The following is a 72089-nucleotide window of genomic DNA, read 5'->3' on the forward strand; positions in this document are numbered from 1 at the left end:
ACTCAAGGCAGCGCTCTCTGTAAAGCAGACTGGATATAGGAAAAAGCGGAATAAACAAATGCCACATTTATACAAAAGTGCAAAAATAAAAAATATGAGGGTTATTTATACAAACAGAGGACTCTGCTGTTAACTTTGTAAGTATGGTGCAAGACAAGATATGCATTTTAACATTTTATATATATAGATAGATATTTATGTAATCTCTAAAGACACTGAAAAATATCGCAAGGACACATGTCAAACTATTAGTGGCAGTGGAAGGAAGAGGGACTGGAGAGAGGAATGGGAATTTTCACTTTTATTTATGTCTACACTGACTGAATCTGTAGCAACCAGCACATATTTTGCTAAAAAAAAAAAAAAAAAAAAGGATTTTCAAAAGGAGCTCTACTCTTAGAAAGATGATTTACCAGTAAGCCCTGAAGACATCATAGTCTACTCATTTCTTTTCTAAACTATTTCCATCCTCTGGCCATCACTCTTCTAGATCTAGTCATCAAAAGCATTGTCCTGAGGCCCGGGGGGGCCGTGGATGCACCCCATCCAGCTGTGACCCCTCCCACCAGCCTCTCCCTGGCAGCATTTCCCCCAGTTATCCTCTTTCCTTTGCCCTCTTTTCATCCACTCACACGCTCACTGTCCCTCAAGCAGCTTTACAAAACTACCAACAGGATATAGTCTCTCACACTGCAACAGGTGGCAAGGACCTCGGCAGATGTGCTTCTAACCCCCAGAACAAAGCGCGCTGTCTGACAACGCGGCCTGACCGCAGAAGAGCAGCAGGAGAGCGGGGACGGGCGGCAGCACAGACGATTCAGACACACATCCCACGGGTGAGTGCTTTTCACAACAAAATCAATCACACCAAATATAAGAAACCAGCACTGGCAAGTGAGATGACCAATTATGTTCCAAATGTGATGGGTTTATTTTATTTTACTCTGATGCAAAACGAAAGATTCCACTACCGCAGAGACCGATATATTACAAGGTCATGAAAAAGTGGTGTGGGACATGCAGGACGTGATGGACAACTGGAGGGTCGGGTCATCTCCTTTGTAACATGACACTACACTGTCGCTGAGCAACACATTGAAAATAACACTGCGGAACTGAACTGAAATGTGGCACGAACATGACAACTTCCGGGCATGTCTTCAAGCACACCTCCCTTAGGCTGGACTCGATATCTAGGCTTCTGTGTGAGGAGGATTACAATTCTTTGGAAGAATAAAAAGTTCACACCTTTGAAATCTCACAGAAGAATTTTAAGGCCAAAACATAGTGGGTTGACTTCTCTTCACCTCCAGGGACAAAGCTGATGCTTTATTCAAAACCACATTAAGCTTCTAGTTCAAATCCCAGCCCGACCTTGTGCCCGCCTGCATTGAAGTTCTTTCCATCGATTAGAGCTGACAGGGTCAGTTTCACTCCTAGGAAGAAGCAAACACCACAATCACTTGTAACAAGCATTACAATCAGACCTGCATTTCCTAGAAACAATGGGTGGAATCAATGGCATGGGTTACAGCTGGCTATGAGATTACCTCTGTTACTAACTCGATGCCAGGTTAGCCACAGCCACCTGATCTGTAAAGCACAGTCGTGGCACACTTTATTTGGAGCTCACGGTTAAGAATGATGAGTGATCAACCAAACTCACAAGCCACAGTAACCAAGTTATTATTAGGAATACAGTAAGTCCCCTATATACAAACCTCCAAGTTGTGAACTTTCAAAGATGCGAACGTGTGTTCACACGTCCAGTCATGGAAGTTAGTTCACGTGTCTGGCAAACACTGTCACACGCATGCATCCTCTACAAGTGGCTGTGCTTTTGTGTACTTTACTGTACAGGACTGTATAGAGTACAGTAGTACGGTATCTCTATTTCAAGCCCAGGATGTCCAGAAGCAAGCATAAAAGCAGTGGTGATGTAGCTGGTACAGTACTACCCAGACATCACTAGATCGTTTCTTCAAGAGGGTAGACAGAATTGAATCCAGCAAGGAGCCAGAGCCTGCGCCATCAACGGCAGCCATGAGTGGCACTGCAGCTTGCCCTCCATCTCCTGTTGCTGACGACCCTTCAGCTCTACCATCTCCCACCTCCTCTCCCCACTCCAGTCAGTAACTCTTCTTGCCTGTTCACTCGATGCCAGCCCCTGTGTGCCGGCTGTTGTACTGGACTACTGTACTTTTCAAGGTACTGTACTGGAAGATTAAACATGTTTTATTTGTTGTGCTTGTTTTTTTATGTATTATTTGTGTGAAAAGTATTATAAACCTATTACAATACAGTACTATATAGCCAATTGTGTTAGCTGGGTACCTAGGCTAACTCTGTTGGACTTACGAACAAATTGGACTTACAAACGCGCTCTTGGAATGGAACTCGTTTATATGTAGGGAACTTACTGTACAAAAATATTTTTTTAAACAAAAGTGCTTAATCTGTTTTACTTCCTCAATCACCTTCTACCCCAAGCCCATAGTTATTCAGTCCTTTACTCACCTGGTCGAAGGGTCTGAGTATAACCCAGTCCAATCAGGCTGGCATTATTCACTTTAGCCTAAGATTAGGAGACGAAATAGAAACAGTTAGAAAACAATCAATTTCATAATATATAAGTCCAACACAACCACTCCATGCATCAGATTTCCAAAGCTGAAACACCTTAGGACCAATCCAGAATTAGTAAAACTGAAAACTTAATTAATAAAAGATAAATCTTTTAAGAAGTCAGTAGGGGACAGAGGGGACCTTGAGAATGCATGCTTAAAGGCCTCGAGCAAAATTTTAAAACACTGTGCAGCCAAACATCCCTCCTGTGAACTGAATTCTTTTGAGTTACCAGTTTTACAACCTCTGACAGTGGTACAAGCATGAACTCTGGTGAGAGACAGATCTGGGTTCAAATCTTGGCACCTGTCTCTTATTGTGTGACCTTGGGCAAGTTACCTGACCTCTCTAAGTCTCAGCTCCCTCATCTATAAAATGCAGATGAGGGTAATACTACTCACCAAATAATTAGTTGTGAGGGTTAAATGAGATAATACACATAAAGTCTTAGCACAGGACCTGAAATTTAAGAGCTCAATTAGTGTTATTAACAAGAATTACCAGTGGCAACAGGAACAGTAATCGAAACCCAGGAACGTATAGATAAGAAAATTTTGAGGCCAAAGAGATAAAATGACTTTAGGTCAGACAACAAATACAGAAGGAACTAAGATTAGAACCCACAGTTCCTGACTTCAGGTATATGCTCTTTTCACTACACAATGAGTAGCTCAAAGTTAATAAAGAACATGCAAACTACAACCACATCACAGCATCCATTTACGACTTAGACGAAACCCTAAGAGCAGACCCAATCTGCAGCACATTCTTACACATAGAGAAGTTCTACAGTCCAGCTTGTACTTAGCGGCGATGCCGAAACGGGTGTTGTTACTGCCAGCCGTCCACGCGAGGTTTATTGATGTTTCAATCTTCTCGTTCACCTTCTGGTAGATCGACCCTCCAAATTCAGTGCCATCGTTCCTGTTTTCACAGCAGAAGAAAAGTCATAAATATCTAGTTTGTTACAATATGGAAACAAATTCTAAGACTATCTAAATCAGGGTCTTATTTTACAGCTACAGACTTCAGCAGACTTCTAGCACAACAGACTTCCAAACAAACCGGTTATGTGATTTATAGCCACCTAATTAAAGCACAGTAACATCTGACTCATTTACTTGGCTCCTCCACATGACATGAATTTCTTAGACACAATTCAATTATGCACAAAGGCAGACACCTCAAGTAAGTATGATCTGTATGTCTCTGACATGTTCACAGTATTTAGAAACTTCAAAGTAGAGTTATATAAAGATTCTGTGAAAAAAAATATATAGTAGTACAAGCCAATTCTGGATTTCACTCAAAACACAATCTTAGCATTAGAAAGCACCCTCCAGACAATAGCTACAGTGCATGGCCCCAGGGAAGTACACGACGTATTGCTTCAGAGCACCTCAGCAGTCAGTCCCTGAGTTTTTGTAATACTGTTTCATCAATTTCAATGCCTCTTTCTACACCAGTAGCGACTTTATTTTAGTCACCATAAGTGGAATAGAGTGTCTAGTGGAAAGCAATCTGCAACACTTCAAAAACACAGAGCTGATCCTTTTGCTTTTCTTCCCGGGACAGCAGCAGTGCCCAGTAGGCCAAGACATAAAATACAGTTTAAAAGTTCAAATTCATGTAAACAACAGGCTGCAGTCTACAGACTTGAACCCAGGACTGCTCTGAGGACTTCTGCTACTTCTGAATACAACCCAGGTAACTGGTTCTGACCAGGGTACCTGAAAACCTCCAGAGAATTACATTGGGGATGCTCCAGGACGCTCAGATCAATCAGGGGGTTGTTCATGATCCTAACAGAGCTGCTTCTAGAAACTGACAAGATGAACAGGGAACCAGAGGAAGCAGGAACGCCTCCAAAGGATCCCTTCTATCAGGAGGTGGCCCCTGCCCCGGGCCCTCTCCATCCCAGTGGTTGGGGTACAGGCTCAGAGGCCAGCAACTGCCAGCAGCACAGCACCAGCGCCAAGTGCACTAACTCTGCAGTGCTTTGCCGACTACGAGCGGCACAGTGTAGCTGGATGTCCACCAAGGCATGACGTCATGCCAGCACCACCCATTCCAACCTTCTCCACATGCTAACGGCTACCATCCTCTGGGCGACTGTGCCGGCACTAAAGGAGGAACTCTGAACCGTGAATACTCACACGTGAGTGTGCAGCTGGAAGTCTGCAGCCTTGTAACCCAGGGCGAAATTATTCTGTGACAGTTTGGATTTGGCTGTGTCAAAACTCATCTGATAGCCAGCAAGCCAACCTTCAATGGCCAACACAGCCCAGCCGTAGATGGTTGGTCCAGAAAGATCTATATCAACATTACTGCCAAGACTGAAACAATCCCGTTTATAGGAGGCCTTCAATTTCCCACTCTTCTTTCTGTAAAAAAAAAAAAAAGCAAATGAAAACAGCACAAGTTTTCACTGCTGTCCAGAAATTTTTAGAGTAAGATCCCTCCTCTCCCATAATGTCAATACTGTTTTGGCAGGTGGCACATATACAGTAAAAATGTTTCAAATGACAGCTCTACAAATGTAATTTTGTTAGGATTAGAAATATATATACTATTTTTTACCTATTGCTCACTGTAAGTTCAAATGATATGGTATTTCATGATTAATTTCATGAAAGCATAAGTATAAAAAGGTGTAAGATATTTCAGTACCAAATTAATAATCTGAATGTATATGTATACAGACATATAAGAAACCAAATTTCTTTAAATGTTTCCAAATGCTACAAAAGGTAATGCCGGACAAACTTCTAAGCTATTAACCTGTCATAGAGAGAAGTGTACTTTTTTTTTTAATAAGCATATTTATTTTCCTTAGGCCAGTGTTTTCTCCCTGGACAATGTTAGATGGATGGAACAGAAGTGTACATTTTTGAAGGACAATACTGAAAACACGAAATCAGTTCTTAATAGTCCTGTGCTTGTCCTGAAGACAACACAGGTGTGTAGCAGGAAGGACACGCCTGCTGTTACAGTGGAGGAGAAATGCCACGTGGCCCCCATCGAGCACCTGTCCTTTAGAGAGAGGCAGGTGGGAAACAACATAATCCCCATTTTTCAGATGAAAAAACTGAGTCAGAGAAGTTGGGGGATTTATAAAGGCTAAGAAATCAAGTAAGCGGCACTATTCTTTGCAGTGTTCTGGTGCCAGGAGACTACACTCTTCTCTTAAGATGTTAACTTCTCAGCAAGACATCACATCCGTGAATCTTCAGGACAGCTTAAAAAATATCTCGTCTCAGACCCCTCTAGCTCCTACATTTTTTCTACTATGTGCCTCTTTGAGTGTCACACAGGGAGTGTCCTCAGGGAGGGTCCCTCCCTCCCTCCTGCACACACAGGTCTCCGTGCCCCTCACCTCCAGAGCTCCTCCTGCAGTTCCCTGCCCTAGACCTCTCTATCCCTTCAAGCCACAAGACCATTTCAGAAAATGGGGTTGGGATAATTACCCTGTGTTCGGTACAAATATGGTATCAAGAGTCAGTTTCAACCCTTCAGCCAACTGAAAAATAAAGATTTCAAATTAACAATCAGCAATTTTTAATTCTTTTCTTGACTTGAAAAACCAATTCTAAAGTTTTCTCTAACTTCCTAACAAATAAGAAAGTCATTAAAGAAAGCCAAATATTAAATGATTTAATAAATTTCCTCTTCTTCTTTCCCTGCACCCTATCCCACTCCCCTCACCCCCAGGCTTCATCATGATTCTCTCACCCAAAAAAAGGCTAAAACATATAGGTCAAATCCTGTTATAGCCAATAATGTAAATTAGAGTACAAAACCAGAAAACCCCAATACAACAAAATAACTGTGATACTCTCTTGAAATTATTGTAACTGGACATTTAACAAGCCAACCTAAGTAATTTATTCAGCTATACATACATATGCATTATCTATATATGGTAATGTGCAAATAAACATACTTCAAAAACTAGTGCCCTGAAAGTAGCAGGCACTTGACAACTGCTGAAAGATTTTCTCTTTGAAAACATTAAAGAATTTTAGAAACATTTTTCTGTGGAGTCAATTTTGCAATGATTACAAAACAAAATTAAATTAGATCACTACAAATAGCTTGGTCTACTCAGGAGAGGCTCAGCTGTGTAACAATAAGTATTATAGAACTGGTCAGAACAAAAGATATCATAATTATGTACACAGCAACAAAACCTTACTTTCTAGAAACATAAAACATACCAAAGAAGGCCACATGCAGAGAAAAAATACGAAAACTAGACAGGGTTGCAAGATCTCAAATTATATTTGGGATTTGTTCATCATTTTATCCCCAAGATAATTTTACCCTACAAATATCTTCCAACGCTCTCTTACCTTATTCTCCAAAGAGACTTCTGTCCCAAGAGTATTGTCTGTGTTCCACTTTTGGGTGAAGGTCAGTCCATAGTTACAAATCTTGTATTTGGTCTCTAGGTTGCCTGATGCTTTCCCTGTATCAGTGTAAGCATGACCAGAAGTAGAAAATTCCTGGTAAGAAAAAAGAATTACTTTAAAATCCGCTCATGAGATAGAAAATATTCATTCCAGAAAGTAATGTTCAATGTAGCAGAAACCAACACAACTTACTTTTTACCACAGCCCTACTCTGCAGCAACTTATTTCCTGTTTCCCTTCCTTCTTTCCAATCTCTAAATATTTTAACCAGTCTTGCATCTTCCCATTACTCCACCTCTCTTACTGATATTTCTGTGCCATATACTCTCTTACTAAATGGGAATCTCTCTTTTAAAAGAAAAATATCTTTACTGAAAATAAATGCCTTTTCTAAAAAGACAAAAATATTGAATCTTAAATGTGTACTTTCATGACACGGAAAAGACTATCAGTTCTCTATCATACCTTGTGAACTATGAGTTAACTTTAAAGTCCTTAAAAATCCCCAAACACTAGAAGCCCTAGATTGCCCCCTTTTAATAGGGCCAGAACTTTAATGCATTAAAAAGCCTTATTTTTATTGTGGTGAAATACACTGAATATAAAATTTATCATTTTAACCATTTTTATGTGTACAGTTCACTGGCATTAAGTACATTCACACTGTTATAAAAACTTTATTGCTTTCGTCCACAAAACTATCCATAAGACTATCAGCGTACACAATTTCAATAATTGAAAGTTCCCATTTTTCACAAGAAAATGGAATGTTGTAACTTATCCCTCTTCCCTGTCAAATAGTTACTATGAATGCCTTAAAATATATCCTCCTCCCAGTTAGGTGTCCCTCAGTCATATGACAATAAGCAATTAGAAATAGATCTCCTTCTAGGGGAAGCAAACAGTCAACGCCTGTCACTGTCAATCTATGAACTGTCAAGAAAAAACGTTTCTGATTGGCCCTGTTTTTAAAGAACATTTCTGAAATACTGCCAACAGTAAAGAAACCCTGCCAACCCTGCCCCCTAACGCTCGTTCTACAGGCCGATGAAACAACTGGGAAACTGTGATCTGTTTATCTACACCACGCAGAAAGTTTTCAAAGAGAATATCACACTGCACACTAAGGGCAAGGCCTTGGTAAAACACGATAAAATGCTAGTCACGTTTAATAGTTCATATCACTTTCTTTTAGCAGATCCAGCTACCTAGTGTTTCACTTTTCACGTTTACCTTTCATAAACTTGCAAGTATAGCAAATATAAACCTTAATTTTGGTGCAAAAAATAAAGGTAAAAGAGTATTTAGTCTGTATTTCTTTCTTATCATCATCATTTCTTAGTCTGAAGCTCTGTCAAAAATCTAAAATGCCAGAGGTACAAATCTCAAAGAAAAGTCTAGAATTTTCCTAAGTTGAGTTCCAGGCTCACAACTGCTTCAGTTTTTGTCTAATTTCATAATTAGCTCAAACAGTGCAAAATATATTTATAACATGCACATAACATCTACGGTTCTGCATTAAATGCTAGTATGCAACAAAACAATCATGAAAATGTTACTGTTATAGATGGCATATCATAAAAATACCAAGATACGATCGAGAAAATTTGGAGCAGTGGATGAAATTTACCCTGAATCAGTACCAGAGAACAAAAGCAGCCATAAAAACAAGCACACAAATATACTGTTTCTCTTACCATCTGAATGAATATTCACACACAACAGCAGCATGAAAGGGAGATAAAATTTTAGTTGTTGATTTTTGCAAGACAAACCTACCTTGAGCAAATTCTGAAGTACTAATCAAAATGAGTATAACTTTTCTATTTTAATAGATGATATAACAAAATCCCATCCTAGTAGGGGAGTTGCATACATATTTATTCACTACTAGAAAACCCAGGGAAAGAATCATAGTGACAAACCAGGACTATATGAAGCATAAGACAAAGTACCGTAAATACTCCACATGCTTCTTGCCCTTCTAATTTAATCATTATATCCAGAAATAAAATTTGCGCTGGTTTGAATAGGTAAAAACCAAACAAAAAAGATGCAGCCAATAAAGAGAAATCAGAGAATAAGGTGAGGGTAAAGTCGATCTATTTGCTGAGACTTACTTAAAGAAAGCTCTGGTTAGTGACGCTTTGATAATACACTGATATATCCTTTACCATATTCTTAACTTCCAGTAAAAAAGACTTTATGAACATTAATAAAAAATGTAGACTAATCTTCTACATGCATTTCTACATCTGTTTCAACTAATCATGAAGGGACAGAGACTAAAATTAATTTGTTTTTGTAAAAGGGCAACAAAATTTGCATGAACCCAATACAAGGGAAGCAAAGATTTTAGTGTCCATATACATATTCATGAAAGTATAAAGATATGGCATCGGTCAAAAAAATATATATATATATACACACATATGTATACATATATTCTGTCTCTTCTGAGAATAAGACTCAGAATACTCTTATTATGACAAACACAAAGGGTCTCCCCCCAAATTCAACCTGACTGTCCTTGGGCTCAAGTGGCTGGGCAGCTCACTGAAATCTGAGAGCAGGACAAAGCTGTAGGGAAGACAGCATAGCACCAAAAGTATGCCGTTTCAAGTAACTTGACTAAACAATGATTTTTAAACAGGTTTCTTTAAGTTAATTATGCTACATCTATTAAAAATATATTAAGGGGCTTCCCTGGTGGTGCAGCGGTTGAGAATCCGCCTGCCAATGCAGGGGACACGGGTTTGATCCCTGGTCCGGGAAGACCCCACATGCCGCAGAGCAACTAAGCCCATGCACCACAACTACTGAGCCTGCGCTCTAGAGCCCACGAGCCACAACTACTGAAGCCCGTGCACCTAGAGCCTGTGCTCTGCAACAAGAGAAGCCACCGCAACGAGGAGCCCGTGCACCGCAACGAAGAGCAGCCCCGCTTGCCGCAACTAGAGAAAGCCTGCGTGCAGCAACGAAGACCCAATGCAGCCAAAAATATAATTAATTGATTGAAAATATATATATATATATATATATATATATATATATTAAGTACTTACCACTCCACTACATGACTTGGTTCTCAGATCTATTTTGACCATGCCAAATCCTAGACACACACAGAAATACACATTAATGTACAAAATGTGACATGCACTCCAGTCTTTGCAACTTAGGAATTATGAAAATAGTCCATAGTACATTCCATATGGAAAATACTCAGTATTCTTGTTAGGTGAGAGTTCCACAAGGAATTGAATTATAACAAAATAACTTAATTTTAAAGTCCCTCAAAATAATAAAGACATATTTTGAAAATATAAGTTAAAAAAACAAATGGATGAAAGGAATATGTACTATTTTAAGAACCAAAATTATTAGAAATTATGCAGATATATATATACAAGCTTAAAATATATAATTAACATTACTAGTTAATAAAAAATCAAATGTGTACAGCACAAAAAATTTAAAATGCAAAGACTAAATTTTTAAAACTAAAAATAAATGTCCACTTGCTTTCAAACACTGTATGTTCCTCCAAAGAAGTCAAAAGCTGTGTCTTCACCCTCGTGAAAATACTGCCATTATTTGGAGAAGGAAAACTACACCCCCTACGTTAGCTGTCCCCAGGGCTAACCAAAGGAGGCACACATATTACAGATTTATATGATTTCACCCAACAGATAATATTAAATATGCAAATGCTATGTATGTGTTAATGTAAACAACAGCTTTTAACGCCTGTGGGACTCTACCTCTAAAAACAGAAGTCTAGTAACCTGCTAATGGTGATCCCCTTAAATCTTGTAAAATAGATTAATGCTGACTTAACCTCATTTTACTAAGCACAGTCTCTCCCATATAGTAGGCATTCAGTACTAATGCTTACCCCCAAACTGGCAATTCACAATAGCATACTTACCATATCCTTTGTTGAAGACATCCTTGGCAGCCTTTCCTAGGTCACAGTAAGTTGGTGTGTTACACATATCTTATAAAGAAAAATGAGGACAAGGGAATAAAAGTAACTATTTAGTATTTATTCACTGTTCAGCTGTTTAGTTCTGTGAGAAGAGGTATATAGTTTTTTCTTCCTTTGTGTCATTAATGCTTATGCCCTAATGCAAGCCAAGTTAAGAGAAAGCATGCTGCTCCTTTAAAAAGAGCTTTCCAGAATGCTAGAGAATAAAAGGGTTTTTCATGAGATTCACAAAGGTCATCTTTCTGATTGCATTGCAAAGAAAAGAAATTTCTCCCAGGCTGAAGGAGATGCTCTGTTAAACTGGACTTTTACTTTTTAAAAAAATGCAAAAATGTACATTAGAAAAACATTTCTTGGGCTGTTATAAAGCCAAAGAGCTATGTAAGATGTCAAGGTAAATTTTCTGAGGATCTGTAAAACAGATGCAATTAAACATCTTCAGGGTTACCGTTTTTGCCACTCTGACATTCAGTTCTTAAGAATTACCACATTAATTGAAATGTATTCACCCAGAGTATGCCCCCTCTCAAAACTCTTCTTAAAATAAAGTGCTATAATCTTACCTAGTAACCAGATATAGGACAGGGTCTACCTGCAGCGGTCTGCTCCCACAAATCAGTATACACTGTAAAGTTACAGCCTTCAAAACCCAAGGGGCTTGACTTTTCATCTTGCCTACTTAGTATTCAGCCAGCCTTTCTACTGCCAAAATGACCCTCACATCAAAATCTCAGGCCTGTTGACACTGCTGAACATACCACTCCTTTGCCCTGTGCACCACGGGAAACCTCTTCCTGCAGCAGCCTCAATAGCCACATCCAACAGGTCGTAGAACCACCTCAAGCAACCCCACTGGCCCCATTACTACACCAGAAACATCCAGAGCACCAGCTAGCCCCTGAACCACCTACACAACCGAAGGTATTTATTTCTATTTGGCTGAGCTCTTAGTCTGGCCTGCTGCTAAGTTTCTGCCTATCCCACCACACCTGAACACTACACACACTTTATGGTGCACTTCGTAATTGTGAATTCACTTAAAATTTGTCCCTTAACCTAAACCTGTCAAATATGACAGATATTAGGATATGTTAAGAGAACAGAGTATTAAAATATATATAAAGTTAAGAAGAAAGCGTAAAGGTGAGAGGAGATAAATGTACTGACTCATAGCCATCGTAAAGCTTTGTTGTTCTAAGCCACAAGGTTTCATAGTTCACTCCCAGAGCAACTGATTTACAATTCAGTCCTTTGTATTCAAAGGATCAATTTTAGGCTTTTTACCCATTGCCAACTGCAATCTGATATTACTCTTTATGATCACAACCGATGCCGGTATCTGTTGAAATGTTTCCCGAAGTTCAGTCTAAAATGCAGGCACTACGTATTCAAATAGAAATGTTAAGGCTTTACAGTCTGGTTTTTTCTCTACTGACAAGAGAAAAGATACACTTAAATGTTTAGAAACATCCATCCAGGGACCCATTACAGTCTTTTAGCATTTTCCTTCTTTTTCAAAACGACCTGCCAGACACTTTGCAAAAGTCGTATAGGGGGTTGGACCTCAATTTTACCTAGTTCAAGCTTACTTTTTCAGGCCCAGGATCCTGATGGGAAGTGCACTGCTGGTATGATCAAGCAAAATCTCGAGAAGCCCCAGAGACGACACGTTCCGCACATTTCCATGACTACAAATGCACTTGTCCGTGGGCACGCACAGCGCACCGGGGTTGCAGGAGCCGCAGTCGGGGGATGGGGGTGACGGGTTAGTTATAACCCAGCTTCACACGATTACTAACGGGACCGTCAGCTCGCCTCGCCCCTTGAAGGTGCACATTCAGCATCCTCCCCTCGGCGGCAGGGAGTGGAAGAGCCCCCCTCATGGTGGACTCCAATGCCAGGGAGGAAGCCGGGGGCGGGGGTGGGTTCGGGGTTCGAGGACCCGACTTCCCTCGAAACCAACCTCCCGTCCGGCCTGACGCCCGGAGAGTCCTGGGGACCGGCCGGGCGCAAGCAGGTGGTGGCGCGGCGGTCCATCACCCGAGGGGCCGGTCCCCGTCGACCCCGCCCGCGGGCCCGCGCCCCGTTAGGCGGACCTTCCTACCGCAGGGCCCTGCCGGTCGCCGCCCCGCCCCCGCCCGGCCGCCGGCCCGAGGCCCCGGCTCGCCTCACCTCCGACGGGAGGAACTGTCCGCTCAGCCAGGAGGGCGCGCCCGCTCCGCCAGGGCACCGAAGAAAGTCTTCAGAGCAACGCCGTCCGCGCCTGCGCGGCCCCACGCCCGCGGCGCCTGCGCGCCCCGAGCCCCGCGTCGCGGCTGCGCCGGAGTGTCGCGCCGGGGTCGCGCGCGGCAGGCCCGAGGCGGACCTACATCTCCAACCGTCCGAGTGCGCGCGTGCGCGGCAGGGCCCGGCGCGCAGGGACGGGCGGAGGTTGACGTGGGGCGCGCAGGCCGGGCGACCGCACCTTTGTCCGCGAGGGGCCCGCTCTCGCGAGAAGACGCGGAGACTACTAGTTACCGTTGCCAGGGGAGGGGCCGCGGCGGCGGATGCGGCGGTACCAGCCACTCCGCAGTGGATGCTGGCACAGCCGATCCCGGCGTCGTCTTCTCTGGCGGATGCCTGGCAGATCTGTATGGGGATTTCGTGTAAGGGTGACTAAAATTCAAGAATGTGGCCCTTAGGTCATCTCGTCTTAAGGATGAGAAAAATAAGTCCCGAGGGGGTAAGTGACGTGACTTATTCAAGATGACACAGGGTAAATGATATTTCAAAGGCAGAGAGGAGATGGAGGCGGGAAAGCTCTCCTTCAGAGACGAACTGCAGCTCATAAGTGTAGAAGAAATTATAGAAATAGGAAATCACCACTTTGGAGCCACCAATAACTGATTCAAGCAAAATTCATCGATAGATGCTGGACGGTTGAGGACATTCATACAGTTCCAAAGTGTCATCCCACAGGTTACTTAGTGAAGAGAAAAGGGTACCTTCACATCAAAGAAGTCACCCTCAGTCGAGTGATCAAACTTGACATCACCAGGGATGGTACAGACTGACATCACATGCTCATTCTTGCCAAAAAAGTGACTTCTCTCTATTCACAAGGAAACAATCAGATTGAGGGACAATCCAAATTGAGGGACATTCTGCAAAACAACCACCTGGTCTCTTCGAAAATGTAAATTTCATGAAATATTAAGAAAAAGGCTAGTGAACTGTTCTAGATTAAAGGAGACAAAGATATGATTCCAAGACCAATGTGATCCTAAATTGCACCCAGGATCAAAAAACAAAAAGCATCAAAAAATAGAAACAAAAAGCATCTATTCAGGATCATTCCTGGGTCAACTGAGAAAACTTGAATGTCGACTATAGTCGTATTGTAACATGTAACATTTTCTGAGAGTGATGATTATGCCTTGATTATGCAGAAATGGCCTGGTGTTTAGGAGATACGTGCTGAAGTATTTAGGCGTGAAATAGCACGTGTCTGCAACTAACTCTCAAATGGTCAAGGGAAAAAACATGCAAAATGTTAACAGTTGGTGTAGCTAGGTGGAGCATATGTGGATGTTCGTTGCATTATTCTTGAAACTTTCCGATAAGTTTAAAATTTTTCAAAATAAAAAGTTGGGAAGAAAAAAACCCCACAAAGTCTTTGATATTCAGTTCCTGGTACCAGGTTGCTGCTTGAATCAAGAGGCAGAGATTATTTCCCTGCTGTGCGTAAGGCATTTCAGGCTAATAAGAGATAAGATACATGCTCCCAAAGGACTCACAATGTAAGACTTGGACAAATACCTGCTGAACGAGGCAGAAGATGATAAATGCCATCAACAAAGCAATAGAACTCAGTAGGCTAAACAAAATGAGCTTTGTCGTCAAAAGAGGCTGGGTTTGTATCTCACATCTGCCAACTCTGTGGTGGTTGGCGAGCAACTTCACCTCTCTATGCCTCTGTTTCTACATCTGTGAGACAGAACTAAATAAGGTCTACTCCAGAGGACTGTAGTGAATAGTAAAGAAAATAATGTATCCAGAGCACATAACAATCTACCTGGCATATGGAAAATGTTCATTAGTTAATAACGCAGATGAAAATATGCTATAAGTGATTAAAAGCTGTACAGGCAAAACTACGTTTATTCACATACATATGCATATTAGAGCCACAACTTCAGCCTGTACTTTGGCACAGACCTGGACTTTGTCGGGTACAACAGGCCATTGAAGGCTGTAAAGAGCACTTTGAATGGGAATTTGGCAACATTCCTTCCTTGGGCTTCTTTATCCAAAGACCTTTCTTCTGAAGGGAACTGATAACACCAGTCCCAGGTCATGCACCAAGAGACCTCCTCTTTCTCCCAGCACCCGATGCAGGAAGGTGGTAAAAGAAATTGTTAAGGGAAACGGCGGCTGCAGAGGGAATCATTCCTTTGCTTGCCATCTCTCTGGCCCCGTCGGCTTATCAGGATCCACGTTAACCCTCAACGTCCATATCAAGCCTCTAGCCTCTGCCGCCTCCAAACTACAGCCATTGCTCACCCCCGACCCACAATGGGCTCTAAGCTCTTGGGAAGCATAGAAAGGACTTTCTCAGTCCAACTTCTAATCACCTGGCATTCTTCTCCTATAAAATGTCTAGAACCAGAATTTTAGGGCAGGGAAGGGGCTTTGGACTCCTTCATTTGTGAGACATTTGCTACGTGCTTACTGCGTACAGGACACCAGGCTCAGAGCTGATGGATGAGCACACGCCCAGACACATCCGTGTTGTGTGCGTCCAGAGGCCCTGGTGAGCAGGCTCCCAGCACAGGTCATCTGCTGTAGTCAAGGTAACCTGATTGTCTGCCTGTGTTACCTTTGTGAGAGAAAATCTCAGAAGGTTAGTATAGTTTTACCCTCAAAAATGAGAAAAAAAAACACCTTAAGAACAGAAACCCCACTGTGAAGATTTAGTAGCTCGATTGCCCTAAGTGTAAGGAAAATTAAGATTCTGAAGCCAGCGGTGTTAATTCCCTGTTTCTTTAAAGCAAAAAGGGCCCACTTGTTTGTTTTCAAGGACTTCAGAATTCTGATGAAGGGTGAGGATCCCCTTGGCATCTTTGAAGAAGCGGAGGGACCAGCCCCATCCCTGGGCCTCCTCAAGGGGGCAGCAGAGCACAGGGACCCAGCGGTGAAAGCACCTCACTGTGCCAGGGATGGGTCAGGTGGACAAGAGGGACATGGCTTGCAGTGCAGAGGGACAGACATCCAAGACTGTGTTATTGTATATTGAGGGTGTATATCATACCCTGAAATTCCATGTCTGAGGACTCTTCTCAAGGAAACAGACTCGTGCAAAGGTTCATCTTGAATAGCTTGAATGAATTACAGTAGTAAGAAATTAAAAACAACTTAATGGCCAACATTTAGAGGATTCATTAAATTATAATACACCCATCTTCTGGGATATGGTACAGCCGTGTGTTCTGATAATATTTGATGATCTGGGGGAAAGGCTCAGTTAAAAAAAGGCAGAAGGAAACAAAAGTTTAAGTACAGTGTAATTCCGTGTGTGTGTGTGTGTGTGTGTGTGTGTGTGTTACAGTTTTACTTTAAGAAGAAGCAGGGCAGACAGAGAGACTGGGTAGAGGGGGCCCACATGGGTAGATGTAGGCTTTAGTAATAGCTAATTCTGGACTGGTGATAAATTAATAATACATATTATATATATATATATATATGTATGTATATATAATAAACAGATGCTGTATATGTGTGTGTATATGTATGTACATAGAAAAAAATCGGGGAAATGTTTCCAAAATCTTATAGTGACTATCTCTGCTGGGTCAGAGTATATGTGATTTTTATTTTCTTCACACTGTTCTGTATTTTCCAAAATTTCTAAAATTTGGAGACGTGTTTCTGTTATAATCAGAAAAGTTAAACTCACTTTCATAAGGTGGGGAAGTACCTAGGTTCATGAGAAGGGCATGCTGTTCCGTGGGCAATTTCCATCCAAAATTGGAAATGTCTCTGGGATCAGTCCCTGGAATTTATTTTGGGCTTTCTGGGAGCTCCCTTCACTCTTGGCCACAAGGGGGCGCAAGGAACCAAGGTAAAGAATAGCTAACCCTGCTGGTAGGCAGGGGGCTTGGGACTCGAGTCAGGGTGATGACCCCTGTCCTCCCCTTGCCCCCAGAGCCTCATCCAAGCTCTCCATACGGTTGTGAACACAATTATGGGGGCTTTCCTACCCAAGTTAGAGTCCAAGTTGAATGTCAAAAGGGCAGCAAGTATTTACAAATTGTTTTTATGAGGAAACTAATTTTGTCAACGTTCCACATGTGGATTAGGGTACAGCCTGGCTGACACAACCTGCAAATTAGCTCTTCTTAATCACTTGCTAGTGAAGCACTATGATCACTTATACGCGAAACATAAATTAAGAAAAAAGAGGATGGCATACTCCTATGGAACCTAAAAATAGTTAATAGGCAATGTCCCCTTAGTGAATATATAGCTGTGTTTCAGGCAACTTGATGTTTTGGGGAATGGCCTTAGGTTAGTGAGCTGTATAGTGTGGTGTAGAGGGAAGAATCAACTTTGGAACCAGAAAACTTATGTTAAATCCGAGGTCTGCAACTCACCGGCTGTGTGACCTTGGGCAAGTTACTTGACCTCTCTGAGCCTTGGTGTCATCTTTAAAACGGAGATCCCCAGGAGTACACCGTCCGTCCAGATGGGGCCCACCCAGATGGGGCCCACCCAGGGGGTTCCACCAGATGGCTTTCTTTGGCCAAAGTTCTGAGGAGGCTTGGACCACACACCAGGGTTCACCCTGGGCCAGAGCCAGATCACGCCAGTGAGTCACACACATCACAAGCCCCAGGACGATGGAGGAGCCAGACACAGACTCACCCTGAAGGGGTGTGGAGGGGCTGCGGGGAGGGAGTCTACAGCTAGGGGCCCCTGGAGAACACCCCAGGGAGAGGCGAGGCCTGTAGCCCCACCCCTCCAGTGGGGACTCGGGAGCCCGTGTGTGCAGAGCTCAGGGCAGCCATTCACCTCCCCACCTCACCTCTATGGAGATGTGATTGACATGAACCACGGTGTAAGTTTCAGGTGTACAGTGTGATGATTTGATACAAATATATATTGCAAAATATAATTACCACAGTAAGGTTGGTTAGGGGTGTCCTTTACCTCATATAGTTACCATTTTTTTGTTGTTTATTACGGTGGGAACATTACAGCTCTGCTCTCACAGGAACTTTCAAGTTCACAGTACAGAATTGTTAACTATAGTTGCCAGAGCCATTCATTTAGAAAAATTTGTGTCTTCAGAATTGGGACTCCAGGCAGGTCTGGGATCTCCTAACACTATGGGATTCACCCCCTACCTTCGAGGAAAAAGAATCAGACCCCAGGTAGGGTCCAAACCCAAAGAGAGCAGAACCCATCTTGTCTGCAGGCTGGAGGATTCCCCTTTGCACGCTCCTTCCCTGAAACAGGTGTCCTGGGATGTGCGGACCGCCGCAGGGGTCCACTCTCTGTCCCTCAAAGTCATACGCAGTGTCGCAGGGGGGCCTTCGTTCCTTTCTCTACAACCCTCCAGCCTCCCACTTAGAGACACCACTCCTGCTTACAGATCACATCCCCCCTCACCCATCCTGGCCTGGACGGCTGCCACGGGGTGATCCTCAGGTCAGGTGACCATGCCCCCAGGCTCTGAGGGCCACCAGAACACCATTGCCTAGGACTGGACACAAGGGAAAAGAGGAATAAGCGGGGTTAGTTATAGGGATGCAGAGGGAGGAGACAATAAGAAAATGAAAAAACATGAGGCAAAAGAGAAAGACTCAAATGAAAAAGAATGCGGGGGACAAAGGTGTAGAAGGAAAACGATGAAATGAAAAGAAGAATGGAGGTTGAATTCCACTCAATTTTATAGGTTTCTGCCCTCCTCCCTGCAGTGTATTTACTATTAAATTACAGTCAGTAAGGAGAATAAAACAAACTGGACTCTATGAAAATACCTTGCTTTCCAAGTCGGTGCTCCATATGAGAGTTTCATAGAAACAAGGGGCTGAAAGGGCCTCGTGATCTCCTCTGGAAACATAAATGTAATCCAGCTGAAAAAGAAACCACCCCAAATCGCCCACACATGGGGACTGCACGCTGCTGGGACCCTCAGTGGCATTGGTGAAAGGACATCTGGTCCCCGAGTCAGAGTGGTGCCGACACTGTCCCAACAGGCTGACTCCTGCTGTGACCTAAGACGAGAGACGCTGTTTCCAGCGAATGTGTATTGAGATACGGCCAGCTTTTTACAAACCTTTTCTTGCCTTTTCATCGCAGCATCTGCTGTCACTACCCCCACCTCTCTGTCTTGTGTAGCACGAGTGTGTCAGGGACTGCAGGACGCAGAGGAGGAAAAGCCCTGCTGTGGCCTGAACGCTCGTGTCCCCAGATTCACACGTTGCAATCCTAACGCCCAGTGTGACGGTGTTAGGAGGGGGGCCTCCGGAGGTGCTCAGGTCATGAGGTGAGGCCCTCATGAACGGGATTCGTGCCCTTCTGCAAGAGGCCCCGCAGAGCTCCCTCTCCCCCTCCTCCACGTGAGGACACAGCGAGAAGGTGGCCGTTTACGAGCCAGGAAGCAGGCCTTCGCCTGACATGAACCTGACCACACGGGCACCCTGACCTCAGACTTCAGCTTGTATAGAGGCACCTAGTCCGTGGGATTTTTGTTACAGAGAGGTATGGAGAGTGCCCAGGAATGGGGTAGGGTGGACAAGGCATTTAGGATTGATGAGTCACACACAACATCATCTAATTTTTTTAAGCAAAAAGAAGGCAGAGCACAACTTTGACAAAGGAAGCTCGGGGCCCCTGGTGCTGTTTCCAGCTGGACGCCAGGTTGGGATCAGGAGAACGGAGGCTGCCTTACGGGAAAGGCAAGCCCCAGTGCCACATGGTTGGTTGGCCAACTCCAAAGGGAGCCGCTCACACATACGCCGGTCTGCGTGGTGCCCCTGGGGTGAGCCTCATGGTGGCTGACCCCCCAACCCCTCCTCCCCCTCCGCCTGGCATCACACACTCCCGGAAAACTGGTCTGGAGGAGCCCTGCAGGCCGCGAGGAGCTGAGGCTGAGAGGTACGTGAGCTAGCCAAGGCCACACAATTGGTGATGAGCTGGACCCAGTCTCCCAGGCTGTTTCTGGAAGCGGGCCCGCCCTGAGGGGCAAGACATCTGATAAACCCGCTTCCTGGGCCGGCAGCTATGTGCCTCCTGACCTCAGGTACCTCAGCGGCAGTGCTTACACCAGCGCTGTGATTACACAGATCCTGCCATCTTTGTCTCCCCTCATCAACCTGCCCCCTCATCTTTCATTTACTGACCATTTCCCGTGAGAGCCTGCCAAAGACCCACTTGTTTCGGCTCCTTTGATTTGCTTTTAAGAAAAGCAAAGTGTATGGAAATCACACTGGTGCCGACACAGGAGACGTAACAAATAAAACTGTCCGTTCCGGAGTGAACGTAACTCACGGCGCCGCCTCTGCCGTGAGCTCTGGGAGCTACAGCAGCTGTCCCCGGAGGATGCGGGTGTCACACCCACACACCAGCCCACGCCGCACCTCCGCCCTGGCCAGGAGTCACCCGGGGGGCTGGCATCCCCCGCCGTGCTGAACCAGGAGGCCCAGGGAATTTCTTCTCGAGAATTTTCATTTCCTCTGAGCTCAGTCGGTACTGCCCAGCAGCCCCCGGAGGCACGAGGAGGACCGGCGCGGGCTTGCCACGTGGTCCACAGTCCTTGCCAGGGGGCGCCCCGTGGCAGCATCCTGGCCGGAAGTGCACGGGAGGGCTTCCTTCGTTGTGTGGCTAGCGGGGCCACGGCTCCCCGTGGGGGCGGTGGGCTCTGCACGTGCTCTGCTGTCTGCGTCTGGGAAATCCAGGCCCTGACCTAAGAGCAGAAAAAAAAAAAAACGCCTTTTAAGCAGAAACACTAATAAAGCCTTCCTCTCCCCACTGCTCCATCATCTCCAATCCCCAGTCACTGAGCTCAGCCTTAGGGTGGTAAGTGTGCCCACAGGGCATCCTGGCTGACGAACACTGATCATTAGCGCACAAGCAGCCTCAGCCGATCTGAAAATACACCAAAAGTCATCTTCCAGGGAGACTTCTCATATTTAGTTCCTCAAAATTGCTCTGGCTTTTGGGAGACCTAGAAATAATAGACTAATTAGGGGAGATTTTTCTTCGGTGCGTTGGGTTGCACATACTTCTACTGAGAGCCTCCATGGGAGGGCTGTGCGTCATGCTAGGTCCTGAAGTTTACGTGAGGATGGAAAGTCCAGGCTTGGAAATGAGTGAGGGACATTGGTTTATAGAGTTTTATGAGTACCAGTTATGGTGCCAGGCCCTCTACACATATTCACACATTAAACCCTCAGAATATAGTTATTATGGGGAGGTCGTGCCCACTTTACAGTTGTGTAGATACAGCCTAGAAAGGTGAAGCACCTTGTTCAAGGTCACAAAGTCACTATAAATCCATTTATCTCTGCAGCCATCCATCACATGAAACAACTTATGGAGCTTCTATTATATGCCAGGCCCTCAAAGCATGAGGATACAAAGATGAACAGCTACAGCCCTGCCCACCCAGAGCTTATCACCTCGTTGTAGAGACAAAGAAGTACCCAATCACAATAGAGTTTTATAAACACCATGGCGGGCAGCTGGAAGCCTGGGAGAGTGGGGGAATCGGGGGCTATAGGGGAGGCCAGGCTGATGCTCAGATCAGGTCGGCCTGGCTCCAAAGCCTGCTCTCTTACAAGGCTGAGAGAAAGTCAAGCAGAGACAGAGACAGAGAGGAGCCTGCTTTTCGGTTTTGTTTCCCTGTTTGTAGCCTCCTGCACCTGGTGTGTCTGCGTCCTCACCCCTCTCGGTCTGTGGGAGCATCACTCCTGGAAGACACGGGGGTTAATCTTCCATCTTCCATGTTAAGATACCCAGCAAAGCCTTGATGATTTGGATCGTGTCACCCTTCCCCCCCAATCTGCTTTCCATCCTGAATTCCGTCTTCAGTGCCATAGCTATCCACCTGTGCGTGGAATTAGAAACGTCAGGGTAACCTCAGCTCTTCTGTCTCACTCATCCGCCACCCCCCACATCAAATGGTAGGGACTCAAGTGCCAAATCCCATCCTTGGCTGGTTCTCACTGTCACCGTGTCACTGCCTTACACTGGCCCTCCTCTGCCTCCACGTCCTTCTCTTCATTGGCCCAGCATCCGCTTTCAATCCACTGCACCCTAGCTCCACACCGCCACCAGCACTGCTTTCCTAAAAAGCAAATTAGAGCCTGCCATTTTCAAGTTCAAATATTCCCCCGATGACTTTCTACTGCATATGAAATAATACCCGGTGTCCTTTGCCTGTTACCAGGTTCCTCACAGTCTAGCCTCCTCTTGTCTCTCCACCATCTGCCCCAGCCACACAGATTCTCTAGAACCAAAATGCACCTCCCTGCCCCTGCACACACTTCACCCTCTGAGCCTGGGGTAAGACCATCCCCTACTTCTCAACCTAGGAAACTCCTACTCATCCCACAAAACCCAGCTCAAATGACCAGTCACCACCTCTGTAGAGGCATTCCTTCATTCCTCCAGAAGGTCTAATCACACCCTCCTCTGTGATCCTTCAGCCCCACATTTCTATCTTTATCTTAGTGCTTGTTATAATATATCAAAATCATCTCTACATGTAGATCTTCTTGGACACTAATCCTTCAGGGGCAAGGACTGTGTTTTATCTTTTAGTCCCAACACCTACACATAGGTTCTGTTAAGTACAAAGTACTCAATGAACGTTTGGTTCCAGTCCTTTTTGTCTGTGTGTTTTGCCAGAGGCCTCTGGTGCCCTGGTATTCTCTCTTCTGTTAGGTAACAGGAAGCAGGGAAACCCAGCAGAGAGCGAACCCTGGGGCTCTCTCCTTTATGTTTGGCCATAATTGTCCAACTTCAAAATAAATTCTGGAACACCCCTAGTCACCAGGAGTACCCTACTATCAAAGGGTGTTTGATGCTCTCAGTTTACATGAAAACAAGTAGTACTTGCAGAAGAAATAGCTCCGTTGTGCCACACGATGGGGACAGGCATCCAACCCCAGGAAGAGAGCCAGGTAACGGACCCTCAGGTCACCTGCCCCAGCCACTGGGCTCCAGGTGTCCCTCGAGGCTGGGAATGGTCCCCTGGCACAGAATGTCCAGGTACCTCTTGACGGACTGATGTCAGGTGTTTTGGAGGAAGACCCAGTAACACCAAGGTTACCATTGATGGCATAGATAAGGGGCACTGGTAGATTTTAAACGGTGCCTTACACCCCAGGTACGGGGATGAATTTACCCTGAGAACCAAGCAAACAATGAAGGGATCTGGGGACCCAGATCTACCCTTAAAGGACTTAGGCAGTGATAAGCACGTGTCTAAATCACTCGACTTTGCTAACAGTCTGGCTGGAAAAAAAAAAATCAGAGAAAAAGGGATGAAGCATTTTTTAAAAATTCAAATTAGGAAACTTGAAAATGCATGAAGTCCCATCTGAAATGAGTTACAGTCTTGGAGCCTGTTCTGCTTAAGTCACTTCAACATCACACAACACAAATTAAATCCATTGCTCATAAAATACACCTAAACTTCCTATTAAATTGTATAAAACTGTATATAAAATGGGCTTTCTGCGGTTGTCCCTATCACTAAAAAAAGGCAATTTTTATAAAATCATTATCTTCCTAATTAAATAATCCTAACTTCAAACAGTTCCATTTTCATTTTAAGGAGAATTATTTTCCAATTGACATTTAGTCGGGACAGGTGCTGTTACATTCACAGCTCTTAAGCTATTGGGATTTTTACATCTGAATACCAGAGACACTCAGGGGGCATTTTGTCTCTTTTCTATCTGTCTTCACTATCTGAGCACAGTGTAAAGTTTCTCAGTATATTTTTTGTAACTCATTAGTTTTTGGCATCCCGCAGAGCGTATTGGCTAACAGGTTTCATCCTTTCTTGGAGCACAACTAGCTGTGAAAACAGATCTTAGAGCAGACTCCCTCCGCCCTCACAGGATTACTGAAGGTAGGAAATGCAGGTGATTATCAGAGTTTGCTTTTGATACAGACATCTTGCTCTTCCGCTGGCCCTTTGAACTGACTTTGACATGCAGTGATTAAGAGGGGTTCAACCCCTGGAGGAGCAGCGGCTGCAGCCCTGCCTCTGCTCCCCCTCTATTGAGTCCTCGTTTTGAACTATTGATCAAACAGATTTGAGGGGATTTGTTGGAGCCTGTGTGGGGTAAGAAGGAAGGAAATGGAGGAGGAAGGAGGAGGAGAGAAAGGAGGGGGCACGTCTATAAACAGTTTCAGAGGGAACCCGCCGGTCAGACCTTGCTCGCCTGATTTCACACACCTTCCTCCAACGAAGATTTGCTTCTCTTTCAGAAAAAGCAATCCCAGGCGACTTGCCGAGTTCCCATTTTGGCAAAAGCTCCATCGTGGGTTCAGAGCAGCCCAGCTTCGAGGAGGACGCAGGGAGGGCTGAGAAGGTCCAGGATGGTGGTGTTGGTCCTGCTGCGGCTTGGCTGGCTGTGCGCCCCCCTGGGAGCCCTGGTTCTGGATGTCAACAACAAGAGCTCTGTGGATGCGCAAGGGGCCCGGAAGGTAACGCTCGGTAGAGGAGGAGGGCTGGGCGCTGGGCTCGAGTGAAGCCATCACGCAGATGAGCATCTGAAGTAGCTCATCTAGACGGTGGGCCGGATTGAGGCTGTGGAAGGCACCCTGGAAGAATCCAGTCGCTTTAGCATTAACTCACCAGATAAGCCAAGTGGCTTTTCAGGGCATTGAATTTCAGGGCTATCAATTCACCTATAAATCAGGGAGTAAGCTAACATTTAGAAAGCTATACACCACGTGCCAGGCCTTTTATACATACTGTCTCATTTCCTCTTCCTCAGAGCTTGAGACAGCTATCGCATCTCCTAATGACAGAGGGCGGAAATGGGCTCAGAGACGCTGAGGAATTTAACCAAGGCCACACAGCCAGGGAATATGGGAGTCAGAAGTTACATGCTGCGTGCCAACCCTCTCACTTCACAGAATTGTTTTATAGGAAATGTTTCATATACATATGAAAAAGCATCAACCGTAGATGAGAAAAATCAGTCTTCGGTATCTGTTTCTCAGCAAATGAGGCATCACTAGAAATCAAAGGATGGTTGGGTTGGCCCACTGAGGGGCCTACTTGGCAAATGGTGACTGATGTGATTCACTGGAGTAAAACGGTCAAATAGGGATGCCACAAACACCAACACTTCTTTAAACTATCGCACAGCATCTAGAGCTTCTAGATACATATCAAAAATCTCATAACCGTCTCTAAGACACACGTGGGAAAACATTTTCTTCCATTTTCACAGACAGCATTAAAAGATGAAATTCTATGTTTAAAAGTAGGACAATTTTTCAGACACAAATAACCTTTGCAGCACATAGGTCTCTTCGTTGGTGATTTGCTCTCCCCTTTGTGAAAGAAAACCAATTCTAGTGAAAAGTCAAGATGCTGCTTGAGGTTTGCCTCAGTGTTTAAAGTGCCTCTCTTTTTGGCTTTCTCCATCTCCTGCCTGGAATAAAAACTCTTCACATCTCGCCGGATTCCCTAGCCCTGTGACAACAGCTTCTCTTTACAGGGTTCACAGTGCATGTCTGACAAAGACTGCGACACTAGAAAATTCTGCCTCAAACCCCAGGATGAGAAGCCATCCTGTGCTACCTGTCGTGGATTACGGAGGTGGTGCCAGCGGGCTGCCGTGTGCTGCCCGGGGACGCTCTGCGTGAATGGTGAGTCAGCACGAAGACTTGCAGGACTGCAGCGCTCCCAAAGAGCAGACACAGCATCCGGGTCTCTTAGACTAGGGTATTCCACGACAGGCACTCTCTAAAGGCTCCAAAGTGGTTCTCCGCAGCTGCCTCTTCCCGATGCAGCAAAATAGTTTCTTTCCCGGCAACAACTCTTCTTGCCAGCAACTTGGAGATGATTTTAAAGCAAGGGTTCAAGCTGGAATCTTTCAAGTTCTTCTGTTTTCACTTAGATTCCATTAATTACTTAAGCACCTGCTTTGCCATATGTGAGATGTAAATATTTAGTGCCTGTGTCCTGGAAATCTAGAAAGTTATACAGAAACTGAAGGCGGAAGTACTGCCAAACCCTGTGACAGTCTGATAATGAGCCTGTCTGTGGTTCTCATCCTCTAACTCCACCTGCTTTTCTCTCAGATGTTTGCACTGCAATGGAAGATGCAACCCCAATACTGGAGAGGCAGATCGATGACCAAGATGACACAGATACACAAGGAGCAAATGAGCACTCAATTCAGGAAAACAAACCCAAGAGGAAGCCAAATATTAAAAAATCACAAGGCAGTAAGGGTAACAGCAGCATTCTAAGCATATATATATATATATATATATTTTTTTTTTTTTAAGAAAAATATTTTCTCCTCCTAGGCTCTTAAGGATAGGCTGAAACTGACTTATGCCTCTCCACCCCGGAAACACCTAGGGAGCATGTCCTATTTCCAATCTCTTTCCGTAAACAGCTATGGAGATCATGGGGGTAAGAGCACAAGGTAGTTGGCAGGCCAAGAGGACGGGGAATAGCTATAATAACGGGCTGATTAGCAAGAAAGCCTTTAATTGTTTAATTAAATTTTATATGCACATCTTTTTATAGCCTATAATTTAACAAATAGAAATTTCCCTTTCTAGATCCTCAGAATACAAAATAAAAGAGAGATGAACACAGATGCAATAACTTTTCATTCTCGGACAAAATACAAACTTCACTAAGATGCTTTTTACAAAATTGTAGTCTCAAATTCCAATCTTTGACATAAAGCAGCTAGGATTTTGAAGGTGGTGAATTGGCCATTCTTGTTTGTTGAAGACGGCTAATTGCCCCCTGTGTAAGTAGTGGTCTCTCTTTGGGTCAGTACAAATCCCATTTAATAAAACACTGATGAGTGATACTTATTTCATGTCTCAAGACTGGAAATCCCATCTTTCTTTAATAAATGTTTTAACTTTATAAAGCAGTAAATTGTGTTTGGGAAGACAGAGATGTCCACTCCATTGCTGCTTTCAGCCCAGGAGCCAGGCATGCTGTTGTTCTATCTTTACTTTGCGACCTTATCCTACACCCCACGCCCTAACCCAGTCATGCCCTCACAAGCCACCATTTCCCCTGCTTATTACTAAAGCCCGTATCAATCTCGTTACAGGACAAGAGGGAGAAAGCTGTCTTAGAACTTTCGACTGTGGACCTGGACTTTGCTGTGCTCGTCATTTTTGGACTAAAATTTGTAAACCAGTCCCATTGGAGGGACAGGTCTGCTCTAGGAGAGCGCACAAAGATACCGCGCAAGCTCCAGAAATCTTCCAGCGCTGTGACTGTGGTCCTGGACTATCATGTCGAAGTCAGGCAACTGGAAATCAACGAAACTCACGGTTAAGAGTGTGGCCAGAAAATCTAAACAGCTGCACGTCTTCCAGCAGAAGTCTCAGACAAGAACTTAAAAATCTTCCCATACAAATAACTCTTAAAATCAAATCTTGTAGTAAGTGAAACAGACTGAGTTGGAGAAGCTGCCTTGTGATGAATGGAAACTAGTTTGGGCTTGTTGTCTATTTCTGCAGAAAAGTGATGTGATTCTATAACAAATTTAACTTTGATCTAGTGATTCAGTTAGTTCAAATAAATCTTTACGTAATTTCTGGTGAAGTTATGGTACCTGACAGTAGTAGGCAGGGAAAATTATCACAGCAAATACTTTATTTTTCCTTAAAACCCCCATTGTTTATAATCACTTATTTCTTGGAAGGGAAATACCGTTTTGCTACAAAATAACTTGGTTAATAAAGAAGTAAGATTCAAAAGGTAGTATCTTATGTTTGTATAGCCCACTGCAAGTTACAAAGCATTTTTACGTTATTTTGTTTTCAATAGCTTTACTTACCATTTGAGAACTTCCTATATTTTGTATTTAAATAATTTCTACATTTCAAAGCTAGGGCTTTCAAGGAGTGCTTTTACTTATACATTTTGACCATCTGAACTTAAAAGTTACACTGGAAGAAAACTAGGGCAAAAAAAAGTAAAATCTTTGTTCAAAGTATAAGAGACCATATTTTATACACATGGGTACGTATTAAAAGTAGTTTTAATTAGGGAAGCTCTTTCTGATGGATTACAATCAACTGTTACAGATTTCATTTAAGAGATAAACCACACACCTGTTCTTGGAATTAGGTTATAAGTATATGTTACAAAATCGCATATGGGCCAAGCATAGAAAAAAGTCTCTAAAATAGATTGAACCTTCTTCCAAAGGCTTGCCTAACTGACTAATTTACAATCAGTAAATAGGAGGAAAGGTAATGAGGTAATGTGGTTTATAGCATAAGGGCAGAAAATGAGAAAACAAAAATTCCCATTTAAGATTTGTTATCATCTCATCTCTTACTCCTCTCCACTGACCCTTAGTAAAGTGTGATCATGAACAGAATATATAAATTTAAACGTATTTGCTAATAAAATAAGCACAAGATCATCTGATAATAGTACAAGAGGTTTTATTGACTAACGCAAGCTACAGCATGAAGAAACAATTATTTAAAAACACCACAGACCCTTATGTAGCAAAGGTTAAGAAATAAATTAAGACCTATTGGGCTGTGCCGGGGAGGATGGGCCTCATTCACTTCGATCCTTGGGTTCTCGGTATTTCCACTGGATGTAGTCAAAGATGTCCTTCTCACTATCCACGGGCAGCGGCTCTCCAGCAACTCCTGCAAGGAGGGAGAACAGAACCTTCCTCATGAACCAGTTCTGGAGTTTAGAGGTTTCAGGACTGAGAGCTACACAGGACTCACTTTCAGAGGAAAAAGAAAATAGTCCCCAAGCCACTCAAAAAAAAAAAAAAAAAAAAAAAAGATATTGACTGCCCTCCCCCTCCCCCGTGAGCTTGTGTCTGTGCTTTGCCACACATATTACCGGCGCTACACAAAGAACCTCAGTACCCCAACTCTGGCCATCTGAAGTGGCCCTAATCCATGATTTGTCTGTCTGCTGGATCTCCACCGTATTAGAGAAAATACTCTAGTGAGTTCCTTCGCAACTCAAAATACGGTCCCCAGACTAGCAGTACTGGCACCACCTGGCAGCTTACTGGCAATGCAGAAGGCCACTGAATTAAAATCTGCACTTAACGAGGTTCTCACATGGTTTGTATACACATTGACATGTGAGAAGCACAGCCCTCATCTACCAGGGATGAAAAACACTTTTAGGACAAAAAGACAAAATCTTCATCTTCCTAGAAGAGAATAGTAAACCACAGTATATTGTGAAATGTTAACAAGATCTATAAAACAGAAATTAAGCAATTTTTACTCTTTAAACTTTAAAAGCTTGGGGCCAAAGGTACCAAGTTTGGCCTGGCACTAACAGCAAAAATACCTGGGTTCTTTGGAAGTCTTGGAGATACATTTAAGAAAACAAAAACACTTTAGATCAATAAGATTATTTACTGACCACCAGAGGTAGAAAGAATTTAATCCATTCTAATGGAGCTGGAAATAAACGAATCTTGTCATCATGGGCCTTCAACTGAGGGCCTGGGAGCACCTATGGATTAAAGCTTTTTTTGTTGCCTGAGGGACTAACAATACCAAAGAAACTGCAATTAACTGGCACAGTTACTGAAAGGTTTTTTAGAAAAACCAAAGTTGCTAAACCAAAATATCCAGATGACTGGGATTATCTCTAATGCAGACAAAAATACTCACCAGTGACTCCCAAGGGACGGATTGTGTATTCATTGATTGTGAAGCCTTTTTCTAGGGCATGAGCTCTCATATTCTTATTGAAAATATCACTCCCAGTGAAATAGAGGACCCCACAGTAATACTGATCCTTGGGTATCAACCTACAACCAATAAACAATTCACCAATCTTTTACTACATATTTCCAATTTAGCAAAAATAGTACTCTTAAAATCATTAAGGCACAAAACAAGTCTGTGTGGTCCAATAACTGAAGAGGACACCATAATTAGGTAGACCATTCAAATGACCTCAACTTTGCAGTTAGTTGAGGTTTCAGTAAACTATGCTCTGCAAGAGGTGTGGACAAATGCAAAGCAGTATCACTTGTTACAACCAACTCTCCCCAGGCAGGATCTACTTTGAGCTGCAGAAGACACCATGGTGAACCTAGAGATAATAAAGTAGATTCTGTAGACAGTCATTATTCTTTACATACTTTCAGGCTAAACATTGTCTATTGCAGGGACACATGGCACTTTGGAATGAAAAGGGGTCTTAGACATTTATGCAAATTCCAAGACATACAGAGGGAGGGGGAAAAGGGGAAAAGAAGGGAAAAGTTAATAGGTCAGCAACAAATTTTGAGTAATACCTGATATCAATTCTCCTGTGTGGATATTCCTTTTCATCGTTTTTACTGGGAAGCTGGCAAACACCCTAAAACGTATATTTAAAAATAACGTTTAAAGATCTTTTTAAACTTAAGGCTTAATTCTAATCAAATACTGTTAACTGTGAAGTTATTTTTGCTTTAAATGGAGGCAGTTTTAGAATTGCGAGCGCTTGTAACTTAGTAGCTTTTCTATGCACTATATATTATCCCTGCCTTCCTACTGTGCTTCATGATAACTAAAGAACCACATGAAACAGCAGGCAAGGGTTCCGGTTATGAGGGTCTGGCTTTTGTGTGACTCTAAACAAGAAAAGCTAATCAAGGAAAGCGTGAAAGACAGAGACCAAAACAAACAGAAAAAAGCAACTTGGAAGAAACAATGATTATTCAGGGAGAAGAAAACAAGACACAAAAGCTATCAGTAATATTCTCAGATCACAGATTTTTATCCATGAAATAAGGACAGAATTCTACAGAAAAAGAAAACACAAGGAAAAGATTTAAATCAAAATTTAAAATATGATAGAAGTAGAAGAAGTTGAAATTGAGGAAATCTCCCAGAAATCAGAAAAGACAGAGAGAGGAAAATTAAGAAAAATTTAAAAGATAAGAAAATTAGAGGATCGTTTTCTTCCTTCTCTACAGGTGAGTTTTCATTATACTTCTGCAGTTTTCTTTTTTAATACTTCTGCAGTTTTTAAACAATAATCATCAAGGTGTGTTTTGTTATCTTTTCCTTTTCCAGGAAAACGGGGACAGTTTATGGACTGGGCAGCAACGCATAAATATGTAAAAAGAAATACAAACATCACCAAATTTCAAATCTAAAGCTTCAAATGCCACATTCTAAGAAAACTACACAAGTGACAGGTTTCTGGTCCTAAAGAGCAGTCGAGTTGGTACACACGTCACTAAAAGACACGCTTTTCACTCAGCAACATAGAAAAATCAAAATCTAAAATCTAAAATGGGTATTTTCTTTAGCAACTCCTATTCCTGAGAGGTTAATGAAACCTGTTTATCTTCAAATATGAAACCTACCTTCTTAGGCACTAACAAGTTCCAACTCAACCTTTAAATGGAATTACCGTGAGGCATTACCTTGCAGATCTGGATGTCTGAACCCACAGGCAATGAACTTTCTGTTTGTCACATCAGTAATAGGATTCCATCTAATGGCTTTGTTCCTGTCCTCAAGGCTAATTTTATTTCCTGCACTTTTTCTGAAGTGCTAATGTTAAAGAATTTCTCTGTATTACTGTAAATTCTTTATTCAACTGAGTGGATTAGTTTTGTTTGGCATTTCAGTTAGGTCACTTCATGCTGACTGTCTGAAATAAAGCCTCTTTCATTTCCCCAAGTGTAGCCAAGGTATCTTCTATTGTCCTGTGAATCCTCGCTGTAGATATTTCACAGAAAATCATCCTCCGAGGTCACACCCACACGAAACGCTAAAATTTGAGTGGTACTCACCATATATAAAGTAAAAAGGCATCTAAATGCAGAGGAAATTGGTTTTTCTTCCAAATGTTATTATATTCACGGGAAGAATAGTTCAATTAACTAAAGACCCTGAGTTTACAAGAAGAGCTGGAATAACCCTGGCTTTCCTAAGCTTTGATTACTATTAGTTTAAGAGAATTCATGTTTTGAAGATAACTTAAAAAACACACAGATGGTCATATCTTTAAAACTACTTAGTGCTTATAGCAACAAGATGTTCTGAAAACAAGTGGATTGATATGGAGTGGAGTTTACTCCACTTCATAAGCTGAATTTATTTTGCAGCCAATTTCCTTTCAGAAACCTAGAGATCTTAACTCCTTTGGTGATCTCTGCTCATGTTCACGTGCTCAGGGTCACTGCCCTGACTCCTGCCTGCCTCTCTCTCCCCGCAGAGACCTGCCTGCCTAACTTCCTTACTTCAAGTCTTTCCCCAGGTCTCATCTTCTCAATAAGGCCGGACTCTTTAATACCGTCTCCTGCACTCCCTTTCTTTTTAAAAAATAATACTTATTATCTTAACGTTTTACCTACTTAATATGTTCATTGTTAAGTAGCAGTCCCTTCCCATACCCTCAAATAAAAGTTCTACTTAGGGCTTCACTGGTGGCGCAGTGGTTGAGAGTCCGCCTGCCGATTCAGGGGACACGGGTTCGTGCCCCGGTCCGGGACGATCCCACATGCCGTGGAGCGGCTAGGCCCGTGAGCCATGGCCGCTGAGCCTGCGCGTCCGGAGCCTGTGCTCCGCAACGGGAGAGGCCACAACAGTGAAAGGCCCGCGTACCGCAAAAAAAAAAAAAAAAAAAAAAAAAGTTCTACTTAAATTCACTAATCTATCCCATTTTCCTAGAGCAGAGCCTGGAATGTAGTAGATGCTAAGTATGTATGTGGTGAATTGACGGAATACACCTTCTCATTCCTACTGACACTCATTCTCCCCACTTTGTTCTTTCATAGCACCATCTTCTCTTTTTCTATCCCTTTTTCTGTTCCCCAATTTAATTCTTTCCAGGTTACTACCTTCTTCCAACTGATCTATTTCCAAATAGAAATATATTATCTTTTATATTATTATTATGTATTATACTAGTATAACACTGCACAACTCTTTGAAGATACAGTATCTTCAAAAGATATTTGTACAAACCCTTCAACGTTTCCACATATATTACTTAATCTGATCTGCATAACAGTCCTTTGACAGAGGGCAAGGATATCATTTTATAAATAAGAAAATTAAGGCCTTAGAGAAGTAAAGCAACTTGTCAATATCACACAACAAATTGGTAATGGAACCAAAAGATCTTAAAGCCTCCGTATCCAAATCTACTTTCCTACAATGCAACATACCAACACCTACCGTGTTTGCAACAAGACACAAATCACTTCTTATTGCCTCCAAAATAAAATGATTTGAAAGTTGACCTGGAGTGCTTCTCATCCTAACAAATACTAATTATAAATGTCAAAACAGCAGGCTCAAACATGGCATTTTCTAAGCTTCAGTAAATACATGAACTACATGTATAGTATACAAACTTTATATACTGACCATCCACTAAGATGGATTCCTATGTCACAGCATAAAGGCCTTAGTCTCTTATTGTGGTCTAAGTCTTCTATACTTTGAAAACAAACAAAAAGCCTGCTTTCTTATTTTTTAACCTGTTTTCTTCTGGAAAGAGGTTTGGAAGATTCCCTTTCTGGCAATACCTGTACATGTGCTGCCAGGTATGACCAAGAGAACGGAAGGCTAGATAGAGCCAAGACTTCCACAACCCCAGCCCGTATCCTAGGATGGGTGAGCGGTCCTAGTCTTTCACACACCACATGTACTGTGAGGTCTGAACGGGCCGACTCTGCAGCATCACTGGGATTTGGCTGCCTCTGACCTTCCTAGACAAAGGACTTCCCTTCTTTGAGCAGCTACTAGGATAACCCAATTCCACTATGTCAGCAACTCTTTATGTTCACATACTTGGCTACCCACCTTCCTTTGCAGGTTACACCCAGCCCACCAGCTTGTAATTTTTCCTTGTATTCTTGCTAGCTGGATTACTACAGCCTCTGTAGGTCTTTCCTCTGGATCTCTTTGGGCACAGAAGAATACTGTTCAAACTGTAAAAAAATGCTTCTGCTTTTTTATTGTGTAAACACCTTCCTGGTGGCTAACTCTGAAAACAGCTGCTACACTTCCCCAGGAAAGAGTCCAGTGCTTTCACAGAGATGACTACTGAAGGAAGAGAGGCCAGAAGGGGTCCCTGGTGGCATACCAGGACACTTTCCTCCTATTTAAAAAAAACAACCCAACTTGTCTAGCACATGATTTTTAGAATTTTATCTGATTGAATGTTCTTTAAATGTAAGATTTATGCACATTCATTTTGAGTGATTTAAAGTCAATCTAAACTTAAAAGGATGTTCATATGGCATATACAAATCCTATTTTTATTAATATCTCATGTGTGCATATATTTTTGAGCATAGAGTAAGAGCTCAAAACCTGACTAGGGAGAACAGATCATAAATGTAATTCTCAAAAACTGACTAGAATTTTTATTTTTACCTTTCCCAAAGTTCTTTTGAAAATATTGATAAAGTGTGACAACTTAGTTAATATACTTTCATAGCCCATTAAAATCACCATGCTGAATCAAATGACATGATTTTTTGCATATATGATTAAATACACATAACATAAAATATACCACTTTAACCCTTTTTAAGTGTGCAGTTCAGTGGCATTAGGTACATCCACACTGTTGTGCAACCATCACCTCCATCCGTCTTCAGAACTTTTTCATCTTCCCCAGCTGACATTCTGTCCCCATAAACACTCACTCCCCATCTCCCTGCTGCCCTGCCCATGCCCTGGCAACCACCGTTCCATTTTCTGAATGACATGGTAATTCAATTATCTATCTCAACCATCTTCTTCTACTTTTGGCTAAGACTGTCAAATCTACACAGTGAGACTCTTGCTAATTTTAGCATGTCCATGCTCCAAAAGCATAGTCTCTTTCCTTTCAGTCACATGACTTAGGAAAAGGGGGGCATGGAGAAAAGAGCGCCCAAATGCTGTATTTAAGTGAGCAGCAGATAAATGTAAGCCTTTATTACATTAGCCCTAGATTTCTGTCTGCCTTTATACAGGACCATTTATTAATGTTTTTAATCCATTTGCTATTTGTCTTGAATCCTCAAGTCTTAATCCCCTAGGAAGAACACAGGACTTTGACAGTCCATCACAGTGGGTTTCACTGGGACGACTCCACAGGTGCCCCCTCTATAAGCCCCCTTCATACAGCATGGTTCTTCCCCTGGACGTTCTATCACGTACCCTGATGCCTTCTTTCTTTGGTCTTGTAACAGATTAATACTCTTCAGACAATTCTAATCTCACTTATTAATATATTCTGAGTCAAAGAGTATTTGCTATTTTAGGGAAAAAATATAATGTATTGAAGTCATTATGGATATTTTAAAAATAGCAGATTATGCATAATTACCTATTCCAAGGGCACAGATTATTTACAAGTGGGGAATTTAGAACAAAACTCTTTACTGGGACTTCCCTAGTGGCACAGTGGTTAAGACTCCACGCTCCCAATGCAGGGTTCGATCCTTGGTCCGGGAACTAGATCCCACATGCATGCTGCAACAAAGAGTTCGCATGCCACAACTAAGGAGCCCTTGAGCTGCAACTAAGGAGTCCACCTGCAGCAACTAAGACCTGACGCAACCAAATAAATTAAAAAAAAAACAAAAACAACAAAAAAAACCTCTTTACTAAAATATTCTCAGATTAGAGAATATATCTCCTCTAAGGTCTAGGATGTCCTATTTACTGACCGTGACACTAAGCTACAGTGAGGTCACACTCAGAATGGTTACTGGACAGTCTCCACAGTTTTTTTTTAAATGTGTTAATTCAAGTGAGTACTTACCATGAACTTTGTTTCCCCTTTTGACAGAGTGTCTGTAATAAAATGGACCTTTTGTAACTGCTCCACAACACGATGTAACAGCTTTGGCTATAGAATCATAATTAGGGAATAAGAAAAAAAGCAATTACTCTGTTACAGCAAGAGAGCATTTTTAAAATGAGTTTTCTGATGCTCTACGCAGAAATGCCTAGTTTTCCTATGTTCTGAGTACCTTTTCTTCTAACAGAAAATTCATCTTATCAAATGAAACCACCACTTTTCACCAATATCATGATACCCCCAAATAGACATCATTTGTCTTTATCTGTTTCATTAAACAAAAAGTTACCTGCTTCATCTTTAAAAGGTATATATTCCAAAATCAAAAGCATTTTGCCTTCATGGGTCTTCTAACAGAGCTTAAGTTTCTTGATAGACAATAAATAATTCTGGAAGTATTTTACTAAATTTCATCTCTTCCAAATGCTAGACTGTCCTGCCAATTATTTGTGGACAAACAATGCGTATCCCTTCCAACAACTTACTTTGCCTCTCAAAGAATTCAGTCAGTACAAAACACTTCAACTGACTTTCAGAAAGATTAAAACAAAAACTCATTCTGAAAATATCCAACTATCATTTAGAAAATTATATTCACTGCTGTGTAAGACCGATCACATTTGCTTATAAATTCTGAGGTACCTGTTTGGTTGACTCAGAGGTAAAGCTTGGATGGGTCAGAAGAACATCCATGTCGCCACTGGACTCTGCCCCTATGATAGCAAAAAATATGTATGGAATTCTCCTTGTAAATTTATCAATTAGGCAAACACAGAACCAAGGTGATGACACACATAGAAGAGTCTTACTTCTTACAGCCTAACTTTCTATTTCACTGTGCTTCATATTCAGAAGTAGTTAAAAGAGTTCAATTTTCTGTCCAACTATTCAGGTATATTAATGTAAACAGCAGAATCTGGGATAACAACAGTAATTGATGTTAGATATATGTTGCATACAATTGGTTAAATATTATTAAAAATGTACCTAAGTAACTACTCAATACTGAATAAAAATAACATTTAAATATACCTTTAAAATATATCTATGAACACTAAATATTTAAAAATCTCAAATTAAACAATATGCTCTAACTCTGCAAAGGTTAATCAGAAAATTCATTTCAATTCTTCTGAATGAATTCACTTAATGAGTACTGGTAACAATTACTATTATGGCATCATAGATAAGAATGCTAGATTCTTGGGGCTTCCCTGGTGGCGCAGTGGTTGAGAGTCTGCCTGCCGATGCAGGGGACACAGGTTCGTGCCCCGGTCCGGGAAGATCCCACATGCCGTGGAGCAGCTAGGCCCGTGAGCCATGACCGCTGATCCTGCGCGTCCAGAGCCTGTGCTCCGCAACGGGAGAGGCCACAACAGTGAGAGGCCCGCGTACCGCAAAAAAAAAGAGAATGCTAAATTCTTATAGCAGCTACCCAGAGAATTTCTGATAGCCTATTACCACTTCCTAAGCAAAACTCCGGAGGTGGCCAGTGATTCAGTCAGACATCTATTTCAAGGTTTTAAATAAAGTTCTATTTCAATTTTTTAAGATAATATTTTAAAATTTAGGTTACCCTTCCAAAATTTTGAGCCAGTAAGAGACCAGGATTGTGTGGTTCTCACTTTGTTCACATTCACATAGTAAATCAAGATCTTCTGAAGAACCTGGTTGTTTTGAGAACTGGTTCTGAGCTGATGTCTCTGAGACATTAAACTTAGATCCATTAGAGAAAACTTAGAAAATTAAATAAAGTAAAACAACAAACAGAAAAACTACTCATGGCTTCACTAGCATCTAGCCAGATAACCACTATTAGCATTTAATATACCTAAAATTATTTTATAATTTTATTAGAACTAGTCATCAAAAAAACCCATCTTATAATAAAATCAGGATGAATTTCCTCTAATTTATACTCCCATTTATAAACAAATAAATTTAGCTAATACTACTAGATATTAGTAAATCTATAAAGTAACACAAATTACATCTTTTTAATCCATGTTTTTCATATACATTAGGCAATTTTAACATCAAGGCATGAATAACCTAAGCTTAGGAAGTATGTTACCTCTTCTGAAACTGCCACAGACTGTAGCAATGTATTCAGAATCCACTTTTTCAACTTCACTTAGTACAATATCCTAATAGAAGAAAAATTAAGTCAGTATTCTAAAAATGGCTTTTCACCAATTGACATTCTCAATTCTAATCAAAGAATACAATTCAGCACACTCTTACTTGCATTTGTAACATCTCTTCACGAGGAATTCTTTTCTCAAAGTCCTCAAAATATCTATAAAGACAGAATAAGTAGACAAAAGATTTTTTGTGAAATTTGAATCTTAGAAATTAAACTGCCTACTTTATCAAGTGTCCTTATACAAGCAGATCTTTCAAAAATCAAGACTAAAATTCATTACAACAAGAGTAAAACTGGGGGGGTGGGGAGAGGTTTATTCCTTAACTTGGATCAAAATCCTTAAGTGTCATGCTTTGTGATATTCCAGATATTCCATCCAAACTTATTTTAAATAAACTTCGCATTCACATACCAAGAGTCAATAAATATATTTAAGTTAATACGGTTCCAAGTTAGACTGCTCCCTACTGGCAAATCCAGGGATTACAGTTTATTGCTCTTAAATCCTGAAAAATACTTGTATTTTAAAATATTATCCTACAATATGGATGAACCGAGACAACATTATGCTAAGTGAAAGAAGTCAGTCACAAAAGACCATATATTATGATTTCATTTACATGAAATATCCAGAACAGACAAATCTATAGAGACAGAAAGTAGAATAGTGGTTGCCAGGGGCTGGGGGAGGGAAGGACAGTTGGGAAGAAATGAGGAGTGATGGCTAATAGGTTTGGGCTTTTTGGGGGATAACAAAAATGTTCTAAAATTGACTACAGTCATGGTTGCACAACTCTGGGAATATAAAAAAACACTGAATTGCACACTTTTAAGTGGGTGAATTACTTGGTATATGAAATGATATTTCAATAAGGCTATTAAAAATACTATCTTAGGGGACTTCCCTGGTGGCGCAGTGGTTGAGAGTCCGCCTGCCGATGCAGGGGACACGGGTTCGTGCCCCGGTCCAGGAGGATCCCACATGCCGCAGAGCGGCTGGGCCCGTGGGCCATGGCCGCTGAGCCTGCGCGTCCGCAACGGGAGAGGCCACAACAGTAAGAAGCCAGCATACCGCAAAAAATAAATAAATAAATAAAAAAATACTATCTTAGTATTAAATAACATCTAAGAATGATAAAGTGCCTGTTCAAAACCAATTCTCACAACAAGCAAGTTCTTCAGAAGATCTCCATTTACTATGTAACTATGTAAATGCAAGGAGAGTGAGAACTACACCATCCTGATCTTTTACTGATTCAGAGTTTTGGAAAGGCAGTGTTAAGTTTTAAAATATTGTGGTAAGGCATCAACAGGGAAGTTCAGAAGGTTATTAGGACTGAATGGCCAACAAGACAACCTAAGACCAGAGGAGATACGTGCTTATGCATGTACACTACGTGCTGTAAATAATCAGTCAGAAGGGGGGGTCTGTATCTTGCACTTGACAAGGTAATTACTCATGCTGACAGACGACACGTCTACTAGTTATTCCTATTCTGGTATTTAGGTGTCTGGGTTTTCTTCCTTTTCCTTTTTAAAAAAATTTAGTGTTTCATGGTCATGTCCCGTCTTCTCAGGTAGACTCTAAACTTCTTAAGAGCTACACTGAACCTGTTTATATCCTAACCTCAGAGGCAGTGCTTTCTACAATGTAAGCATGAAATAAACACCCTGACTAACGGAGGCCCTCAGTTCTATGTATTTTAAGGGGAAGTTCCCAGCTAAAGTCAAGGTAATGTGGGATATACTCAAAACAAGCAAACAAACTAGAAGGCAGTAAAAAAACACGTGTGAATACAGGCTTATTCTCTACAGGAGTCTGCAACAAATCTTAGCATTTCTGATTAGTAAAATGGCTGTGTTTAGCTAAGTCTGAAGACTTATGGTGTACGGAAGACTGGCTATAAAAAATTTTACTTTTACATTTCAAGTGTCGAAAGGAAATTAGCTATCTTACTTTAGCCCAATTCGCTGATGATGGTTCAATTTATCTTCATTTTTTCTGAGATCTGTACAGAAGATAAAGTTGAGATGCTGATTTAAACATTTTTGAAAAAAAACGCTAATTTCAGTGATCCTTTTTTTCAAAGAACTACCTGGAAAACACACTGAAATGACTTTGAAAAGCAAATGAAAAAACTTTCAGATAGTAAGAACTAGATAAAAGTGATTCTTCAAGTCAATAGTAAAACCCAACAGTGACTGCATAATCATTTTTATTTACTGAATCAAAATTTCAATTATAGCTACATAGAACAGTAGAAAAAACATACCAGGATCATACCAAACTTCACTGAGTATAGCAAAACGCGCCTTCTAAGAACCTATACTGCTTAATTTACGGTTAATAGCAGCATGAGAAGTTCATTCATACTGTTCATTTGTTCATTCACTCCTTCACTGGATTAATATTTATTGAGTACCGATTTGTGCAGGCACTATGCTAAAAATCCCATTGAAAGGAGAGGTAGTATTATCATTTTTTTAATCAAGAAAACTGTAATATCTTAAATTGAAAGTGACCGAGTCCCATCTGGGTGGTCCTTTAGTGGGTACAGGCACAGGAGTGAGCCTTGTTAAAGAAACGGCAAGGTAAGTATGCTTCAAAAGCAATTCCTATGGTCACCCTTACATTCACAAACATAAATTCTCTCTGGAGACATAAAATGGAGAAAAATAAGCACCTTCATTATTAAAAATAAGCATGTAATATTTCTCATAATTGTGTGCACACAGAAAACACTAAGGTATATGACCGAAAATGCCACAGAAATATTGAGTTTGTTATATATGGAGAGAGGGATATCGACAGCTATTATACTACATATCTGTGAATGGTGAAATAATGTAAAACCACCACAGTAGATCCTTGACACTCCCAAGGGATGCAACGAATACCTTTGAGAAACAAACTCTTGACCTCTTTAACCAATATTTCACTCAGGTAAATTATATATGCCACACGCAGAAAAGCACAAACCCTCTCTGAGATGCATATATAGAACAATTCATTCTCTAGCTATGTGATTCACACAAATTCTCAAGTTAATAATATTACTAATTAATCATGCCTTTTAAGAGTCAGTTACTATTTTTAAGTACTTACTAGGTACCAAGCACTCTGCTAAGTCTTTTGCATACATTATTGCATTAAATCATATGAGAGAGATATTATGATACTATTTTGTAGCTGAGAGACTGAAGTATCACAGTCAACTTTTTTTTTTTTTTTTTTTTGCGGTATGCGGGCCTCTCACTGTTGTGGCCTCTCCCGTTGCGGAGCACAGGCTCCGGATGCGCAGGCTCAGCGGCCATGGCTCACGGGTCCAGCTGCTCCGCAGCATGTGGGATCTTCCCGGACCGGGGCACGAACCCGTTTTCCTCTGCATCGGCAGGCGGACTCTCAACCACTGCGCCACCAGGGAAGCCCCCACAGTCAACTATTTTAATAAAGGGGTGGAGACTGGATTCAAACCCAAGTCAGTCTCCAAAATCTGTCCACCTGACCATCTGGGTTGCTTATAAATTAGTTGAGCCCACAAATATTAATCCCCAAGTGCCACAGATGTGCTGTAATGAATCCATATAGTATATACTCTTGAAAGCATGAAGAGATAAATTATATTTAAAAGATGGCTATATTAGGTTTAAGGAAAATGTTTTATAATTACTTGACTTTTATTTTTATCACTTCTTTGAAAGCAAAAATCCCTTCAATAAGCATTGCAAGCCTCTTAACAGAATTTTTCTCAATATACATAACTTGGCTTTTAGGCTGAATGTATAGGACTTTATGGTCTCGAATTTTATTAAAGAAACGAAAGCAATTTAAAAATCGTCTAAAAATCTACAAATGAATCATTGCCTTTAAACCAAGAAGCCACTTCTTGTTCTTCTTGATTTTTTTCTAAATTATAGACCAAAACATGTTTAAAATGGGAATATAAGCTATACTTTATATCTGTTCTCTACTGTAGAGTTAAAAAGAAAATCTTACCATTCGTTTCTACTAATTGAGAAGGGGTTTTTCAAATTCCAGTTTGTTAGAGCATGGTCCTTCAGGACTATATCTGACCTGAAATTACTGACCCACTGTACAGACTCACCTTCTAATGTCTTAATTCCTTCATCTACAAACTTCCTTGCAGCAGAAGGACTACAAAGAAAGAAAAGCATTATCTCAGTGTCAAGTGAAACTCAGGATCCTTGTAACAAATAACCAGTTATGCCTCCTCTTGTCAAACATAAAAGCTACCTTTGAGCTAAAAAAAACACCTGCTAAACTATTGTGTGGTTACTTTGGTAATGTTCAAATTATTGAAGCCTTAATCTAGGAAGACAGTCATAAATTTAGATATGAAAAAGACATCCAAGCAGCTAGGTGGCATAATGCCCATGTACATTATTCATACACCAGACATACAAGCACTTAAAAACCATTCATTCAAATGAGATTTAATGAGGGCCTATTATGTGTCAGACGTTCTTCTAGGTGCTGAAAATACAGCCGGAATAAGACAAATAAGGGCCCTAGTCTTACCTGTTTATACATTCCAGTGGTTAGAGAGAGACAATAAACAGATATATAAACAAAGAAAAATATCTGGTAGATGAATTAAAATCGGGTAATATGACAGAGTGGCTGGGTCTTCTTTAGATTGGGTGGTGAGGGAAGGCCTCTCAGATGATACTTAAACTGAGATTTTAATGACAAAGAGCCTTGGTACAGAAACTGACATTCATATCAGGAAGGCAATGTGGCATAGAAATAATAGATCTGGACTGGGAGTCGGGAGACCCAGGTTCTGATTCTGGCCCTGCCACAGCTATCTCACTTTTTGCATTCAGTTTTCTTGCCTGGAAAATGAGAATAATGTAACAGACGCTCTCTAAAACAAATACTAACATTTTATAATTGTCTTGGGTCCCCAAGGAGTCACGCTCCTTTTCAGTATACTAGGTTTAGGAATTTAATATATTTTAAAATAACATTCATCAAATGGTTGCCATTAAGGAACAATCATCATATACCTAAAAGAATGGCCTCATTCCATCAAGAAGAGAGTTAAGTAAAGCACTGCAGCCCTAATACTTCAGTGTTAACCTTTACTCTCTCCGGTGTCAAAGAAGCCTCTGCTAGCTCAACTTTAAGATAGAGATGCCTTCATTAGGAAATACTTGAGTGCTTGTTCCAAGCTCATATGCCAGGTACTACAGAAAAAGCTTAAATGTTTAAGATAAATACCACGCTCAGAGAGGCAAAAGAGCCACAATGTGGAGGGAGTGATAATAAGTCCACAGAGCAAATGCTAATGGAGCTTAGAGGAAGGAGAGATTATTTCTGGCTGGGGACTCAAACTGGATTCATGTGCCTTGAATGGGGCTTTTAAAGTCGCGGCAGCCTCTGAAGAACCAGCCTGAGACATGTAAAATATGGGTGAGTGAACTGCATGGGCAAAGGCGCAGAGGTGGAAAGGTACAGGCCTTGAAGAGAAAGAGCATGTACTTTAGTTTGGCTGACATAAAAAAATTAAACAACCCTACTACTGTGTCTGCTTAAAAAATAATTCTTACCCAATGCCACTAACTCGAGTCAGGAAATTGATGGATGAACTCGTATCATCCTGCCGAATCTTTAAGGAAAAAAAAAAAAGTCTAACAATGATTTAGGAATGCTTTGAGGACTCAAATGGTCTCATTAGAAATACACTAGGCTGCTAAGAGACTTGAAGAGCCTTTTACGCTGCCTGGATAACCCACGCAGAAGGACTCATGTAAAACCCCAGTGGTTACAGGTGAATAAGAAAGCAGATGAAGATGGCTCTTCCCTAATTTATCCGACACTTTTAAAAGGCTTACTCATAAAAAGACCAGCAGTGATATAATGACTATCATCAGGGTGAAGTAAAACCATAAAAATGCTTGCGAGAGCTTAAGCATAGAAATTCTAAAAGATAACAATCATTTAGTCAAAGTTTATAATCTCCCTTATAAATGGTACTGAAAATAAAGAAGTAATTCTATCACAGATGCTAATAGTCTCTTAAATGCAACATAAAATAAATGAACAGTTTATAAGAACAATATTCAAAATATAAAATATAGGACACTTACAAAGCCATAAACTGCTCCTCCCTTTTCTCACTGAATCTAACAGAGGGTGGATGACACCACCCACCCTGCAATGGTGCTACATGAGAGCTGCCATAAAGGCAGACACCATAAGCAAACAAGTAAGTTAGCATTTTACCTTTTCCAGTTTACGCAATTTTCCGGTAGCTAAAAACTCATCAATCTTTTCAGCAATTTTTGTTCCTACTCCAGGCTACATAGAAAATAAAAAATATAAAAGTCACATAAATATTATGCTTACCAAATCACTAAAAGATAAAGGAAAAAATGAGAAATGAAAAAACAGTGATCGTCACATGACCAGTTTTCAAACAAAGGACACAGAAAATTGAGCACCAGTAAAAATATATTCTCCCAAAGACAAAATGTTTAAATGATTGGCAAAAGAGAAGCCCTAATAAGACAATTCTAAATGACCTTGCTTTTTCAAAATTAACTTTTGTTGTAGAAAAATTAGAAAATATAAAGTTGCATAAAGAAAATATTAGAATCACTTGTTAATTTCATCACCCTGAAAATTAAAATAACCTGTAACCTTGCCACTTAACATCTGCTATGTACTGACTTCTTTTTTGCTCATATATATATGCAAAGTTATGTGCGTGTATATATGTGTGTGTGTGTGTCTGTGTGTATACATACGGCTACTTTTTTCTTACAAAAATAGAATCATACTGCTTTGTAAAGTGCTTTAACTTAAAAATGAATCATGAACAAATTTCTGTATCGATAAATAAACTACAACATCTTTAATGACCGCATAGTGTATTATTGTATGAATGTATCATAATTTGCTTTAAAAATGCCGTACAGGAGAACATTTAGATGTTTTCCAATTTTTGAAATTATAACAATGCTGTCATGGACTTGCTCTAGAACAGAAGTTCTCAGGCTTCTGCACACACCTGCGTCACCTGAGGGATGTGTTGGGACAGAGAGTGCCAAGTCCCACCCGAGAGTGACACTATTAGCATACGGGGCTTCACGGAAATTATAGAGAACAGGGCTAAACGCCATAATATGCAAAGGGGCTTAATCGTGTGCTTATTCGTAGGTAAGATCTCCTTGGGAACACTAACTCACAGAAGTTCCTCTACCTGGGGATCAGAGAGAACAGCTAGCGAGCAGACACGCGAGTGCCGCTCTGTTACCACACTCTCCTTGAGGAGTAACACTCAAGCTGAAATTCAGCGTGAGAATGAGTACACACACACATGGCAAAGTAGAGAAAGAAAACTGTAATTACATATGTTAAAAAAAATCTTAAATCCACCCCTCCCCCAATAAAAACACTCCAAGCTTGAAAAAGTATGCTTGAAACAGCATTAATATTATTCCAAGAAAGCAGTGAAATCTTCCCGTGTGGGTCAAGGCAGCTTCGGAGGCAAATTTCATCTTGTGGGAACCCATCAGATCGGTACATGTGTGAGCTCTTCGATCAACTTGCTCCCTAAACTTACCAGTTTCTTAGCTTCTGCTCCACTCTTTATTTTGTGTGGGTACTTTGCTATCACAGATGCTGCTTTTCTACAAGTAAAAAGAACAAAAAAAAGGAAAACCAATTGGAAAGCCAGCAAGGTATTAGTTTTTCTTAAACTGGAATATACATACAAACAAATATGCAGCTTAAACTTTCACCAAGGTGAACTTATCTTCCACATCCGTGTAAAACTTTAAAACTCAATAAGCTGACAGATCACCTGCATCTCTAACTTGTAAAAGTATCCTGAAAACCCTCGCATTTGAGAATAACACAGTTTTAACCGTATATGTAAAACTAGGGAGATCCAGGAAACCAGTAGGCTTTCCTTTCTGGGATTAAGTGGAAAATATCATTGAGCTTTTTTTTTAATAGCAAGTTTTTAGAAATTGTTCATAACTCTCTTTTCATAAAAAATGTGCCACCTAGAAATATTCAAACTACTACATACCAAACTGGCTTATGGATGGTTATTTTTAAATTCATGGCTTAAAACTGTATTCCCCTATGTCCTTGTACCAGCTCTTTTATTTCATTGCTCTCATTTCGGTTCCACGTAAAGCAGTGACCTGTATCCTTGCCATCTCCACACCTACCTAGCTCAGTAGTCTGGTGACAGACTGGGTCCACCCTGGGAGCTCACTGATGGTATCCTGTCTATAATTTCAATGCTAATGTAGTTTTTGGATAGTCTCTGAAGCCTTAGTTCTCACTCTGTTCTAGCACATGTAACCTTCAGATCTGGATTTCGACTTCTGTATTAGCATGTTACTGATGGTGAGTCTGGAAAGGTAGGTTGAGGGCAATTTGTGGAGGAAACTGTTTCAGCAAAGACAAGCAGTTCCACATAATTGGCACTATGGCACAAAGCCTGAAAGGGAAGAAGAATTAAATCAGGAAAGGCCTTTTGTATGCAGATGCTTTGGGGTTTTATCAAGGTAAAGAGGAAATATTTAATTCAAGAGAATACTTTGGTCACATCAAGAGAAATGTACATGGGGACTGGGGGCTGCGGAGGAGCCTGCAAGGGTGGTAGGGCATCACCTGCTTTTCCAGACTTATTGCCCACTCAGACTATACCCCTTATGCAAACTGAATTACTGACTTCCTAGAAAATGCAATACCCCTTCGTGCCTTGGCTGATTTTGTTTCCTTTCTCTAGATTGTTCCTCCTCTCCCTTATCTCCTGATGGGCTCCTTGAAGACTAAACACCTCCTCTCTGAAGCCACCTGAGACTCAAGTAGAATACGGGGTTGAATCTCTCTCTGATTTTGAGATCATCAAATGTGTGGACAACAGTACAAATATTTTACAGAGGAATTCACAGCAGGTAAAGAAAGGGAGTGTAATCGGTTTTTAGTTATGGTGAGTGAGAAGGAAAGATGGGAGTTGAGTTTAGTTTTGAAAGGGTAGAGACAAAGGTAACCTAGGCTTGAAAATCTGGAGAAAAGCCCAGTGAATACAGATCTGGAGTCACTGACTGGTATTCAAAGCCAAGAATGGTAAGATTGCCAAGGAAAGTATAAAAGTGAGAAAAGAGGGCTCAGGGCAGACCTCTGAGAACTACCAACATTAAAAGGTAATATACAAGAGGAGAAAGAACAGAAGATTGTGCCATCATGGAAGTCAAGATGATGCCACTGAGAGTCCAATAAGATGAGATATGGGTGAGAACGTTTTCAGAGGAATGGCAGGATGGAAATTACACTGCAATGAGATAAAGAATGACTGGGGATGAGGAAATCTAGGCAAGGAATACAGATTATTCAAGGTTAACTGTAAAGTGGAGGAAAGAGAAAGGTGCTAGCTAGAGGGCAGAGGGAGGTGAAGAAGATTGCTTTGTTTTTGCTCTTAAGAGCTGAGGGACTTGGACATGTTTACAGATTAAAGGGGCGGAAGCAGGCGGATATGGCATTAACGGCTAGGATAACGGCCCTGGTGAAATGGACAAGGATGAGATTCAAAAGGTGACAGATGAGCCACACACCAACCAGATGGAAAGATTCCCCTGAACCACATCTACTTCACAGCACAGACCTCACCCACTATCTTTCATTATGACTTAAAATCAAACTGCATTTTCAGTAATTCACGTTCAATGATGGGAAAAATATGTATTAGCCTATTTTCAATCAGAATTGGCAACTAATCAAAACTGATCCTACAGAACTCTGCCCAAATTCTCCCAGAAATATCGCAGTAAAGTGCCACCAGAGTCAATACCCTCAGTTCTTGCTTTTTATCCCCTCCTACAGACGGTCCTAATATCCACTGGACCCTCAGCCCTGTTAATTGCCACACATCCGAGAACGCATGCTAACAGAGAATGCCCCCCCGTCCCACCTGTAGGCATTGTACTTGTGGATAGCCTGGTTCACGTTCTTCTCAAAGTTTGCGAGTTCTGAAAAGGCAACAAGAGGCTCGGGTGAACAAGAACCACGAGTAAACAAACGAGAACTGAGTTTCCTGGAAGGGGGCGTAACGACCTCTTAAGGGACAGGGACCCCCCGCTTGTACACCGGCCAGACCAAGGGCAGCCCAAGCGTGACTCAAGGGTCTCCAACAGGACTGACAATCTGCCACCGGCGCCGGAGGAAGATCCGCACGGGCTGCTAGGGGCCGACCCCATCCTTGGGCTGTCGGGACTCGAGAGAAGGAAGGGAAAGCAGCGGGGAGGGAGGAAAGGAGAAAGGCAGCGGCGCCGGGCCGGGCTAACCTGTGAGCATGTCGGTGATGCCCCCGTTGAGCGTCTCCTGCGGCGCCTTCCGTTTGCTCATGGTGGCCTGCACCCGAGGACCGCAGAGAGCTCACAGCCAGGGATGGTCCCCTTGCCCAGCTTTCGGGAGGGGCTGCGACCTGGAGAGGACGCAGGATCAGCCCAACGCGGCGAAACCAGCGCGACTGGCTGAACAATGAGGGCGTCTGACGGGGTGGGGGGGGGGGGGCGGGGGGGGGGCCGGGGGGGGGGTCGGGGGGGGGGGGGGGGGGGGGGGGGGCCTCAACGGCGAGAGAGAAAAAGGATCCTGGAGCCAGCAGGACCGGGAGGAGGATGTTGGACCCGAGCTTAGATTTGGCGGAAGGGAAATGGGAGCCTCAGGATTACAACCCAGTGGGATTCCTATGGGAAGACTTGGACTCCTAACCTAAGGCGTTGTACCTGTCTTCCCAGGCATAACGTTTTCTGCAGTCCTCTCCCTAGAAGGGAAGTCTGGTTTTGACTCTGAAGTCAAAACTTCAGATGGTGGGGTATGTAAGATGATGGGGTATGTAAGATGATGGGGTGCGAGTAGAGTACATAGACCGCAATGCAGTCCACGCTGCAGAGGAGTCCTGTAAGCCTGCGGCAGGAGTCTGGAATGAAATCTGCCGATCACAGGAATGCCTCCCATACTAAACTTTTTAGCAGATATGCCAACCAGTGTCAAAAGATATTTTATGTTTTATTCCCCTCCTTTTGCGGCAGGGGCCAAAGTGAAAAAAACACTAAGAAGCCCTTGACCTAGATAATGAGCAATGCAACTGTCATTACTATATCTGAAAAATTTACAGTTCTGCTTAAGAAATGGAAATGTGACATCAGCAATATGTTACTTACAAGAGTAACTCCTGGGGTTCATACTCAACTGCCAATTCCAGGCAATTGCTTTGTGTATAAATAAATTAAAAGCTTAACAAAATGATACATGGTTGCTGTAGAAAAATCTAAGAAATATATAAAAGGAGAATAGAAAAGTAACATAAATGATTATCTCACCATCCAGTTTAACCACTATCAATATTTTGGGACATATACTTCCAGTCTTCTAATCCAGTCCTTTCTAAATCCTTTTCAATAATGGAATAATTATTTAGGTATAATAAGTTTTTGTGATTAGGCTGTGTGGGTTTTTTGTTGTTGTTGTTGTTTTTATTTACACTGTCAGTGTACGTCTTAAGTTATGCTTCTTGGACATTTGTATTTCTTCTTTTCTGAATTTCCTATTTATATCCTTTGTTCATTTCTCTTATTTATTTATTTATTTTTGGCTGCGTTGGGTCTTCGTTGCTGCGCTCTTGGCGCACGGGCTTCAGTAGTTGTGGCACACAGGCTCAGTAGCTGTGGCGCATGGACTTAGTTACTCCATGGCGTGTGGGGTCTTCCTGGACCAGGGATTGAACCCATGTCCCCTGCATTGGCAGGTGGATTCTTAACCACTGCGCCACCAGGGAAGTCCTGTTCATTTTTCTAATGGGGTAGTTGTCTGTTATGAACTTGTTAGATTTTTTAAATATTACTACTAACACTTTTTTTGTATATTTTACTTGTAAAGTTTTTGTAAGTATTTGCACTATCCTCTTGTCCCTTGCCTTTTAACTTTATTCTAAAGCTTCTTACCACCTTGATTCCCACCTTCATTTAGATATTCTCTGTTCTCCTTTTCTCCTATGCAATCTCTATTCCAGGTTATGTTCATATTATTTGGTTCCGAAGAATGATCATTTCTCATTTAAAAAAAAGTTTTTATTCACCTCTGGATAATGAAAGTTACAACTTTAGGGAACTGTGGGATCCCTATATGAGTTATGTCAATTTTTAAAAGATCAGTGCCAGAAAATCCAAGGAAAATGATCAATTCTCTGTCCTCATCTTCTTGGATAAACCAGTAACATTTGATCCACTCATTCACTCTCTTCTGGAAACAATTTGTTTTCACTTGGCTTCTAAGTTAGCCCGTGCTCTGAGTTTCCCTTCTTCCTCAATCTTCCTTACTAGCCACCCCTTCTCAGGTGTTGGTTTGTTTGTGTGTGTGCTGGTTCCCAGCTCCTCCTCCACTCTCCAGCCTTGTGGGAAAGTGCCTCAGGCCTTGAGCCTTTAACCAGCTTTTCCACTCTGTCCAGTTTCGCCCTTTTAAATGCGAAGTCTAGCTTGAAGACTCCTTTTATATTTCTAGCCCTGATCTCCCTTGAACTCTAGTCTCATATACCATCTCAAAGACAAAATGTCCTACAAACTCTTGCTTCTTGCCCCTCTAGCTTCTCCTTAACTTTTCCCCATATCCATTAATGACATTTAATCCACCCTGCCATCAGGCCAAAATCCTAGGAGTCATTCTTAATTGCTCTTTTCACACCCCACATCCAATCTGACAGCAAGTCTTGTCTGGTCTGTCTCCAGAATATTTATTCTGAATTGGATCACCTCTCACCGCTTCTGCTGCCACCACCCTAGTCCAGTCTACCATGATTTTGCTTCCCAATTACTACCATAGCCTCCTAGTGGCCTCCCCACTTCTGCTCTTATCCCCTAAAGCAGCGGTCCCCAACCTTTTTGGCACCATGGACCGGTTTCGTGGAAGACAATTATTCCATGGACCGGGGTTGGGGGGTGATGGTTGTGGGATGATTCAAGCGCTTTACATTTATTGTGCACTTTATTTCTATTATTATTACATTGTAGTATATAATGAAATAATTATACAACTCACCAGAATGTAGAATCAGTGGGAGCCCTGAGCTTGTTTTCACTTGCCACTCACTGATAGGGTTTTGATATGAGTCTGCAAGCAATTGATTTATTATGGTCTCTGTGCAGTCAAACCTCTCAGCTAATGATAATCTGTACTTAGAGCCGCTCCCCAGCGCTAGCATCACTGCCTCAGCTCCACCTCAGATCATCAGGCATTAGATTCTCATGAGGAGCATGCAGCCTAGCCTTCACATGCACAATTCACAGTATGGTTTGTGCTCCAATGAGAATCTAATGCTGCCGCTGATCTGACAGGAGGCGGAGCTCAGGCGGTAACGCTAGCGATGGGGAGCGGCTGTAAATACAGATGGAGCTTCGCTCATTCTCCCACCACTCACCTCCTGCTGTGCTGTGCAGCCTGGTTCCTAACAGGTACCAGCCCGTGGCCTGGGGGTTGGGGACGTCTACCCTAAAGGCCATGCTCCAAATAGGACAAGAGTGATTTTTTTTAAACATGTATCAGCATATGTCATTCATTTGCTTAAATACCTTCTCACTGCACTTAGAATAAAATCCAAGCTCCGTTCCATGGCCTTCAAGGCCTCATGTGTCCGCCTGCTACCAACTCCCCTGCTTCACTTCTTGCCACTTTCCCCTTTGTCTAGGACACAGGTGTGCACACAGGTACCTGCTTCAGGGCTCATGTCCCATCGTTCCGGCCACTGCCTGACTGCTTTCTGCTCATCATTTGAGTGACAGTCCTGAACAACCTTCAGGCACTCTCCGTTCCATTACCGCCTTTTATTTTCTTCTTAGTATGAACACTATTTGAAACATGTTAGTTGCCTATTACCTGCTCCCTGCCCGACCCTCCCTCCCATCAACATGGATTGTAAGCTCCATGGGAGAAGGGGCTTCATCGTTGTTCGCCACATAGAGGTGCTCAATAAAACTTGGATGAATATCCTAAATTGTAATCTTGCTGAAGTGAAGTGTCAAATATTTCAAATTACACAGGATACTGACCGATTATGATGTGGGATGGCTGATCATCTCAGGTTGGCAGGGACTGAGAGGTTTACTAAGATGCAAGTGGTTTATTAAAGAAGAGGTTTACTAAGATACAACTTTCAAGGCTAAAACCAGGAAAATTCTGGGCAAACTGAGACAAGTGGGTCATCCTAAGTTTTGTCACCATTTTAACAAATCGTGACACTAACAAAACCTAATTTGGAATATAACAGCCCCTGTCTCTCGTTTTAGGATTCCCAAAGCCTGAACCCTTTAAAGAGAGCATGCTCTGTACTTCTGAGATAAATGTGATTGAGGGAGTTTCTCTGGGGTAAAAAGTGCTCATTCAATCAAAAAACACTTATTGAATACCTACTAAGAGGCAGGCACTGCTCTGGAGTCTGGGTATACAGCAATGAACAAACCGAGTTCCATCTAGCAGAGGTTTTTTTTAAATTGAAGTATAGTTGATTTACAATATTGTGTTAGTTTCAGGTGTACAGCAAAGTGATTTGGTTATATATACATATATATATACACATATATATTTTTGACCAAATATATATACATTCTTTTTAAATATATATATTCTTTTAAAATATATATATAACCAAATATATATACATTCTGTTAAAATATATATACATTTAAGATATATATACATTCTTTTTGAAATCTTTTCCATTATAGGTTATTACAAGATATTGAATATAGTTCCCTGTGCTATACAGTAAATCCTTGTTGTTTACCTGTTTTGTATATGGTAGTGTGTATCTGTTAATCCCATGCTTTGTGGAGCTTTTTAGTGGGGGTGTGGAGGGACAAATAAATATATCAGATGGTGATAAGTGGCATAAAAACAAAGAAGTCGGACTTCCCTGGTGGTGCAGTGGTTAAGAATCCTCCTGCCAATGCAGGGCACACGGGTTTGACCCCTGGTCTGGGAAGACCCCACATGCTGCGGAGCAACTAAGCCCATGTGCCACAACTACTGAGCCCACGAGCCACAACTACTGAGCCCACGAGCCACAACTACTGAAGCCCACGCGCCTAGAGTTCGTGCTCTGCAACAAGAGAAGCCACCGCAATGAGAAGCCCGCGCGCGGCAAGGAAGAGTAGCTCCCACTCGCCGCAACTAGAGAAAGCCTGCGTGCAGCAACGAAGACCCAACACAGCCAAAAAAAAAAAAATTATATATATATAAATCTTAAAAAAAAAAAAAAACCAAAGAAGTCAAGACAACAGAGTTACAGGGCAGTGCCTGGGAGGTGGGGAAGAGGATGGGTACCAGGATAGAGAGGATGACCAGGAGAGGCCTCTCTGATGAGGCCACAGATGAACAGAGATGTAGGTGAAGAGGAAGGGACACAGGAGGATATCTGGGGAGAAAGTGATCCAGGCACTTAACAAATGATGATACTGATGAGACCAAATTTGGAACGAAATCTTTTTCTTTTATTCGAGGACCAGCAAGGAGGATAGTGTGGGTGGTGCAGAGTGAGCGAGGATGAGGGGAACAGATGACGAGGTCAGAAGTGTGTTCAGAGGAGGATGCAGCCAGCCCAAGGCCAGGGAGGTGGCCAGAGCACAGCATCAGAGGGAGGGTAGGAGGTGAGGTCAGAGAACAGCAGGGCCAGATCCTACAGGGCCACTGTGAGAACTTCTGGCTTTACTAACAGTAGGGTGGGAACCCTTTCAGGGTTGTGAGCAGAGTGACTGGATCTGAGTTGGTTTTAAAAGACTTATTCTGGCTGATGTAGGGGAGTGAGGACATAACAGGAGTGGGGAGACAAGTTAGGAGGATAATGCAATAATGCAGGCAAGAAGTGATGATGCCTTGGGCCAGGTGAGGCTGAAGGAGATGGTAAGAAGTACTCATATTCCAGCTCTAGGCTGAAGGTTGAGCCAACAGGATTCGCTGATGGATGGGTGGTGGGATGTGAGCGAGAGAGAGGTCAGGGATGACTCCATGGTTCCGTGACCGAGCCACTGGAAGAGAAGAGCGGCCACGTAAGGAGATGGGAGACCATGGAGCGCACACTGGAAGGGAGAAATCGGAAGCTGACTTTGGAATGTGAGATGCCTGTTCCACATCTGCTCAGCAATGCTGAAGAGGCAGTCAGGTACATTATTCTGGAGTTCAGGGTTGAGGTGAACGAATCAGCATAGTGTGGTATTTAAAGCCATGAGGCAGGATTAAATCACGTTGGGAGTAAAGATAGATTACATAAGAGAACTCCTGGCAGGATGTGGGGAGGGCAACTAGTTTAGAGGTCAGGGAGAGGTCATGGAATCAACCAAGAAAACAGGAAGAGCCACCAATAAGCATGAAAAGGATTAGATTAGGTGATGCATGTGAAAAACCTTCCATAAAGAAGAAACAATTGGTGAATACAGAGGAATGTGAAGTCAGGAACCAAGATGAATGCAAATGAACTTATTTACAAAACAGAAAGAGACTCACAGACATAGAAAACAAACTTATGGTTATTGAAGGGGAAAGGGGGAGAGAGATAAATTAGAAGTGTGGGATTAACAGATACACACTACTATATATAAAATAGATAAACAAGGACCTACTGTATAGCACAGGGAACTACACTCAATATCTTGTAATAACCCACAATGGAAAAGAATCTGAAAAAGAATATATACATAACTGAGTCACTTTGCTGTACACCTGAAATACTATACTTCAATTAAAAAATTCTAATTAGAAGATTGGAAAAAAAAAGAAACCAAGATGGGATCATGTATGCCAGAATGTGGAGACTAGACTTTAATCTTTAGGTGCTGTAGGGTCACTGGAAGATTTCACATAGCCAAGTGACATTTTTCAATTTTCCTTTAGTAAAATCACTCTAGCAGCACTACAAAGAATGAATTTTTGTTTTGTGGGAGGTGTTAGAAAGTGGGCTGGAAGTAGGGAGACTATTTTTTAAATTAAGGCAAGAGAACATGAGAGAGAAAATTTTTTAAAAATTAAAATGTAGAGGGGCTTCCCTGATGGTGCAGTGGTTGAGAGTCCGCCTGCCGATGCAGGGGACATGGGTTCGTGCCCCGGTCCAGGAAGATCCCACATGCCGCAGAGCGGCTAGGCCCGTGAACCATGGCCCCTGAGCCTGCGCGTCCGGAGCCTGTGCTCCACAGCGGGAGAGGCCACAACAGTGAGAGGCCCGCGTACCGCAAAAAAAAAAAAAAAAAAATTAAAATGTAGAAAATAGGGAGTGAAGAAGATGCAGGGGTCCAGCACAATCACTAACCTCCAGTTTATAGGACTTAGTGGAAGGCAATGCTAATACTTGAAATCAACAATGTACAAGGAACAGGTTTGGGGGAGGGGAGATAATAAAGTCAGTGTTTCTGAGGTAATGGGATATGTTTACCACAGGTAGATATACAAATTTGAAATTTAGGGATAAAAATGTAGATTTATGAGCCATCCACATAAAGATGACAGTCCATGTACATCAACCATGAGAAAAAAAAAAGAATTTCCTTTCAATTTCACAAAATATACATTCTACTTTGAGTGCCCATGGAAAAAGTATAGGCCCATTTCAGATATTAAAATAATGTAAAAATATCAAATAAAATATTAGCTGATTTTCAGAACAAAAAATTATATGGCAGTGAAACTACTCTGTACAATACTATAATGGTGGATACATGTTATTATACATTTGTCCAAACTTACAGAACGTACAACACCTAGGGGGAAGCCTGATGTAACCTATGGCCTCTGGATGATAATGATGTGCAGCGTAGGATCATCAGTTGTAACAAGTGTACCGCCTGGTGGGGATGTTGGTGGTGGGGGAGGTGACACATGTGTGGGGGCAGGGGGTCTCTGGGACATCTCTGCACCTTCTGCCCAACTTTGCTGTGAGCCCAAAACTGCTTTAAAAAGTAAAGTCTATTTTTAAAAATCTTGAGCAAGTAGAGTTTATCCTAGCAATACCAGAACAGCTTAACACTGGAAAAATCTAACAGTGCAATTTCTCACTATAATGGGATAAAGGAAAAGATACATCACATGATAATCTCAATATATAAATAAAAAGCATTTGATAAAGTTCAAACCAATTTATGGTTTTAAAAGGACTCAGAAAACTGAACAGTAGAAAATATTCTTCACTTGACAAAGACTCTCTGTTAAAAGCCTAGGGTAAACGCTCTTTTTGACAGGGAAACTTTAGTCTCAGAAGAGGGCAGAGATGTCCACTATCATCACAACTGTACAAACAGTACTGGAGATCCTAGCCAATGCAGTAAGACAGGAGAAAGAAATAAAAGGCATCAGGATTAGAAGGGAGAAGACAAAGCCATAATTATTTGCAACTAAAAATAACTTTTATACAGATAACACAATAGAGTCAAGATAAACTATTATAACTCATAAAAGTCCAGTAAGGTTCTCAGATACACAATTGACTTATAAACATTAATTAATACTTTCCCATGAGTAACAGCCAGTAAAAAAAAAAAATTGTAGAAGTAAAATATATTGGAAAAAATGACCTCAGTTAGGGGCTTCCCTGGTGGCACAGTGGTTAAGAATCTGTCTGCCAATGCAGGGGACACGGGTTCGAGCCCTGGTCTGGGAAGATCCCACATGCCGCGGAGCAACTAGGTCTGTGAGCCACAACTACTGAGCCTGCGCATCTGGAGCGTGTGCTCCACAAAAAGAGAGGCCGCGACAGTGAGAGGCCCGCGCACCGTGATGAAGGCCCCCGCTCACTGCAACTAGAGAAAGCCCACACACAGAAATGAAGACCCAACACAGCCAAAATTAAATAAATAAATAAAAATTTTTTTAAAAAAATGACCTAAGTTACAATAGAACAAAACAACTAACCGTCTAGAAATTTTTTTAATGCACAACGTCTACATGGGGAAAATATTTAAGTTATTTAAAAGCTTTACAGAAGACCTGAATAAATGGACAGATACAATACAGGGATGAATCTCACAGCCATATGTTGAGGGAAAGAAGTCAGACACCAAAGAGTATATACTATGTGACTACATTTATATGAAGTGCAAATAGGCAAAACTAATCTACTGTGAGAGAAGTCAGAATACTGGCTCTCTCATAAAGATCAGAGCAGAAATAAATGAAATAGAAATGAAGAAAACAATAGCAAAGATCAATAAAACTAAAAGCTGGTTTTTTGAGAAGATAAACAAAACTGATAAACCTTTAGCCAGACTCATCAAGAAAAAAAGGAGAGGATGCAAATCAATAAAATTAGAAATGAAAAAGGAGAAATCACAACTGACACCACAGAAATACAAAAGATTATAAGAGACTACTACAAACAAAAATATGCCAATAAAATGGACAACCACGCAGAAATGGACAAATTATTGGAAAGGTACAATTTTCCAACAGTGAACCAGGAAGAATTAGAAAATATAAACAGACCTATCACAAGTAATGAAATTGAAACTGTAATTAAAAATCTTCTAACAAACAAAAGTCCAGGACCAGATGGCTTCACAGGTGAATTCTACCAAACATTTACAGAGGGCTAACACCCATCCTTCCCAAACTCTTCCAAAAAACTGCAGAGGGAGGAACACTCCCAAATTTGTTCTACAAGGCCACCATCACTCTGATACCAAAACTAGACAAAGATATCACAAAAAAAGAAAATTACAGACCAATATCACTGATGAGTATACAGGCAAAAATCCTCAACAAAATACTAGCAAACAGAATCCAACAACACATTAAAAGGATCATGCACCATGATCAAGTGGGATTTATCCCAGGAATGCAAGGATTCTTCAATATATGCAAATCAATCAATGTGATACACCATATTAACAAATTAAGGAATAAAATCTATATGATCATCTTGATAGAGGCAGAAAAAGCTTTTGACAAAATTCAACACTGATTTATGATAAAAACTCTCCAGAAAATGGGCATAGAGGGAAACTGCCTCAACATAATAAAGGCCATATATGACAAAATCCACAGCAAACATCATTCTCAATGATGAAAAACTGAAAGCATTTCCACTAAGATCAGGAACAAGACGAGGAGGTCCACTCTTGTCACTCTTACTCAACATAGTTTTGGAAGTCCTAGCCATGGCAATCAGAGAAGAAAAAGAAATAAAAGGAATATAAATTGGAAAAGAAGAAGTAAAACTGTCACTGTTTGCCAATGACATGATACTATACATAGAAAATCCTAAAGATGCCACCAGAAAACTACTAGAACTAATCAATGAATTTGGTAAAGTTGCAGGATACAAAATTAATGCACAGAAATCTCTTGCATTCCTATACACTAACAAGGAAAAATCAGAAAGAGAAATTAAGGAAACAATCTCATTTACCATCGCAACAAAAAGAATAAAATACCTAGGAATAAACCTACCTAAGGAGGCAAAAGACCTATACTCAGAAAACTATAAAACACTGATGAAAGAAATCAAAGATGACATAAACAGATGGAGAAATATACCATGTTCTTGGACAGGAAGAATCAATATTGTGAAAATGACTATACTACCCAAAGCAATCTACAGATTCAATGCAATCCTTATCAAATAATCAATGGCATTCTTCACAGAATTAGAACAAAAAATTTTACAATTTGTATAGAAACAGAAAAGACCCCAAATAGCCAAAGCAATCTTGAGAAAGAAAAACGGAGCTGGAGGAATAAGGATCTCTGACTTCAAACTATACTACAAAGCTACAGTAATCAAGACAGTATGGTATTGGCACAAAACCAGAAATATAGATCAATGGTACAGGATAGAAAGCCCAGAGATAAACCCACACACCTATGTTCATCTAATTTATGACAAAGGAGGCAAGAACATAAAATGGAGAAAAGACAGCCTCTTCAGTAAGTGGTGCTGGGAAAACTGGACAGCTACATGTAAAAGAATGAAATTAGAATACTTCCTAACACCACACACAAAAATAAACTCAAAATGGATTAAAGACCTAAATGTAAGGCCAGACACTATAAAACTCTTAGAGGAGGGCTTCCCTGGTGGTGCAGTGGTTGAGAGTCCACCTGCCGATGCAGGGGACGCGGGTTTGTGCCCCTGTCCGGGAAGATCCCACATGCCACGGAACGGCTGGGCCCGTGAGCCGTGGCCGCTGAGCCTGCGCATCCGGAGCCTGTGCTCTGCAACGGGAGAGGCCATAGCAGTGAGAGGCCTGTGTACCGAAAAAAGAAAAAGAAAAAAAAAAAAAAACTCTTAGAGGAAAACATAGGAAAAACACTCTTTGACATAAACCACAGCAAGATCTTTTTTGACCCACCTCCTAGAGTAATGAAAATAAAAACAAAAATAAACAAGTGGAACCTACTTAAACTTCAAAGCTTTTGCACAGCAAAGGAAACCATAAACAAGGCGAAAAGACAACCCACAGAATGGGAGAAAATATTTGCAAATGAAGCAACAAAGGATTAATATCCAAAGTATACAAACAACTCATGTAGCTCAATTTCAAAAAAAACCAAACAACCCAATTAAAAAATGGGCGGAAGACCTAAGTAGACACTTCACCAAAGAAGACATACAGATGGCCAAGAGGCGCATAATAAGCTGCTCAACATCACTAATTATTAAAGAAACGTGAATCAAAAGTACAATGAGTTATCACCTCACACCAGTCAGAATGGCCATCATCAAAAAATCTACAAACAATAAACGCTGGAGAGGGTGTGGAGAAAAGGGAACCCTCATGCATTGTTGGTGGGAATGTAAATTGATACAGCCACTGTGGAGAACAGTATGGAGGTTCCTTATAAAACTAAACAGAACTACCATATGACACAGTAATCCCACTACTGGGCATATACCCTGAGAAAACCATAATTTAAAAGGACACATGTACCTCAATGCTCATTGCAGCACTATTTACAATAGCCAGGACATGAAAACAACCTAAATGTCCAATGACAGATGAATGGATAAAGAAGATGATACATATATACAATGGAATATTACTCAGCCATAAAAAGGAATGAAATTGGGTCATTTGTAGTGAGGTGGATGGATCTAGAGTCTGTCATACAGAGTGAAGTAAGCCATAAAGAGAAAAACAATTATTGTATATTAACGCATATATATGGAATCTAGAAAAATGGTACAGATGAACCTATTTGCAGGGCAGGAATAGAGACGTAGATAGAGTGAAGGGACTTGTGGACACAGGGTGGGAAGGGGAGGGTGGGACGAACTGGGAGATTAGGATTGACATATGTGCACTACCATGCATAAAATAGATACCTAGTGGAAACCTGCTATAAAGCACAGGAAGCTCAGCTCAGTGCTCTGTGATGACCTAGAGGGGTGGGATGGGGTGGGGGTAGGAGGGAGGTCCAAGAGGAGGGGATATAGGTATACTTATAGCTGATTCACTTAATTGTACAGCAGAAACTAACACAACATGGTAAAGCAATTATACTCCAATAAAAAATAATAGGGCTTCCCTGGTGGCGCAGTGGTTGAGAGTCCGCCTGCCAATGCGGGGGACACGGGTTCGTGCCCCGGTCCGGGAAGATCCCACATGCCGCGGAGCGGCTGGGCCCGTGAGCCATGGCCGCTGAGCCTGCGGGTCCGGAGCCTGTGCTCCGCAACGGGAGAGGCCACAGCGGTGAGAGGCCCGCGTACCGCAAAAAAAAAAAAATAATAAATAATAATAATAATAATTAAAAGAAAAAAAGAAGCAGCACCAGAGTCAAGCTCAAGGAAAAGCTCTCCAGAGAAGTGCCCCTTGAGCTGAGCTTTGAGGAAGGAGTTGAAAGGGGGGCAGTTGGGCAAGGTGGCGGCAGAGGAGGAGGACGGAGGAGGAAGGAAGGATGGGCCTCCAAAGGACATGTCTGAAGGCCCAAGGCTAGAAATAGCTTCCTTTAGAGAAGTTCAAGTAATTCCTTTTTTTTTTTTAAGCACTGATTTTTGTTTTTGTTTTTTTGGCTGTGTTGGGTCTTTGTTGCTGCGTGTGGGCTTTCTGTAGGTGCGGCGAGCGGGGGCTACTCTTCATTGCGGTGCGCGGGCTTCTCATTGCAGTGGCTTCTCTTGTTGCGGAGCACGGGCTCTAGAGTGCAGGCTCAGTAGTTGTGGTGCACGGGCTCAGTTGCTCCGCGGCATGTGGAATCTGCTTGGACCAGGGCTCGAACCCGTGTCCCTGCATTGGCAGGCGGATTCTTAACCACCGCACCACCAGGGAAGTCCCAAGTAATTCTTTAAAGCAGATACAAAGGGTAAAGTTGAAAAATAAATAGTGGGAAATACAGCTTAAGAATCAGGAAGAAGTTATATCTTGAAGGGCCTTGTGTGCTGAATTTGAACTTTGTCCTGAAAGCTATGGGAAGCTCTTGAAAGATTTTAAGTAGGAAACAGATGATACAATTTGCTTTTCAGAAAGATCATTTTATCAGTAATGTTGAGGACACATAGGAGGGTTGAGTAGATTGTAGGGAAACCAGTTAGAAGACTACTGCAGTAGTGCCTGATAGAGGTGATGAGAGTCTGAATTTAGGCAGTGAGAGCGGCTGTAGAAATGAAATTGAGGGAGGACAGGGAGAGAGGGAGGGACTGACACAAGAGGTAATTAAAAGAGACTTGGGAGAACCTGATGACTAACTGAGTGTGAGGGATGAGTGAGAATGAGAATAGAGAAAGATTCCCAGGCTTCTAGGTTAGGTATCTGGCGATTTGACAATGCCACTTACTGAGACAGAAGCCAGAATTGGAACAGAAAGACGATGTGTTTGGTTTAGGGCATATTTAATTTGGTGTGTCTATGAGACATCCAAGTGGAGATGTCAGATAAATGGATATCTGGGTCTGGAGTTCAGCAGTGATCAGGGCTGAAGATAAAGAGTTAGAAGTCACCAGAATAAAAATGGTGGCTGAAACCCTGGGTTAAGGAGAGTGCTTAGTTAAAAAACAAATTAGGGAACACCGATTTAGCAGGTCATCAGAAGAGGAAGCCTTGAAAGATATTAAGAAGAAATGTCCAGAAAGGCAGAAGGAAAACATAATGATAAGCACCATTTTGGGGGATACCTATTGCCTTCTAGTGAATGGCCTGGGACCTTTATATACATCATTTCACTGAATTCTTATGGCAACCCTAGAAGGTACATGTTTTCAATCAGAAAAACTTAAGTTCTGAGAAGTTAAGTAATTTGACAAGTGTATGTTTGGCCTCTGGAGTCAGATGAGACCTAGATTGAAAACCCATCTCCCAGTAGCTATGGGATGTGTGCAAATTTGTAATCTCTCTGAGTCTCGATTTCCTCGTCCACATAGGATACAAATAGAACCTACCTCTGGGATTGTTGTGAAGGTTAGATGAGATAGCATTGAGTGGGTACTCGATACCTGATAGCTTTATCGTTATTAATAACTATAACCACATATAACTATGTTAACCAGTTACTGTCTCTTCTTTAGCTCCAAATTCTCACCTAAGGTCCTTAGTGTACAACTGAAACCTGAGCCGGGCGAAACTATTATAAGGCTTTGCTAAAGACTTAGGCATAGCTAGATGGGAATGAACACAGAGAGCAACGTAATGCTTGATAATCTGAAAGTGTATCACTTCATCTTAGGATCCCCTCCAGGGGAGTACTGCCTTCCTGCCTAGTCCTTGGGAGAAGCCATTTTTCCATACCACCAGGGAGTATCATCAAATAGTCAGTACACCTAAAAGCCCAGCAAGAGTGTGGTCCCACAGGAAGTCAGGAGTTCTCACCCAAGTCTAAGACCCACCTTCCAAGATCTTGACATCTGTCTGAGGAACTGCCCTTTCCAGATGACGGATGCAGGGATGCTCACTTTCTCCAGAGAAAATCATGTCTACCTCTGCGAGGATGGCCTTACACTATGGCCTCAACAGTAGAGCCTTATTAGAACACGACAGAATAAGCCCAATGAGGGTTACACCCTTTTCCTAATTCCTAGAAAAGATGAGATTCCTTATACAAACTCTTCTTAATCTTTCAATACCCTTCTACACAAAGTCACTCTGAAAAGTGAGTTTGGATAAAGCCAGAAACTGACTATAGTCCAAGTACAACAACAAGACATATAGCAAAAGGGACCTACCAGATTGAAAGTAAGAAAAGTATTTTGTCAGTATAATCGAGAAAGAACCATAAATGTATGTCTTAAAAATTAAAAGATGTAAGTAGATATAGAAATGAATAAATTATTGGTTAGTGTTCAAAAATTTGTAGAAATAAAATATATTGGAAAAAATGGCCTAAGTTACAATAGACCAAAACAACAAAGTGTCTAGAAATTTTTTTAATGCACAAAATCTACATGAGGAAAATATTTAAGTTATTTAAAGCTTTACGGAAGACCCGAATAAATGGACAGATACAATACGTGGATGAATCTCACAGCCATATGTTGAGGGAAAGAAGTCAGACACCAAAGAGTATATACTATGTGACCACATTTATGTGAAGTGCAAATAGGCAAAACTAATCTACAGTGAGAGAGGTCAGAACACTGGTTCTTTTTGGTGGGGGGTGGTAATTGCATGGGAGGGAAGGTCCAGAGGGTGTAAGTTGCAGGAGTGGGTGGATCAGACCCCTTCAACACTAACTGATGCTGCTTCCTCTTCCTCTTTCTCAATCCATGCCTATGGCCTCTTGGGGGTGCTCCTTATGGCCAGTGGACTAAAGAAGAAAATACTGAAGGCTGGTTTGTGGATGGCTCTGCATGACACGCTGACACCACCTGGAAGTATATAGCTGCAGCACTACAGCCCCACGCGGGTAGCTCGGAAGCACAGAAGCGAAGGCCAAGCCTCTCAGTGAGCATTACAATTCTTGTCCACTTTGTCTGGAATAAGAAACGGCCAGAAGTATGGATCTACTCTGATTCCTGGGCTGTCACTCATGGCTGGCTGGATGATAAGGGACATGGAAGGAGTGGGCAAGGGAGGTTGGAGGAGAGGCACGGGGATGAACGTCCCAGGATGGGGAGAGACTGAAGATACTTCTGTCTCCTGTCAATGCCCACAGAGGAGAGCCACTGCAGGGAGCCTGCTAATAACAAGGCGGGCAAAATTACATGGTAAGTGGATGCTGGTCAGTTTCTCTGCTCGGCCACTACACTGTTTGTTCAATAGTATGACCTTCCTCTGACCAAGGCAGAGATGGATAATGCTGCTGTTAACCGGCCAGCAGAGACACCCGTGAGCCCCCAGCGTGGCACTGTTCCCAGGGAGACAAGCCAGCCAAATGACGGCAGCTTGATTATAGTGGAAGAGGCAGAGATTCATCCTGGGCATCATTCCACTGGAACAGCTCCGCATTCGGGATATGGACTTGCTCTCCCCATCTGCCTCTGTCAGCACCACCGTCTGCAGACCCATAGAACCACACTCCCTACAGCACTGCTTCTGATGAAGGAGCTCATTTCACAGCAAAGGAAGTGCAGCCACATACTCTATCGTCCGGAAGTGGCTGGGAAAACAGAAATTGGAGTGGCTTAATGAAGACACAGTTACAGTACCAGTTGGGACACAACATCCTGAAAGGATGGGATTCTGCCTTATAGGATGCAGTCTACGCATTGAATCAAAGGACATTATATGATGTTATCTCTGCCACAGTGAGAATGCATGGGTCTGGGATTGAAAGGGTGAAATGAGAGACTTTGCTCACTATATATACAAAAAAAAGCCTTGCAGAAGTTTTGCTTCCCACACTGACGGTCTTGAGCTCTGCTGGTCTGGAGGTCTTAGTGCCCAAGGAGGGAACACTTCAACCAGCAGCGTTCCGTTTAATTGGAGCATGAGACTGCCACCTGCCCATTCTGGGTTCCTGATGCCACTGAGCCAACAGGCCAGGAAAGTGTTTACTCTACTGATTAGAATGATTGATCCTGATTGCCAGGAAGAAATTGAGTTGCTGCTATACAATCGGGGCAGTGAGAACTGTGTCTGGAACCCAGGGGATTCTCTGGAGCGTCTCTTGGCACTTTTATGTGCGATAGTTAAGATTACTGTAAAATTACAGCAAAAAAAAAAAAAAGGCTGTATGATTTTGGATTTGGATTTTTTAGGAATGAAGATTTGGATCACAGCACCTGGCAAAGAATCCCGACCAGCTGAGGCTCTGGCCGAGGGCAGGGGAAATATGGAACGCGTAGTGGGGAAAGAAAGCCATCTGATCAATTCCAGCCTCAAGGAAGACAAAGGTATCAGGTACAGAAACAAGGACACAGGGGCTGTGTGCAGTTTCTCTTTGCTTGTTACGTGTGTGCTTACTTGTACATGCAATCCATTTCCTTCTCTCTCCTTCTTCCTAATATTATTTCATATACAGGTTGTTGGAGATAGAACTTTATAATTTAGCGCGACTGAATTTGGGGAGTCATTCATATAGCTGGTGATGGATACAGTGACTGTATCTCTTGATTTGGGGGAAGGGTGAGAACATTTTCATTTCTGTGCAGGATGCTCATATCTTGTTAGGTGGAAACAGAGTTGTTTTGCTGTTGGAAGGAAGTTTAAGTGTATGTGGGAGGACGGATATGGAAGCTGACGGTCAAAGGGCTGGACTCTGCGCATCACCGGCTTATTGCCTGTTCATCCCAAATCCACCCTACATGGTCCTGTTTTTGATGCTGGAACACCTCCGCCTTGCCGGCTGGCCCGGTTATCAGCTTTGTCACTGGGAACACTGGAGGGACACAGAGGAGGAGGGGCTCTTCCTGCTGCTCGGATGTGCTCCTATTGGGGGCCCACGCCCGGAGGCAGTTTCTCAGTGAGTTGTGTGCAGTGATCCATGCAGGGATGCCACATCCTGTGAGAGCCAGCATCATTCCAACAAACTGGGAGACAGTTTGTGATGGGAAAAATCTGACTGCTGCCCTCACCCCACAGCCAGCTCTTCCTGGAGAGGGAGAGCCACTTCTGAGAGACCTCCTGGGCCCCATGAGAAGATCACATTTAATTTAAGCCGATTACAGCCCTAGTTTCCTCGTGGATAATTGTGAGGGCTACCAAAGGCTGTATCTCAACAACCTAAACCCACTGAATTGTAAGAAACACCATGATTTTATGTACCAGTAAGAAGAAAATGCCAGCAACTGAACTTTGGCGCCACGTCTTAGCAGTAATCGCCATGACAAATGAACGAGTCACACCAGACTCTTGTTGCTTTAAGTTTTTTCAGCTACCCTGAGGGACCTGGCAGTTTCTCTTGCCTTCCATCGCATTGCTTGGCCTTTGTCCTTTGGCTTGTGTTTCAGTGACAGACAGGCTCGCCTTTTTGTAGGTATATTCTGTTCTTATGACCCATTAGAATTTGGTAGAATTATGGTCATATCTCCACATGAAATATTTATTTGACCAATATCAGATTTATGCTCACTGCTGTTTCTATGCGTTTCTGCGTACACAATACATTTGTGTCAAGTTGAATCAAAGGGTAATCTTTCTGGGACTTCCTGGCGGTCCAGTGGTTAGGACTCCGCGCTTCCACTGCAGGGGGCACGGGTTCGATCCACGGTTGAGGAACTAAGATCCTGCGTGTCATGTGGCGAGGCCAAAGGAAAAAAAAAAAAAAGAAAAAGGGTAATCTTTCTGAAGAGATTTTTAAAGGCAATTAGATTCAACGTGGGTAGTACCAAGTGAACATGGCTCAACTGAATGACCAAGTTCACACACGCAAATGACAACTGTAAGTCAATAACCACAACTGTGACATGATATTGATTCAAAAACATGTCCCACGTTGAAAAAATTACACCCTTTTTATCGCTGATGAAACATGTATTTCAAGTAAAGTTAGTCCAGTGCCCGGCACACTGCAACCAGTCTACACATGCTGGTCCTGCTCCAGATACATCTTTCAAAGACAGTGCTTTCCTTCTAGAATGCACTATCCAATAGAGTAGTCACCTGCCACACATGGCTATTCACATTGAAAATGCAATTAAATAACAAGTAAGATGAAAAATCTAGTTCCTCAGTTGCACTCACCACATTTCAAGTCTCAGCTGCCCCCTTACTGGACGGTGCAGATTGGATGGCTCTTGTTGCCACACGAAGTTCTATTGAGGAGCACTTTTCTAGAAACTTCTATTAATAAGACATATATATATATATATTTTGGATAAAATTGAAACTGTATTCTTCATAACATATGCAGATATTAAATTAAATGCTAAACATAGAAAGCTTCTAAAAGTAAATGTAGATTATGAAAATATCTTCAACTTGGAATAGGCAAAAATGCATACCTTTGTTTTTAACAATTTTTAATCTGAGATTGGCGTCAAGATGACACGGGGTGAGGAGGGTAAAGAGGATGCTACCTATTATTTATTAATCAGAATGCATATAGAAGAAAAGGATAAGATAAAACCAGCATCGCTAACTAGAAAACAGATTGTCAATTTGTACCGAGCACTTCTTTTTTTTGAAGTATAGTTGACTTACAATATTATATTAGTTTCAAGTGTACAACATAGTGATTCACAATTTTTAAAGATTAAACTCCATTTAAAGTAATTACAAATAACAGCCATATTTTCCTGTGCTGTGCAATAGATCCTTGTAGCTTATTTTATACATAATAGTTTGTACCTTTTAATCCCCTACCCCCATCACACCCCTCCCCCGTCCCTCTCCCCTCCCCCCTCCCCCTAACCATTGGGTTGTTCTCTATATCTGTGAGTCTGTTTCTGTTTTGTTATATACCTTCATTTGTTTTGTTTTTAGATTCCACATATAAGTGATAACACAGAGTGTTTGTCTTTCTCTGACTTATTTTACTAAGCATAATGCCCTCCCGGTCCATCCCTGTTGCTGCAATAGACATACACTTCTTATATACACAGAATATATTACTAAGTGTCCATGTCACTCACATTCTTTCCATTTCTACCATTACCGTCTCTGCCCACACCTTCCTCTTCTCCCCAAGCCCCAGCCCAACACCCATCCACAAAAATGGGCTTCTACCTCCAGGGATTTTTTGCTCTTTTTTTAAAAAACTATTAATTTTAAAATAACTATAGATTCACAGGAAGTTCCAAACAATTACAGATTTACAAGAAGTTGCAAATACTCTATAGAGAGGTCCCACACACCTTGCACCTAGTTTTTCTCAATGGTCACATCTTACAAAAACCAGGTAACTGACACTGATTCAATGTGTGCGTATAGCTCTGTATCATCACATGCAGATTTGTGCAACCACCAGCAGAATCAAGATACAGAACCATTCTATTACCAGAAATATCTCCCTTGGGTTATCCCTTAAACACTCCCCCTCCACCCCTCCAACGTTACTAATTCCAGGAAATCACTAATTTCCCTTTATTCTCCATCTCATAACGCAGTCATTTTGAGAACATTGTATAAATGGAACTACACAGTATGTGACCCTTTGAGACTGGCTTTATTCTTCACTCAGCATAACGTCCTTGAGGTCTATCCAAATTGTTGCATGTGTCAATAGTTTGTGTCTTTTTATCGCTGAGTAGTACTCCACGTTATGACGTATCACAGTCTGTTTAACTATTCACCTGTTGTGGGAAATGTTGCTTCCAGTTTTTGGCTCTTAAAAATAAAGCTGCAATGAACACCTTCCTGTGTGGACGTAAGATTTCATTTCTCTAGGATAAATGCCAGGAATGTGATTGCTGAGTCGTATGGTATCTATTTAGTTCTTTTAAGAAACTGCCAAACGATTCCAGGGCACCACTTTATACACCACGAGCAACGTCTGAGTGATTCAGCTCCCCACAGGTTCACTAACACTTGATATTGTCACCATTTTAAAATTTACTTGCTTTGTAAACGATAATGATATTGTATCACTAATTGTTTTAATTTGAATTTCTATTGAACATCTCTTTACATGATTGCCACCCGTGCATCCTTTTTTTTCGTGAAATATCTCTCCATGGCTTTTGTCCATTTTCTAATCAGACTGTCAGTAAAAAAAAAAAAAAAAAAAGTTAAGTTTTGAGAATGCTTTATATATTCTAGGTGAATCCTTTGTGAGATACATGGTTTGCAAATATTTTCTCCAAATCTATAGCTTGTCTTTTCATTCTCTTAAGTATCTTTCACAGGGCAAAAGTTTTCAATTTTGATGACGTCTACTTTATTGATTTTTAAAATTTTATGGGCCATGATTTTGATATAATGTCTGAAAACCTCACCAAGCTCTACATCCTGAAGATTTTCTGTATTTTTCCTAAAAGTTTTGTAGTTTTACATTTTACACTTAAATCTATGATCCATTTTGAGATATTTTTTATATAAAGTGTGAGACAGGTCAAATTTTTAATTTTTGCTAATGGATATCCAACCATTTGTTGAAAAGACTAATCTTCCTCCATTGAATTACTTTTGCACCTTTGTCAAAAAATCTGTTGGTTGTACTTGTGTGGGTCTATTTCCGGTTCCTCTTTTCTGTTCAGTTGATCTGTGTGTCTACTTTTCTAACCACTAGAATGTCTTGAAACTGGTAGAGTCATTAATCCAGTTCACACTTCTCTTTCAGAATTATTTTAGCTATTTAGCTCCTTTGCGTCTCCATATAAATATAAGAATAATCTTGCCTATATCTACCAAAAGTATTGCTTGGATTCTGATAAAAATTGTATTAAACCTATCAACTTGGGGAGAACTGATACTTTAAAATGTTGAGTCATCCAATCCACAACATGGTATTTCTCTCCATTTATTTAGTTCTTTGGATTCTTTCATCAGCATTTTATAGTTTTCAGCATACAGGTCCTATACATGTTTTGTTAGGTTTACACCTAAGTATCTTTTTTTTTTTTTGCCTTCGGATCCATTTTTATTTTATGATTTTCAAATTTCTTATTATTCTCATTTTTTTATACAATTTTAAAGGTTACACTTCATTTACAGTTATTACAAAGTATTGGCTCTATTCCCCGTGTTGCACACACACCCTTGTAGCCTGTCTTACCCCCAATAGTTTGTACCTCCCACTCCCCCTCCCCTACAATGCCCCTCCCCACTGCCCCCCTCCCTGGTAACCACCAGTTTGTTCTCTACGTCTGTGAGTCTGCTTCGTTTCTGTTACATTCACTAGTTTGTTGTATTTTTAGATTCCACATATAAGTGATATTATACAGTATTTGTCTTTCTCTGACTTCTTTTACTAAGCATAATGCCCTCCAAGTCCATCCATGTTGCTGCAAATGGCAAAATTTCATTCTTTTTTTATGGCTGAGGAGTATTCCATTGTACAGATGTACCACATCTTCTTTATCCACTCATCTGTTGATGGACACTTAGGTTGCTTCCATATCTTGGCTATTGTAAATAACGCTGCTACAAATAGTGGAGTGTATGTATCTTTTCAAATTAGTGTTTTTGTTTCCTTCAGATGAACACCCAGGAGTGGAACTGCTGGATCATATGGTAATTCTATTTTTAGGTTTTTGATGAATCTCTATATTGTTTTCCACAGCAGTTGCACCAATTTACATTCCCACCGACAGTGTGCAAGTGTTCCCTTTTCTCCACATCCTTGCCAACATTTGTTATTTATGTTCTTTTTGATGATAGCCATCCTGACAGGTGTGAGGTAGTATCTCATTGTGGTTCTGATTTGCATTTCCCTGATGATTAGCTATGTCAAGCATCTTTTCATGTGCCTGTTGGCCAACTGCATTTCCTCTTTGGAAAAATCATCTATTCAGTTCTTCTGCCCATTTTTTAATCAGGTTGTTTGTTTTTTTTACATTGAGTTGTATGAGCTGTTTATATATGTTGGATATTAATACACCTAAGTATTAATTTGGTTTTGAGTAATTATAAATGCTAGTGTATTTTTAATTTGGGGTTTCATGTGCTCATCTAGTATAGAATTTTGAATGTTTATCTTTGTATTCTGTGACTTTGCTTAAGTCACTTTTTAGCTTTAGGAGAGCTTTTGTAGATTCTTTGGGATTTCTACATAAACCATCATGTCATCTGCAAATAGGGACAGTTTTATCTCTTCATTTCCCATCCCTATGCCTTTTATTTCCTTTTCTTGCCTTATTGTGCTAACACTCCTACTACTATGTTGAACAGCAGGGGTGAGAGAGGACATCCCTGCTTTATTTGAAATGTAAGGGGAAAGCACTCAGTCTTTCACCATTAAGTAAAGTGGTTGCTGCTGGGTTTTTGTAGATGACTATTTATTCAGTTGAGGAAGTTTCCTTCTATTTCCATTTTTCTAAGCCTTTTATCTTGAATGGGTGCTAAATGCTGTCCAGAGTTTTTCTGCATCAACTGATACGATCGTGTGATTTTTCTTCTTTAGCCTCTTAATATGTGATTACACTGATGGATTTCCAAATATTGAACCAGCTTTGTATCCATGGAAAAAAACCCCACACTTGGTCATGGGTTATAACACTGTTGAATTTTCATTAATATTCTGTTAAGGATTTTTGCATCTATATTCATGAGGATGTTTATGTGTTAACTTTCATTTTCTGTACTGTTTTTGTCTAGTTTGGTACAATGTTAATAGTGCCTTCACAAAATGAATTGGGAAGTATTTCCTCCTATTCTGTTTTCTGCAAGAGATAGTGTAGCACGTGTTAATTCTTTCATTGTTTGGTAGAACTTTCCAATGTAACCATCTGGGCCTGGAGATCTCTTTTTCAGGGATTTTTAAATTACAAATTCAATTTCCTTCATGGCTATAAGGCTATTCAAATTATTTCATATTTGATGAGTTGTGGTAGCTTGTGCTTTTCAAGGAATTGGTTCACGTAATCTAAGCTGTCACATTTATTGCATACAGCTGTTCACAGTATT

General features: G+C 41.5%; 3 protein-coding genes across 4 annotated transcripts; 1 reads left to right on the forward strand and 2 right to left on the reverse strand.

The window, feature by feature from the left end:
* Positions 1–898: 898 nt before the first annotated feature.
* VDAC3 (voltage dependent anion channel 3) lies at positions 899–13364 on the reverse strand. Its single transcript, XM_029226709.1, has 9 exons — positions 13201–13364; positions 10969–11037; positions 10103–10152; positions 6978–7130; positions 6093–6145; positions 4782–5009; positions 3399–3549; positions 2518–2575; positions 899–1436 (listed from the first exon to the last, which is right to left on the reverse strand). Exons 2-9 carry the CDS (start codon positions 11033–11035, stop codon positions 1345–1347), a joined length of 852 nt encoding a protein of 283 aa, XP_029082542.1. The 5' UTR covers positions 11036–11037; positions 13201–13364; the 3' UTR covers positions 899–1344.
* An 11263-nt stretch (positions 13365–24627) lies between these two features.
* DKK4 (dickkopf WNT signaling pathway inhibitor 4) lies at positions 24628–27694 on the forward strand. The gene is made up of 4 exons (XM_029226694.1): positions 24628–24735; positions 25761–25911; positions 26347–26499; positions 27351–27694. Exons 1-4 carry the CDS (start codon positions 24628–24630, stop codon positions 27692–27694), a joined length of 756 nt encoding a protein of 251 aa, XP_029082527.1.
* Positions 27695–28679: 985 nt separating this feature from the next.
* On the reverse strand, positions 28680–48763 carry POLB (DNA polymerase beta). Of its 2 annotated transcripts, XM_029226725.1 has the most exons (14): positions 48534–48763; positions 48161–48218; positions 45797–45863; positions 44455–44529; positions 43779–43837; positions 42311–42360; positions 40162–40213; positions 38303–38357; positions 38133–38205; positions 36701–36771; positions 36020–36106; positions 30549–30613; positions 29917–30056; positions 28680–28917 (listed from the first exon to the last, which is right to left on the reverse strand). In XM_029226725.1, the coding sequence occupies exons 1-14, from the start codon at positions 48592–48594 to the stop codon at positions 28823–28825; spliced, it is 1008 nt and encodes a 335-aa protein (XP_029082558.1). In that variant the 5' UTR covers positions 48595–48763; the 3' UTR covers positions 28680–28822. The 2 variants fall into 2 exon arrangements, with proteins under 2 accessions (XP_029082558.1, XP_029082559.1); XM_029226726.1 differs by lacking the exons at positions 38133–38205; positions 38303–38357; positions 40162–40213 and having other exon boundaries at positions 28696–28917; positions 48534–48688.
* Positions 48764–72089: the final 23326 nt, after the last annotated feature.

Source organism: Monodon monoceros, unplaced genomic scaffold (genome assembly GCF_005190385.1).
Source record: "Monodon monoceros isolate NGI ecotype Baffin Bay Population unplaced genomic scaffold, NGI_Narwhal_1 Super_Scaffold_17, whole genome shotgun sequence".
Classification (NCBI taxonomy): domain Eukaryota; kingdom Metazoa; phylum Chordata; class Mammalia; order Artiodactyla; family Monodontidae; genus Monodon; species Monodon monoceros.

Coding starts and splice junctions, on each gene's coding strand:
- POLB (XM_029226725.1), bottom strand. CDS start 48,594: ATGAGCAAACGGAAGGCGCCGCAGGAGACGCTCAACGGGGGCATCACC. Junction 45,864..48,160: donor CACAAGTACAATGCCTACAG/GTGGGACGGGGG, acceptor TTTTACTTGTAG/AAAAGCAGCATCTGTGATAG. Junction 44,530..45,796: donor GAGCAGAAGCTAAGAAACTG/GTAAGTTTAGGG, acceptor TTTTCTATGTAG/CCTGGAGTAGGAACAAAAAT.
- VDAC3 (XM_029226709.1), bottom strand. CDS start 11,035: ATGTGTAACACACCAACTTACTGTGACCTAGGAAAGGCTGCCAAGGAT. Junction 10,153..10,968: donor TGTCTTCAACAAAGGATATG/GTAAGTATGCTA, acceptor GTGTGTGTCTAG/GATTTGGCATGGTCAAAATA. Junction 1,437..2,517: donor TACTCAGACCCTTCGACCAG/GTGAGTAAAGGA, acceptor GCTTCTTCCTAG/GAGTGAAACTGACCCTGTCA.
- DKK4 (XM_029226694.1), top strand. CDS start 24,628: ATGGTGGTGTTGGTCCTGCTGCGGCTTGGCTGGCTGTGCGCCCCCCTG. Junction 24,736..25,760: donor ATGCGCAAGGGGCCCGGAAG/GTAACGCTCGGT, acceptor TTCTCTTTACAG/GGTTCACAGTGCATGTCTGA. Junction 25,912..26,346: donor GGGGACGCTCTGCGTGAATG/GTGAGTCAGCAC, acceptor CTTTTCTCTCAG/ATGTTTGCACTGCAATGGAA.